The sequence below is a fragment of the Papio anubis genome, chromosome 14, assembly GCF_008728515.1.
Source record: "Papio anubis isolate 15944 chromosome 14, Panubis1.0, whole genome shotgun sequence".
NCBI classification, from domain to species: Eukaryota; Metazoa; Chordata; class Mammalia; order Primates; family Cercopithecidae; genus Papio; species Papio anubis.
Genome location: NC_044989.1, coordinates 34,975,440 through 35,047,528, shown reverse-complemented (window position 1 = coordinate 35,047,528; position 72,089 = coordinate 34,975,440).

The following is a 72,089-nucleotide window of genomic DNA, read 5'->3' as shown; positions in this document are numbered from 1 at the left end:
GATAAAAAGAGAGGTGGCTGCCTTTACAAAAATAACTGTCTGAATTGGGGTTAGAACTCACATCTCAATGTTTTCCCAGTTTCTCCATTTTATAGCAGGGCTTTCCCCTATACTATAAAAAGGACAACCCCAGGTATTTAGTTAGCTTTCTAATTGTGTGCAAAATTATTTAAAATAAAGTATTTCATGTAATATAAAATTTTTTTAAAATGTACCAATGCCAATTCAATAGAAATTTTCTATTATTTTGCTTTCATATGTAAGGATTGCACTACTATTAAGCTAATTCATATGAAATGTTTTATACATTACACTTACAATCTAAATGTATCTATTTAATATTTTATCTATTATATGCTGTTCATAAACTGTTAGAGAACTAATCAAAAGTGCACCAAAATTTCGTATTACCTCATCACAATTCTCTAATCCTTAAATACATGCCACTTAGTCTAATTTAAGAGCATTAAAGCAAAATAAATCACTTGTGGAATCAGAATGTTATCACACAAATGTTAACTGTTGCATACCATTGGTGCCAGGTCATTGACTATGTAACCAACTTCAAAAATAAAGATTACTAATTTTTCTAGTTACTTACAGTAATAAGTAACACGTGTGAAAGATAACTATAGGGAAAACTAATGAAGAAAGAGCCATCAAGGAGCTTTCCCAGAACCTGATCTTGACAAGCTAGAATCAGGCGGCTGACTAGGAAATTCAGGGTGGGTGGGTCACTTGAGGTCAGAAGTTTGAGACTAGCCTGGCGAACATGGTGAAACCCCATTTCTACTAACAATACAAAAAATTAGCCGGGCATGGTGGCACGTGCCTATAACCCCAGCTACTCGGGAGGCTGAGGCTGGAGAATAGCTTAAACCCGGAAGTGGAGCTTGCAGTGAGCTGAGATTGCGCCACTACACTCCAGCCTGGGCGACAGTGTGAGACTCCATCTCAAAATAAATCAATAAACAAGCAAACAAACAAAAATTAAATCAAAAACGAAAAAGTTACACGCAATTTGTTTGGCCTTATTTTTTTGAATTTCAAAATGTTATTTCAGGAAGATAAGCTACGTATATGCCAGAGAAAGCATGAACACAAACACATAAAAGAAATTTTGTTCTACCATTTGAAATAGGTTATTATCATGCAGTGAGACAAGCAGAGTTCTTTCCAGGATGTAACCGTGTTGCTGCAAATGGAATACTCCCTGGAGGAAATGCCACTTCCACCAACTCCCTAATGCATCCATTTTCAGATACATTTCAATATAAATGACACTAAAAAATTCACACTTGAGAATGGAAACTAACCAAACTTTTGGAATCTGGACTTGCTCCAAAATCTAACACACACAGCTCCAATTGAGTGGCCTTGTTCATGGACAATTTGTCCATATTTTTAGATACATCAAATTGATGACAAGAAAAGCCAAAATTATCATGTGAAATGAGAGAAATATTTGGCAAAATGCAACCTGTAATTTCCTTTTCCCTGTATCCTCCAACATATTGAGGATGTTATGCACTAGAAGTGGATAAATAAGTACTTATTGGAGCTTCTCTTTCCAGCTGGCTCTGTACTCAGCAAGCCCTGGAGCTAAGGCAGGGGATTTAAAACAAAACCGACTATGACAAAAATAACAACAATGACACAAAGTATAAATCTTTCTCTTTTCTCATGCTACCCTGGGTAAGATTGTCATTTAAGTTCCTGAACAGCTGTGCCTATACTGGGTTACCAGCTCACCAAAAGTACATCCATAAATGAATATCAGTCCACCAGAAATACCACTGAGGGCTTATTATGGGCGAGGTGGACAATTCATTTCCTGTATTTTTATTTCTTTATAAGGCTATCTACCTTGGTTATCTGTGGGAGATTAAATACTTTTACACTATAATAGTAATATTATTAGTAGGAGCAGTGTGACAACAATAGTAATAGTGTGTTGGAATTTATTAAACACTTACGATGAAATAGGAAGTGTTCTAAGTGCTCCAGAGACATTATCACATTTAATTCTCGTAACAATCCCTTGATACTGGTACTATTTATAACTCTATTTCAGAGGGAGTTTGTTAAATTGCCTGAAGTCACATAGCTAATAAGAGCTGGAGCAGAGATTCAAACCCAGTCACTCTGATTAGAAACTGCACTCTCAGTCACTACACTAAACTATAGTGATATCATTCAGTGCCCTCAGCTCTCACCCATAGGCTGGAAAATTTGCTTTTTATGTAGGTGTTATAATTTAGCAAGTTATTGAATCCAGCTACCTTCCAAGAGGGGAAAAGCAGACCTTCTTAATGCAAGTAGAAATCAGTCTTGGAGTGTTTTCATGGGGTTCTTCATGGCTATGTAGGCCTTGACATAGTAGAGGTGGAGAGGCTTCTGAAGAACCAAGAACCAGAATCCACATGGCCACAAATTGGTATAAAGTAGCTATGTTCACATAATTCCTGTTTGAATGATTTCCATCTTATTCTCAGATAGGGAACAAAAGACTTTTCAATGCTGAGTTCAGGTGGGAGTACTGCATCATTTCCCTGTAGTTCTTTCTAGGTTGTGAATGAAGTAAAGAGGTGAGAGAAAGTACTGAAGACAGAAACAAAAGCATGGACTCAAAAATGAGCATCACTGCAGTAACACAGAACACATTTTCTAGATTTCATAGCCAAAAAAAAAAAAAAAAAAAAAAAATCCTAGCAAGCAAATGAAGCTCTGTATTATTCCAGTAAAGTGGCAGGAAATGGATAGCTAGCCGTTCCTTGCCAAAAATGGCAATCCTGTTCTGGCCCTCAAAGATAATGCACAGTTCTGAACTACACCACCATTTCTGCTGCCTCTCAATAAATGATGTACATTAAGCTATTATCATTGTGAACGAAGTGATTACAATTTTTCCCCTGTGGCAAATCTAAAATCCCATATAAGAAAACCATTGCCTTGACTAGGTGTAAAAGCCATTACCTTTGTTGTCAGCATTTGAAACACAGACCAGCTGGCTTTCAAAACAGTTAGGACATTTAGGATACATGTAGTAAGATTAACCCTCCTTGCTGGCAATGTAATTACTGTGTTTATTCATTTTAATGATCTCATAAAGGACAATGAGATATAATACAAGTACAGGACAAGAGAAGGTCCTGGAAAGGTAATTGTGCCATTCTTTACAAGCAGAGTGTGAGCTGGTGAGCACAAGATAAGGCAGAATGAGCTGACGGCAGATCTCTGTCTTCTATGGAGTAAGGAAACCAACCAATCTGGAAGTGACCATCTTTAGTAGTCCTGGTCCAGTCCATACTGTGATTCATCTTTGGTGGGGAAAGATCTATGATCTTTGCTTTTGGATGGTGCTTAATTCTATTGGCTCTTGTTTTGTGAGCTGAATCACACAACAACAGAGATTTAGGCTATAAAGACTTTTAGATGCTACTTAATCCAAACTTCAATCCCAGGACAGAAATTTCCTTACCAGAATAATCCTGATCTATGTTGATTGAGTCTCTGGTTAAATATTGTTGTTGATGGATTGGTTTTACTTTTGCAAATATCCTGCTCAATATTTAGACTTGTCTTCTGGTTACATATTCCTTTAAACTGAGCTGAAATTAATCTCATTGAACCATCCATTTGATCAGTTCCATTTTTTGAGCATTCCATATTAATTTTCATTCGTTTTGTTTTACCCATTCCTACTTCGAATGCACCAATCTTACACCACTTTTAGATTCTTTTCTTCAGAAGAAAAATTAATACTGTAGAATTAACATACAGTAGGTACTAGGGATTTTACAGTGAATAAGCAACATGGTATATTATAGGGTTGACAGCTCAATGTGGTTGCAGAGAATGAGAAAGTGCCCTAGTGCTATGATAGCATTTTGGTGGGACATTCTATCAGGCCTAGTATTTAACGTGTTCCTTGTATGTATGGCTTATGGACTTCTTACCATCCCAGATACACACTAGATTGTAAATTGCCTCTTTTAAGGGGCTATTATCCTTAGCAAACTAACACAGGAACAGAAAACCAAATATCATATGTTCTCACCTATAAGTGGGAGCCAAATGATGAGGACACATGGACACATAGAGGGGAACAACACACACTAGAACTTTTTGGAGGATGGAGGGTGGGATGAGGTAGAGAATCAGGAAGGATAACTGGTGGGTCCTAGGCTTAACACCTGGATAATGAAATAATCTGCACAACAAACCTCCATGACATAAGTTTACCTATGTAACAAACCTGCATTTGTACTCCTGAACTTAAAAGTTAAAAAAAAGAAAAAACAAAGCCGTAATACTGCAATGTAGAAGTATCAACTTTAACTGAGCACTGTAAACTATTCTATTAAGTAGACCAAGTTATTTTTCTTTTACAATAATGCCTGCAGACCCTTTTTTACATGAACATTTGTCTAACCAGTTCTATATTGCCATGAGTACTTTACACTATGTTTTGAAATTCAAAGCCTAGGTAATAATACACGTTTATGTTTATAAGCAAGTCTTACGAATTTATGCCAAAAGATACAACCAACCTCATGTCTTTCTTCTATGATATTACATTGTAATTATATATTTTATTTTTAAATGACTAATACCACCTCCTATGATATTATCAATTGTAGGATTTAATATCATCTATATTTCTACAATTAACCTTTGCTTTTTTCTCTGTTTTTACCTTTTTTCAACATTTGTTTTGACCCAGTGGATATAAATGGTACAATACAAATTTGAAGACTTAAATATGGCACTCTCACTCTCACCTGAACATATTCACAAATATGCAGATACAGACTGTTTATAGCAGATCAAATTGATAAACCAATGACTATCACAGCAACAAAGATCAATATAATAGTAAAACTATTATATCTTCTGTTTTGAAAATCTTTTGTCTGAAGGATTAATATTTAATGCTTTGCATTGATATAATTTAAATTATCTAAAATATTTCAACATATATTCTTTCTATCCTTCTACTTATCCATAGAGTTAATCGAGGTTAAATATCACTATTCTTATTTTATAAATAATAGTGATGTTATAAAATGCTAAACTAGCCAAAGTCACACAAAGTAATAGAACCAGAACTAAAAACCATACTCCAGATACCTGATGTTCTTTAAATATACCATAGCATAATCAAAAATTAAATGTCTGTATGTGGTTCATACATGCCTATAAACAAAATTTTTTATTATTAACAAGTTTATGGCATTGGCTAGTGATAAAATAATAGCGGAAATAGCAACCACTGATCACTGCGAACTCAAAGGTTATATGATTGAGATAATATTCAGTGCATTTGGTTATGATGGTGATATGGTCTGGTTCTGTGTCCTCACCCAAATCTCATCTTGACTTATAATCTGAATTGCAATTCCCATGTGTTGGGGAAGGGACCTTGTAGGAGGTGATTAGATCACGGGGTCGGTTTACCCCGTGCTGTTTTCATAATAGTGAATGAGTTCTCACAAGATCTGATGGTTTTATAAGCGGCTTTCCCTGCCTTCACTCTGCACTTCTCTTGCCTGTCGCCATATAAGACATGCTTGTTTCACCTTGCACCATGATTGTAAGTATCTTGAGGCCTTCCCAGCCATATGGAACTGAGAGTAAATTAAAACTCTTCTCTTTATGAATTACCCAGTTTCAGGTATGTCATCATAGCAGTGTGAAAATGGACTAATACAGATGGCTTTTTAAGCAAAGCACGAAAATAGTGTATAAAAAATTAGCAAGCATAAATTCAGAAGTTTCAAGTTGGCTTGCGTTATATAAACCATAATGAACTTTACATTTCTTGGCAAAATTTCCATGTTTAATAAAAGTTAATAATTCTTTAAATAAAAGCTGTGTGCACCCTTTAAAATACTATAAAGGAGTCTAAAATCAAGCCGCTTCAACTTTCACAACTTTCTCTTACTCTTTCCATTAGAAGAACTATAATGAACTTTCAATAAAATCAGAGCTTTTGATGTGGCCATTTATTTTTAAAAGGCATTCTATAGCATACCAATTGCTGAATCTAGAATCTCCATTGATATTCCATTTAATAAACTTGGAAGCCAGAACATTTATTTTAAAGTTCAGGTTTAATTAAAAGATAAGACTAGAGTGACAGAATGGCAAGGGAAAGAAGGGTGTTGAATTTTTTGTTTATTATTGCAGAGCAGCTGCTTTTATTTTTAACTAATCTCCATTAATGTCAAATCAAAAGCCGGTACTTCTTATAGGCTTTTGCATTTGCCTTGTTACCTACTTCCCCTAGAAAATTACTATGTATTTTCTCATTCTGAGATGAAATCCAGTATGCGTCCATAATTGTTTAGCTGAAGTACTGAGAAATGTTTGTCATAAAGTTTATTTTTGAAATTGAAATGCATTCACTTATTTCTTCAGCAATATTTTCTAGGTATTAACCTCTCTTTTGGGAATTAGGGGCTAATCAGTGAATAAACATACCAAAAAGGAAAAAAATAAACAAACATACACATTAAAAAAGAAACAAACAAGCCGGGCGCGGTGGCTCAAGCCTGTAATCCCAGCACTTTGGGAGGCCGAGACGGGCGGATCACGAGGTCAGGAGATCGAGACCATCCTGGCTAACACGGTGAAACCCGTCTCTACTAAAAAATACAAAAAACTAGCCGGGCGAGGTGGCGGGCGCCTGTAGTCCCAGCTACTCGGGAGGCTGAGGCAGGAGAATGGCGTGAACCCGGGAGGCGGAGCTTGCAGTGAGCTGAGATCCGGCCACTGCACTCCAGCCTGGGCGACAGAGCGAGACTCCGTCTCAAAAAAAAAAAAACAAACCAAAAAACAAAAAACAAAAAACTCCTGCCTTCTAGAATTTACTATATAATGAATACTCATTTCAGACTCAAGTAAAGTTACATGTAAATACTAGAAGGCTAGCACTAGCAGAGCGTTGCAGAAAACTACCTTTCTGCAACGCTCTGTTAGTTCAGAGCATTGAACTAATCTTTGAAACCACATTTTCAAAGATTTTACTTAGAAAGCCATTGTTCAAATTGTTCAGTGCCTACCTTTAGGACAGAAAAAATAAAGGGTTTTAGCGTATGTGAGAGAAATGAGAAGGAAGAAAGAGTTGCAGGGTAAATTCAGGATGTATCCCAGGACAGAACAGGGAAAGCTAGCTCATGATAATTTAACTTCTTAGAGTTTCTTATTAAATGAGCTGCACACTCTTCGAGGATCCTGAGTTCCACAGTGATCTTTTACTTTTCAAAAGCATTCAGGACATGAACCAGCAGAGAAAGAATTAAAACTAGTGAAAGGAGTCCCATATACATTTCTGAATCCACATGTTCCTTAAGAATTAAAAAAGATGTAGTGTATGTAAGAGAATCTCTTTTCTGAGACAAACTGTACCACATATTTCTACCAAAATTAAGCTCCAGAGATATGAGAAAAGTCTTTTCTGAAAGAATACACCATTACAAATGTTTTTAATCTATAGAATCATGATGGAAACATTCATTAAAGTAGAAACAGTTACTTTTAATTACATGGTGTATTAAAATAGAAAAAAATCACCACAAACAACTTAGTATAGTGTTTTCATAAGTACAATATCATTTGATCTTTGGGACAGTTTATGAGTTAGATACTATTTTATCATTATTATACTATTCATGATTATCCCATGTGTAGAATAACTGACTGACTGACTGACTGATCCAAGTTGTTACAACTGATCAGGGCTCACATCAAAATTGAAAACCCAGGCGTAAGAGCTCAAACCCCATGAAATCCCCACTGAGCCACACAGCTTTACAATTGACTGATCAAATGAGGAAGGTTTTGTTAGATATTTTTAAAAAACTATTTTAGACAGTTCAAATGTTACGAAGATGCCTATCCCCATCTGTTTTCCTCTTGGCTGCTGTTTTAGGTGCTGATGCATTCTGATCTAAATCTTCCCTCTAAGATTATTTTTTAAAGTAAAATAAACAAAGGCAGCATAGCCACTTGGAAAAAATTATGCTGTATTCTTAGCAAACTATCACAAGAACAGAAAACCAAACACCGCATGTTCTCACTCATAGGTGGGAACTGAACAATGAGATCACTTGGACTCAGGAAGGGGAACATCACACACCGGGGCCTATCATGGGGAGGGGGGAGGGGGGAGGGATTGCATTGGGAGTTATACCTGATGTAAATGACGAGTTGATGGGTGCAGCACACCAACATGGCACAAGTATACATATGTAACAAACCTGCACGTTATGCACATGTACCCTACAACTTAAAGTATAATAATAAATAAATTTAAAAAAAAAAAGAATTTCTGTTATTGATGTTTACTGAGCTTTGTGAGACACTCGATAATTGCAAAACTTCCTGGGCCATTTCAGTTGTTCTCTGATCACGAGGTCAGCAATGTAATAAGGGTTTGCTCTGCCTCTGCACCAGGGTCTTTGCAAGAACTTTGGCTGTAAGCTGAGGTAGTAAAAATATGAATGGGGGAAAAAAATGGAGTATCTTTAATGAAGTTAGGAGGTAACAGGTGAAAGGTTAAGAGCATAAACTTTGAAGGCAAACAGACATGAATTCTTATTCCCATTTTGTTATCTACAGGCAATGTGAGAGTAGAAATTTTAATTACTCTCTCTAAGCTGCCATGGTCAATAACGATCATAAAGTGTAAAGTTGTCATGACTAAAGAAGGTATTTAAAATTACACACAAAAATAGACTAATTGAATCTGCTATTAAGAGTATTATTAACATTATTTTATCCCCTTTCCTCCTACTCTAAGATCTATGCATTGTCATAAATGCACATTTATTTTTCAGATTTATCTGGGAACATAATCTATGTCTACATAACATATAAAAAGCAATATGGGGTTTTCTTAATATAGAGTAAAATTGATGGAATAGATATATTTTATATATTCTAAGTATTTGTTCTTAGCCTACTTCTTAAAGAACTTGAGATAGTCTGAATTCTGTCATAAAGTTTTGTAGTATGGCTGAGGTTCAGAAGAGAATACCTGAAGTAAGTCCATGGCATGTACTATATTTCCAGACAGTTGAAATGAGTTTGAGTAGGGTTTTGCATATGATCCTAAGCTTTCTAGGACCCATGCCTCCTAAGATCTAGAAAAAATAGGGAAACGTGAGTCATTAAATAATTTTTTTCCTGTGGCAAAATGCCAGACATCTAGCAAAAATTCCCTTATGGAGTTCAATTATTTTCTTAAAATAAGGCTAAAAATGAATTCATGGCAAAAGTCTCTGCTTAAGAGGCAGCAATTAACACAATGGATAATCTATGGTTTCCTAAAAGACAGAAATTTTCAAATGCGTGCATCTACTATTGAATCTTTATAAAGGAGAAGGCATATTACTCAATCGTAGCTCAATGAGAAGCTGAGATAATTATGTGTTAGGCTCTGTTGCATTCTAGTGATCTAAATTATAAGAATAGTAACTTAAGAGGGACCCTCATGGACTCTTAGACTGCATAGTCTTTCTATCCAGCTATTCTTCCTCTCGAGTATCATATGTCTTAGGCAAGCATTTGGCAGGTGTTAAATTGCAGTAAATCTATGATTAGATTATCTAATAGAAACCTCTAGAGCTTATAATCTATTGTTCTGGTTAAAGTGTAAGCCATATACTTTAATCATTTCTGACATAGGCACTATATTCACAAAAAATATTAAAGAAAAGGAGACACATTTTCCCATCGGGTTTGGTAGCACAATGGGAGGGGGAAGGAACTGTTCCAAGGACAAGTATTTCTGATTAGATTGCATCTCTACCTGTCTCGCTCTTGCTCTCAGTAGGATTTCAAGGGAGACCCATAGAACTCTGACCTTCCTAAAGTCTCTAAACCACCCAACAGTCCCAAGAAATATAACTAACGTAAGAACTGATTGTCTGTATTTCTTTTAGATACTATTAATACTGACTGATTCCTTGATTACCAAGTCACCACTAGAAGCCTGATTTTTGTTTGTTTGTTTTGTTTTGTTTTCAGCTATCCCATATCATAAAGGTTTCCATATCCATTAGAGTGTACTAACCATCGCCGGACTCAAGGTCTTACTCTTTACACCATGCTGTCAGCAAAACCTCTTATACCCACTGCCTCTCTGAAGTTCGCCTTCATTTTATTTTTGCTCTGAATGTAATGGTGGTGTTGGCTGAAGATAATACTACATCCCCACTAGTCCTCTCATGGTGCTGGCTGTGTTTTCTCAGCAACAAAACTATAGTTGGATCTGTAGTGGATAACTTTTTCTCCCATTTCTCATTGCCTCTCCCCTAAAACAAAACAAAACAAAAAATAAAGGACATTAAATTATCTGCCATCAGATACGTCAACTATGTTCCTTTGAAGGTACTTCCTTTTTTCCTGGGTATATACTCTTTCATGGAAGATTTTTTTGCACATGGCTTACTGCTCTCTCTGCACTCTGATGTTGGCCACTATTGCTAGTGTCTTAAAATAATTCATCCATCTCACTGTGTTTCTCATCCTTTTTCTCCCCTCTACTGACGCTTTAATCTTCCATCCCTTCTCAATTGCTCGTTCTCAGGATTACTTACTGAACACTATTTTTCCTAATTACTATTGTACCTCATAATACTCACTTCATGTGTCCGCTTTCACAGTACGACCTGTCTCTCTAACTTAGCAGTGTAGCATCAGAATCCCCAGTCCTATCCGTACTTCAGATTCATTGACCCTACCAACATTTCACTACCCATCATTCTCTTTACCTCCTTGTTTCATCTATATCCCCTCTGTTTCCATGATTCGTCTCTATACTAATGCATTTTCATTCATACTGCACTCTCTTGGTCCTTTGCCACTCCAACATATTCTGCTGTCAAGGCAGAACATGTTTATTCTTTGCCTACTCCATAAATGAACCCAAAAGACTCATATAACTAGAGAAAAGCTGGTTCATTAACTTACAAATCAGTTTTCAATGACAAGTGGGGACTCCGTGCTGCCTGAGACTCCTATTAGATTTCTCTTGTCAATCCATTCTCTTCCTGTCCCAGGCAGCTAGTTCACATTTCAGTTTATGACCTTGATTTTCATTTTACCAGGGGAAGAAAAGCAAAGTGAAGAAAACTGAAACACGTTTCCACGACCATGTCTACTTCCCAGATTACTACATTTGAATCCACCTACTGTATCTTCTCCCCAGTTATGACAAATAACATCTGTTTGATCCTAAGAAATCCCTCCTTTATATACCAGATCCTAGTAAGGATGTGGATAATAAAATTATCTCTTTCTTCAGAATATATAATTTAATTCAGTATCTACTGTATCTTTCTCGTTGTGTCTAATTATTGTGTGTATAAACAATGAGAAAGATTGTTTATAAACACATGTGTGCACACACCCCCATATATTATTATATTTTTCTCCATGCACAATTTCACTTCTCTGTTTCCCTCAAAGAGAGTGTCTATATTCGTTATATTCTCCTCCTATTATTGCTTGAACTCCCTCCAAACAGCACTGTGTTTCTGTTCATCCTTTGGAATTGCTATTGCAAATAATACCAAATACCTCCACATTTCCACGTTCTAGGTTATCATCTTACATTCTCAGTAACATTTGACATCATTTAGCATGTCCTTTACCTTGAATCACTTTTTTTCATTTGACTTCTAAGTTATTTCACTTTAAGATTTTCCACATACTGCCTTGGCCACTCCTTCCCAGTCTTCCTTGTAGAAAACTCTGTCTCATTCTAATCCTTGAAAATTGGATAGTTCTAGGGCTCAATTCTCAAACTTTGTTCTTTCTGTATTTACACTGCTTCCCTTCTTGGTCTCATCTAAGGTCATAACTTTAAAGGTACTATTTCCCTATTTGTGACAAGTTTAGCCACAGATTTTCTCCTGTATTTCATACTTTCATATATCACTACTTAATTGTCATATCCACTAGGATTCCCAGTACATATCTGAAACATAGCATGAGCTCTTCATTACCCTCCGAAACATTTTGTTTTTGCTATCACCATCATCTCTGTCAATGTTATAATTCAAATACCAAACCTGGAGATTTTTCTTGATTTTCCATTAGTAAGTTCCGTTGACACTAAATATGTGTGTGTAAATAATATCCAGAATATGACCTCTTATTACCACCAGCACAGTTCCCATTACATTTTAAGTCACTGCTATGTTTCACCCAGACTACTATGCCAGCCTCTTACTAAAAGTAAAATAAAATTTATTGTGTATATTTGAGGTTTACAACATGATGCTATGGTATACGTACAGATATGACCTCTTCATTGTGTTTCCTGTTGCTGCTTTGACCTCTCAGTCCACACTACTTACTGCAGTCAGAGTAACAGCAGCCAGAGTAATCTTTTAGGGCACAATCAGATTAGATGATTCCAGGTAAATCAAACACCTCTAGTGTCTTCTCATAGCACAGAAAGCAAAATCTAAATGTTTTTCCACAGCTCACAAAGGCTACATATTCTAGCCTCTGGATACTTCTACAACTTTGTGTATTCACGTTCCTACTATGTTTTCCTTTGTTTTAATGTTCCAATCACATCATTTTCTTTGCTGTTCTTCAAGGACCCCAATGAGCTACTGCCTTAGGGCATGTGCACTTGTTGCCTTTTTGACTAGAAACTCTCCTTCCAAATAATCTAGAAGTTTCTTCCTCACTCCATTCAGGTCTTTGTTCAAATATCAGCTCCCTAGAAGTACATTCCCTGCCACCCTAACAAATTATTAGGCCCCATATACCTTTATCTCCATATACTCTTTAATTTATCTTTAAAGTTTGAATCTCTATCTAGATTTATACATTCATACCATTATTTTTATCTGCACATCCTAATGAAGTATAAGCTACATAAAAACAGCAACTTTGTCTTTTTAGAGTACTGTACCCCAGCAACCAAAAAACATCCAAATATATTTCAATTGATTAATACATATTTACAAATAAATAAGTTAATGAGTTAAGAGAAGAGAAACAGTCAGTAGTAACTCCAAATACACAGATCTGGCCCTGAGGTTCAAGCTAGACACATATAAACTGGGAATTTATGAAGGAATGGAAAGTCAACTTGGAAACTGGAGAAATATTTCAGAATCTAAGAATATGGGTCAATGTATCCAATACTAAAACAAATGAATGACTTTTAATCCAGAGAAGGTAGTTATACTCTTGCTTTGGTTTTAAGTCATTTCCTGACATTGAAAACTGTAGCCTGGCATTTAGGGACTGCTCTGTCAGGTAGAGCCAGAGAGATTTAGGACAGTTGTTAAACCCTCACAGACCTGTATGAAACTAATTATTACTGACTATTTTAAGAGCTAGAATTAAACTGTTTTGAAAGTTTATCTCATGTGAAGAGATAGTGTGCATGTGTCTCTGTGTGTGTGTATGTGAGTGTGCATGTGGGTGTGTGCCAGATACCTGAATAATGAATGGTAGAACTTGAGAAGGCGGGCAGATCACTTGAGGTCAGAAGTTCGAGACTAGCCTGGCCAACATGGTGAAACCCCGTTTTTACTAAAAATACAAAAAACTAGCCAGGAGTGGGGGTGCATGCTTATAACCCCAGCTACATGGGAGGCTGAGGCAGGAGAACTGCTTGAACCCAGGAGACAATGGTTGCAGTGAGCCAAGATCACGTCATTGCACTCCAGCCTGGGTGACAAGGAGGAAACTCCATTTAGAAAAAAAGAAAAAAGAAAAAAGAACTTGAGCATAAGGAAAAGTCATTGTCTGATGACTATGCTGAGTTACATTTGAGTTTAAATGTGTTATTTTCTTGATAAAATGTTTAATATGAAATAAAAAATAAGACATGTTGGCATTACCCCCATGGTGGTTACCAGAATCCCCTAACAATAAAACAATACCTGGAAAAAGGAAGAAGACCAGAAGAAATTAATATGCAGTTACACCAGTCCCATGGAACCAGTTGTTCGAGAACCACAGAATACTGAACTGGATGATGGTTTTACTAGCAAAAGCAGTCTTACTGTGTAATGAAAGGAGCATGGATTTTTGAAAAGAGTAGAGTTGTTCCATTTCTGGTCCTTACCCTCTAGTGACTTGGAGCATATTGTTTAGTTACTTCTGTCAGCTCTTTCTCCATCTGTAAATGCTTATGATAACATTTAGCCATAAAGTTATTGTGAAGATTAAGATCCTATATGCAAATACCTAGTTACATTCCTGGTCATAATAGGTACTCAAAAATTCTGCTTACCTTCACTACTTCTATGTGTACCTAATAATTTTGCTTAGGCTGTTACATTGTATTTTGCCACTGGAAAATAACTAGATAAAACTTAATAATTTTTAAATTCTATAGCCACCTTCTCTACAAAAACAACCACAGCTTTTTGACAGTCCTGTATTAACCTAGAAAATATAAAGGGATTAGTAATAACTTAGGGACTTTAATATCCTCCCAAAATTGAGAGACTATATGAGAAAGTAAAGTAATGCCTTAACTTGGTCTCAAGAGAATAAACTGACTCAAGTATATGTGGATCACAGAAACTCATACTTTCAAGTGTATAGTGAAAAGAGGAAAATACTGAGATACATCTTTGCCATAGCTGTGTATACATTATGATGTCTTTGACACCTCCCCATTTTGTACTTCAGAATTTCTAGCATTGACTCATCTGTTGCTTTTGGAGTTAAAACTCTTTGGCTAATATTATACACCAGAGGGGTCCACATGAGGTATGTGAATGTCTATCGACAAAAATAAAATAAAATAAACAACTCAGCTTTGTAAGAGAATTGTAATTGTATGCCCATAGAGTACCCATGAATCCATGGAATATACTGATGTTTTTTCTCTTCTATTACTTACAAAGGTGTAAAGTCATCAGCATCTAGCACTGAACTCATTAACTGTCCAGTAAGAGTTAATGATGTTCAAGTCAGGAAGAATAATTCATCTTCCCATCATTAGCTCATATGCAAAACACCCTCACATCACTCCAACATACTTAACTGTTCAAGAATGAGGCGTGTGAGGGTCAGGGAAACTGGACTCCTATGAAGATGTTAAAAGATAGTTTTCTACCTGAACAAATCCCAAACCCTCTGTTATGGACTGAATTGTGTCCCTTCAATTTGTATGTGGAAGTACTAAACCTTGGCACTTAAGAACATGTCTGCAATTGGAAATAGGTCTTTAAAGTGGTACTTAAGTTTTGATAAAATCATTAGGGTGGTCTCTAATCCAATCTGACTGGTGTCTTATAAGAAGAGGAAATTTGGACACATACAATTATAAAGGAAAGACCATGAGAAGACATAGGAAGAAGATGGCCACCTATAAGTCAAGGAGTGGCCTCAGAAGAAATCAAGCTGCCAATACAATAGTCTTGGACTTCCAGCCTTCAGAAATGTGAGAAAATACATTTGTTTCTTAAGCCATCAAGTCTACGGTACTTTGTTATGGGAGCCCTAGAAAATAATACACCTTCCAAGGTGGGTAAATGCATAATGTACTATGGAAACAGTAATTATGAAATGCTGGGGTGTGATTGGTGGGGGTTGAGGAGAGAATTCTGAAGTATTCTGGCTTGCCTGCATAGACTACTCATTTCTTTTCTTATATTCTTACAAATTTAATGCACACTACTCAGCTTGTGGCTACACATTTTATATAGTAGTTTTTATGGATTTGTTTATATATTTTAAACTTGTATATTACGTTCTGTCAGCTCATTCCGTCTGTACTGGTTTGCAACTAATTTTCCTATTGATATCACAGGAAGAAAATGAAATCTGGTGTAACCCTAGGCAGAGAAACCTAACCGCCACATTTTTTAATTTTTTAAATTTTTTTTAAATTTACTTTTCAATTTTTGTGGGTACATAGTAGGTGTATATATTTTTCGGGTACCTGATATGTTTTGATACAAGCATGCAATGTGAAATAGCACATCATGAAGAATGGGGTATCCATCCCCTCAGGCATTTATCCATTGAACTGCAAACAATCCAATTACCCTCTTCAACTTACTAGGTTGGTGCAAAAGTAATTGTGTTTTTTGCAATTACTTTAAAATGGTAAAACAGCAATAACATTTGCACCAACCTAATATTTTAAAATATACAGTAAGTATTGACTGTAGTCATCCTGTTGTGCTATCAAATACTAGGCCTTATTCATACTTTCTATTTCTTTTAACCCACTAACCATTCACACTTTCCCCTTCAACAACCCATTCTTTGCGGATTCTGGTAGCTGTCCTTTAACTCTCTGTGTCCACATGTTTGATTGTTTTGATTTTTGGTTCCCATAAATAAGTGAGAACACGTGATGCTTTGTCTTTCTGCGCCAGCCTTATTTCACTTAATATCACCACTTCCGTCCATGTTGTTGCAAATGACTGGATCTTATTATCTTTTATGGCTAAATTGTACTCCATTGTGTGTATGTACCACATTTTCCTTATTCATCTGTTGATGGACACTTAGGTTGCCTCCAAATCTTGGCTATTGTGAACAGTGCTGCAACAAACATGGGAGTGTAGATATCTCTTCAATATACCGATTTCCTTTCTTTTGGGTATATGCCCAAGAGTAGGATTGCTGGATTATATAGTAGCTCAACTATTAGTTTTTGGAGGAACCTCCAAATATTCTCCATAGTGGTTATACGAATTTACATTCCCACCAAAAGTGTACAAGTGTCTACTTTTCTCCACATCCTCACCAGCACTTGTTATTGTCTGTCTTTTTGATGTAAGCCATTTTAACTGGGATGAAATGATATCTCCTTGTAATTTTGATTCACATTTATCTGATGATCAATTATGTTAACCACCTTTTCATATGCCTGATTGTCATTTGTACATCTTCTTTTGAGAAATATCTACTCGAACCTTTTGTCCATTTTTAAATTAAATTATTCAATGTTTTCCTATAGAGTTGTTTGAGCTACTTATATATTCTGGTTATTAATCCTTTGTGAGATGGGTCATCTGCAAATGTTTTCTCCCATTCTGTGAGTAGTCTCTTCACTTTGTTGATGGTTTCCTTTGCTGTGCAGAAGCTTTTCAACTTGATGTGATACCATTTGTCCATTTTTTCTTTAGTTGCCTGTGTTTGTGGGGTATTGCTCAAGAAATTTTTGCCAAGATTGATGTCCTGGAGATTTTCCCTAATGCTTTCTTGTAGTAGTTTCATAGTTTTGGGTATTAGATTTAAGTAATTAATTAATTTTGATTTGATGTTTGTATATGGTGAGAGATAGGGGTCTAGATATACACATCTAGTTTTCCAGTACCATTTATTGAAGAAACAATCTTTCCTCCAGTGTTTGTTCTTGGCACCTTTGTCAAAAGTAAGTTCACCGTAGGTGTGTGAATTTGCCTCTGGGTTCTGTATTATGTTCCATTGGTCTTTGTGTCTGTTTTTATACTGGTACCATGCTGTTTGGGTTGGTATTGCTCTGCAGTATAATTTGAAGTCAGGTAATGTAATATCTCTAGTTTTTTGTTTGTTTGTTTTTGTTTTTGTTTTTGTTTTTTTGCTTAGGATAGCTCTGGCTATTCTTGGTCTTTTGTTATTTCATATAAAGTTTAGAATTTTTTTCCTCATGAAGAATGTTATTGATATTTTGATAGGGATTGCATTGAATCTGTAGATTGCATTGGGTAATAGAACATTTTAACAATATTGATTTTTCCAATGCATAAACATGTAGTATTCTTCCAATCTTTGTGCCCTCTTCAAATTATTTCATCAATGTTTTATAGTTTTTATTACAGAGATATTTTGCTTCTTTGGTTAGTTCCTAGGTATTTAATTTCATGTGTGGCTACTGTAAATGGGATTACTCATTTTAATTTCTTTTTCACAATATTCACTGTTGGCATATAGAAATACTATTGATTTCCATATCTATTGATGACTTTTTATCATGCAACTGTACTTAATTTTCAACTCTAATAGCTTTTCTGTAGAGTCTTCAGGTTTTTCCAAATATAAATTCATAACAACAGCAAACAATAATAATTTGACTTCTTCCATTCCATTTTGGATGTCCTTTTTGTATTTCTCTTGTCTGCCCACTCAGATTAAAATTTCCAGTAGTACGTTGAATAATACTGGTGACAGTTGGTATCGATGTTGTGTTCCAGATCCTAGAGGAGAGGCTTTCAGATTTTCCCCATTCAGTATGATACTAGCTGTGGGTCTGTCACATACAGCTTTTATTTTGTTAAGGTGTGTTCCTTCTGTACCCAGTTTTTTGAGAGTTTTTATCGTGAAGAGATGTTGAATTTTATCACATGCTTTTTCAATGTCAATTAAAATGATCATATTGTTTTTATCTTTCATTATATTGATATGATGTTCCCATTGATTTATTTGCATATGTTGAATCATCCTTGCATCCTATAGATAAATGCCACTTGCTCATGATGAATGATCTTTCTAATGTATTGTTGAATTCAGTTTGCTAGTATTTTGTTAAGGATTTTCACATCAATATTCATCAGATATATTGGCCTTTAGTTTCTTTTTTTAATGGATCTTTGGTTTTGGTACCAATGTAATACTGGTTTTGTAAAATGAGTTTGGAAGTATTCCCTCTGCCTCTATTTTTCGGAACAGTTTGAGTAGAATTGGTATTAGTTCTTTAAATGTTTGGTAGAAATTAGTAGTGAAGTTGTCAGGTCCTAGACTTTCCTATAAAAAGATTTTTTTTTATTATTATTATGGCTTCAGTCTTGTTATCTGTGATTGAACCCTTCAGGTTTTGGATTTCTTTCCGGTTCAATCTTGATAGGTTTTATGTGTCTAAAAATTTGTCAATTTATTCTAGATTTTCCAGTTTATGGGCATATAGTTGCTCATAGCACGCACTAATGATGCTTTGAATTTCTACGTTTGGTTTTAATGTCTCCTTTGTCATCTCTAATTTTATTTATTTGGATCTTTTTATCTTTTTTTCTTAGTTAGCCCAGCTAAAGATTTGTCACTTTTGTTTAACTTAAAAAAAAAAAAAAACACCAATTTTTATTTCACTGATATTTTTGTAATTTTTTTCATTTTGATTTCGTTTATTTCTGGACTGATCATTATTATTTATTTTCTTCTACTATTTTTGGGTTTGGTTGGCTGTTGCTTTTCTAGTATTGTAAGATGCATCATTACATTGCTTATTTGAAGATTTTCATCTTTTTGATGTAGGCACTTACAGATGTAAACTTCCCTCGTAGTACTACTTTTGCTGTGTCTCATAGGTTTTGGTATGTAGTGTTTCCATTATCATTTGTTTCAAGAAATTTTTCAGTTTCCTTCTTAATTATTTCACTGGTCTACTGATCATTCAGAGGCATATTGTTTAATTTCCATGTATATGTACAGTTTCCAAAATTCCTCTCATTATTAATTTCTAGTTTTATTCCAATGTGATTAGAGAAGATGGTTGACATAATTTCAGTCTTTTTGTCTGTGACCATACCATCCCAAAAACGCCCAATCTTGTCTGATATTTCAGTTTTTTAAAATGTTTTAAGACTTGTTTTGTGACCTACAATATATCCTATTCTTGAAAATGATCCATGTACTGAAGAAAAAAAATGTATATTCTACATCTCTTGAATGAAATGTTCTCTAAGTATATATTAGATCCATTTGGTCTATAGTACAGATTAAGTCTGATGTTTCTTTATTGATTTTCTGTCAGGAAGGTCTGTCCAAAGCTGCCAGTGGGATGTTGAAACTTCCAGCTATTTTGTATTGGGACTTATCTCTTTCTGTAGCTCTAATAATATTTCCTTTTTATATCTGTGCTCCAGTGTTGGGTGCATATACATTTAAAATTGCTATATCCTCTTGCTGAATTGACCCCTTTGTCATGATATAGTGACCTTCCTTGTGTCTTTTTACAGTTATTGCCTTGAAATATCCTTTGTTTTACATAAGTAGAGTGATTCCTGATACTTTTTCATTTCCATTGGCACGGAATATCTTTTCCCATTTCTTTATTTTCGGTCTATGTGTGTCTTTATAGGTGAAGTGTGTTACTTGTAGGCAAGAGGTCAATGGGTCTTGTTTTTCCGTCCATTCAGCAAGTTTATGTCTTTGGATTTCAGAATGTAGTCCACTAACATTCAATATTATTATTGATAAGTAAGGACATAGTCCCATCATTTTGTTATTTGTTTTCTGGTTATTTTGCGGTATTCTCTTCATCCTTCCTTTTATTCCTGTCTTCCTCTAGTGAAGATGATTTTCTCTGGTGATATGATTTAGTTTCTTGCTTTTTATATTTTGTGTATCTATTGTATATTTTTTGCATTGAGGTTACCATGAGGTTTGCAAATGCTGTCACAACCCATTATTTTAACTTGATAACAAGTTAACACTATTTGCATAAACAAATAAGCAATAAATAAATAAATAAACACTAGTAAAAACTCACCCTAACTTCCCCCTGCCAGCTTTTTTACTTTTTGTTGTTTCTGTTTATATCTTATTGTGCTGACTATGTCTTGAAAGGTTGTTGTGGTTATTAATTTTGATTGGCTCATCATTTAGTCTTTTTAATTAGGATAAGAATAGTTTACCCACCACAGTTACAGTGTTATAATATTTTGTGGTTTTTTCGTACTTACTCTTGCCAGTAAGTTTTGTACCTTCAGGTGATTATTTATTGTGCATTAATGACCATTTATTTCTGATTGAAGTACTCCCTTTACTATTTCTTAAAGGACAGATCTGGTATTGATGAAATACCTCAGGTTTTGTTTGTCTGGAAAATTCTTTATCTACATGTTTGAAAGATATTTTTACTGGATATGCTATTCTAGGGTAAAATATCCTTTTCCTTCATCACTTTAAATATGTCATGTTAGTCTCTCCTGGTCTGTAAAGTTTCCACTGAAAAGTCTGCTGCCAAACATAGTGGAGCTCAATTCTATGCTATAAATTTCTTTTATCTTGCTGCTTATCTTGCTCTTGTTTATCCAGAGATAAAGAAATGATTCTCTATCTTTGACCTTTTGGAGTTTGATTAAATGCCTTGAGGTAGTCTTCTTTATGTTAAATATGCTTGGAGTTCTATAAATTTCTTGTACTTGGATATTGATATCTTTCTCTAGATTTGGGAAAGTCTCTGTTATCATCACTTTGAATAAACTTTCTGCCCCTATTTATTTCTCTACTTCCTTTTTAAGGCCAATAACCCTTAGATTTGCCATTTTGAGGCTATTGACTAGATCCTGTAAGCATGTTTAATTGGATTTTACTCTTCTTTTCATCTCCTCTGTGTATTTCCAAATAGCCTGTACTCAAACTCATTCTTTCTTGTGCTTGATCCAGTCTGCTGTTAAAGATCTCTGATGCACTCTTCATTATGCCAATTGCATTATTTTTTCAGCTCCAGAATTTCTGCTTGATTCTTTCAAATTATTTTAATCTTTTTGTTAAATTTTTCTGACAGAATTATGAATTCCTTCTCTATTTTTGTTATCCTAAATTTCTCTGGGTTTCCTCCACACAGCTATTTTGAATTCTCTGAGTGGTCACATATTTCTGTTTCTCAAGGATTGTTTCCTGATGCCTTATTCAGTTCATTTGGTAAGGCCATGTTTTCCTTGATGTTGATGATGCCAGTAGATGTTCTTTGGTTTCTGGGCATTAAAGACTTACATATTTATGGTAGTCTTCACTGTCTTGGCCTATTTGTAGATGTCCCTCTTGGGAAGGCTTTCCAGATACTTTAAAGGACTTGGGAGCTATGATCTTAGTTGTTTCTTCTCTAGGCAATACCCCAAGCCCAGTAACACTGTGGTTTTTGCAGACACATAGAGGTATCGCCTTGATGATCTTGGACAAGATCCCAGATAATTCTCTGTATTACCAGTTGGAGACTCTTGTTTCCTTTCCTTACATTCTCCCAAACACACAGAGTCTCCCTCTTTGTTCTGAACCACCTAAGTCTGGTGGTAGAGTGATAAAAGCACTTCTGTGACCACCACCACTGTGACTGCATTGGGTCAGTCCTGAAGCCAGGACAACGCTGCCTTGCCCAAGGTCTGAGGTAACCACTTCCTGGCTACTGCCTATGTTCACTCAAGGCCCCATGGCTCTACAATTAGCAGGTGGCAAAGTCAGCCAGACCTATGTCCTTCCCTTCAGGGTGGCAAGTTCCCCTTAGGCCCTGAGTGGATCCAGAAGTGCCATCTGGGAGTCGGGAATTAGAGTCAAAACCTTAGAAATCTACTTGCTGTTTTATTGTATTGTGGCTGACCTGGAACTCAAAGCACAAGACATAGTCCTCCTACTCGTTTCTCTCCTTTCCAAAGGCAGCGGCACCTCAGCTGGTAGCCATGATCACTCCTGGTCATGAGGAATCCTGCTAGACTACCACTGATGTTTCCTTAAGGCTTAAGTTCTCTTAAGTCAGCTTTTGGTGAATGTTGCCTGGCCTAGCGCTCACCCTTCAGCTCAGTGGGCTCTCCTATGCTCCAGGGCAGGTCTAGAAATGCTGTCCAAGAGTGAAGTTCTAGAATCAGTGACTTCAAGAATCCAGGTGGTGCTCGACCCTCCTGCGGTGATGTTGGCACCTAAAGTGCAAGATAAAGTCTCCTTTACTCTTCCCTCTTCTTTTCTCAAGCAGGAAGAGTTTTGCCCTGTAACCACCACAGCTGATAATGTGCTGAGTCTCACTTGAAGCCAGCAAGTCTCAGAGGCTCACCAAGGCCTTTGATGAAGCACCTGGGTATCGCTGTTTGTTTTTCAGGGCCCAAGGGCTCATCAGTTAGCAGGCGATAGAGCTGTTTCCTTTTCTTCAAGCTGGCGGGTTTTGTTCTGGCCCAAGATGTGTCTAGAAATGTCATCTGGGAGCTAGGGCCTCATGACTCTGACCAGTGCCATATCCTGCTGTGGCTGAGCTGGTATCCAAACTGCAAGAAAAATCCTCCTCACTCTTCCCTCTCCTCTCTTAAAGTAGAAGGAAGGGGTCTCTTTTGGAGCCATGAGCTGTGCAGCCTGAGGTTAGGACATGGGTGACGCCAGCACCAGCTGGTGTATCAGTATGTTGTGTGCCCCCAATTCATTGACTCTGGGCCTAATTCAGCCATAGGTCTTGCCTAAGCTTTCCAGTTCTTATGGCCTAGACTGCCTGTCAAGTTTACTTAGAGACTGAGAGCACATTGGTTCTTGCTGGTGAGGTTTGTGGGCACTCAAGTTTGGACCACTGGGATTCCAGACTCCCCTCTAGCTAGGGTTGGTTTAAATGCTCCCTCTGTGGGCAGGCTCAGCTGAGTTGTGTCTGGTTTTCCTTTTTGTTCTAACAGAACAGCGCTGAGTTTAATGCCTCACAGTTGTGGTGTTTTCCCTCCCCCAGTGCCACAAGAAGCTCTCTGCGCCAGTCCTCTGCACCCAGCCAAGGCTGGGGCAGCAGTGTCATGGGCGATTCAGGACTGTTTTTTCTGTCTCTTCAGTGCCTTTCTTAGCAATATGAATTTAAAACCAGGTACTACAAATGCTCACCTGATTTTTGATTCTTATGTAGGTATTTTTTCTGTGTAGACGGTTGGTAACTTGGTGTCCTTGCATAGGGGGTGCACAATTGGTTGAACTTTCTATTCCGCCATCTTGCTGTGCCTCTCCTCCCTGACTACCATTTTGACTAGGAGTAACAGAATCATACAAGTAAGATGGGCAGTGTCTGTTTTTGGTTTTAACCTATTTTGTAAAGCAAAAGAAAAAGTCAACAAAGTGAAGAGACAATGTACAGAATGAGAGAAATTATTTGCAAAGTATTCATCTATCAAGGGATTAATATCTAGAATATACAAAGAATTCAAACAAGTCAACATCAAAAATCTGATTAAAAATGAGCAAATTAGCTGAATGTATATTTCTCAAAAACAAGAAATACAAATGGCTTACAAGTATATGAAAAAACGTTAAATATCGTTAATCATTGGGGAAACGCAAATGCAAAGCAAAACGATAATATGATGTCACCTCACCTCTGAATGGCTATTTTTAAAAATACAAAAAACAACAAACATTAGCAAGTGTGCTGAGAAAAAGAAGCTTTTATACATTGCTGGTGAGAATATAAATCAGTACAATCTTAATGGAAACAGTATGATAATTCCTCAAAAACCTAAAAATAGAACTACCCTATGATTCAGCAATCTCACTACTGGATATTTATTCAAAGGAAATAAAATCAGTATACCAACAAGAAATATGCAACCCATGTGTATTGCAGCACTATTCAGGATAGCCAAGATATAGTGTCAATGAATGGACATGTGGATAAATATAATGGGATATATATATATTTATGTAAGTATAGTGAATATATATATATTCTTTATATATAAATATATATTTATATATTTATAATATATATTATATATATTTATAATATATTTATATATTTTATATTTTATTATTTTAATAATATATATTATATATATAATTATATAATATATATTATTTAATTATAATTATATAAATATAATATATATTATTTAATTATAATATATATTATTTAATTAAATGTATATTTATAATATACATATTATACATAATATATAATATATATTTATATTTATATAATATATAATTACATATTTTATATTTATATAATATATAATTATATAATATATGATATATTATAACATATAATTTATATGTGATATATTATAACATATAATTTATATATTATATATAATTTATATATAAAGAAATATATGATATATAAATATATAAATATATAAAGATGTATATGTTTATATATAAATATATAAAGAATATTATATAAATATATAAATATATAAAGAATATATATAAAGAAAATGGGATATATATTATATTATATGTATTATATATTACATATAATATACATTTATATATAATATATAAATATATTTATATATTTTTATATAATATAATATATAAATGTATATTATATATAAAATATAAATGTATGTTTATAATATAAATGTATATTATATGTATCAAATATTAATGTATATTATATGTACAATATATTAATATATATTATATATTGGATTATATATAATGGAATACTATTCAGTCACAACAAATAATAACATCCAGTCACTCATGGCAACATGAATAAGCCTGGAGAACATAGTTAAATAAAATAAGGCAGGCACAGAAAGACAAATGCTACATTTTCTCACTCATACATGAGAGCTGAAAGAGTTTTGCTTGGGGAAGTAGAGAATAGAATACTGATTACCAGAGACTGTGAAGAAGAGAAGGGAGAGAAGGCAAGGAGAGGATAGCTAATAAATACAGAATTACAGCTAGCTAGGAGGAATAAGTTCTAGTTTTCTACAGCACTATAGGATGACTATAGTTAATAATTTATTGCCGGCCGGGCGCGGTGGCTCAAGCCTGTAATCCCAGCACTTTGGGAGGCCGAGACGGGTGGATCACGAGGTCAGGAGATCGAGACCATCCTGGCTAACACGGTGAAACCCCGTCTCTACTAAAAAATACAAAAAAACTAGCCGGGCGAGGTGGCGGGCGCCTGTAGTCCCAGCTACTCGGGAGGCTGAGGCAGGAGAATGGCGTGAACCCGGGAGGCGGAGCTTGCAGTGAGCTGAGATCCGGCCACTGTACTCCAGCCTGGGCGGCAGAGCGAGACTCCGTCTCAAAAAAAAAAAAAAAAAAAAAAAAAAATTTATTGCCTATTTTCAAACAGCTAGAGGAGATAATTTTGAATGTTCCTAGCACAAAAAATAGTAAATGTTTGAGGTGATAGATATGCTAATAACCCTAAATTAGTCATTACACTTGTCTATACGTATGGCTATATCATTCTATACTTCATAAACATGTAATTATAATGCATCTATTTAAATGTGTGTGTATAAATAAATATATTTAATATATTGTGTATATATGTAATATGTAATATATACATTATTATATGATGCCAGTAAGTTTCTTTCTCCCTCTAATGCTTGCCAGCTATGACCAATCAATAGATCAGCATAAGGCAAAACTGGTGAAAGCAGCCTTCCACAGGGCACAGGATTAACTTCAGGGACTCTGTCAGGCATTCAGTATTCTACTTCCAAAAACATCAAGGTCCGCAGTGTGATTGATTTCATTTCACATTATTTTATTTATTTACTTTTTAGATGACACAATCACCAAGCAAAGGCTGAAACCGTTTGTGTTGCTTTCTTTGTTTCCAGCTGAATTATTAATCTTTCTGTCAAGTTTAATTCCTGACTCTCAATTTAATTCTATTTCAGTATCTGATGCCCCTATTAGCCTCACTGCAGTTGAATTCTGTTGCCCCTTTGGCTATAGCCTGCTGACAAATTGTGTGTATATGTGTGTGCATGCACGTGTGTGTGTGTACTTAGCAGAAAATGCTGTTTTATGGACTCGGATTTTAATTCTAAATACCATTTTTACTGATCATTTGAAAACAAATGTTCCAAGAGGCTTCTCTCATGCATTGAAAAGTTATTTTCAATTTATATTTATATCCAAGGACATAAATTATAAGAGGATATTTTATTCTTTATACCATTAACAGACTCCTGGGGCAGTCAGTGATTTTTGAGGATGAAAAGATAATAATTTTAAGAAAGCTGATAGCAGAGAAACATGCCTGTTCGAAAAAAAAAAGAGACTAATGGTAGATTTTATTATTTCTGAATATTATTATCTATTATAACAGGATAAACAAGTATATCAATACACAAATTCAGTATTTAAGTAAGAATATGAGGTAATCCAATAGTTAACAAAACAATTCAATAATGAAAGATGACTATAATTAAGTTGATTTCATACTTTTGGGATTGTCTCACTTTAGCATACCTATACTTCATGATAGTACAATATAGTGAGCCATTCAACTAAATTGCCCTAACTCTTATTACTGTGTTATCACCAGTGGTAAAAGAATTTCAAAGTGTATAGAGCAGTAATGCTTCCGGAAAAACTGTTCTTTGGTATTGCTGAGTATAGGAATCAATAATGTATTTGCTTGTGTCCCTTGATGAAAATTAGAGTAAAATTCCTGGTTTTTCTTCTAATCCAATTTCTTACTGAACAACACTTATATAAATATCCTTAAAGTTATTTATCCCAACCTTTCTTCCCCTGCGGGAGAATGTACATTACTTCACAAGTAAGTTCATTAGATTTTGGAATGATTTTTATAATGACAGAATATATTCTTACAATAGCTTTTTAATAATTCCAATGGCTATCCCTTGATACCATGGTGACACTGAAAACCACTGAGTGAATATGGTTCCTGCATATGCTATTTGATACCTGTTGAAATTACCTGAAATTTGCATCTTCAACTTTCCCACCCATTTCCTCTATTGCTCCTCACATAAAATAGTGGGGTTTGTTTGTTTGTTTGTTTGTTTGTTTTCTCTTATATGTATGATCACATTCATCTGGACATGCTATGATGTGTTTATCCATTTAAAGCTTGCCTTCACTTGAAGGTATCGATGCACTGCTACCTTTCAACATAAGTTTCTTCCCTGGGGAGGGGTGTGTGTGTGTATGTGTGTGTGTGCATGTGCGTGTGTGTGTGCGCGCGCGTGTGTGTGTGCATCATCTTTCTGTGTCATCAATTAAGTCATTTAACAAATATTTAAACAGTCATCTCTAGATGACTTTCATTGTAATAGTCACAGAAATTAGAATGATGTTAAAGGCACAGTCTTTGTTCTACAGAGTCAATCAGTCTAGAGGCCAGTAAGAGTAAACAGGCAGTTATAATATTGTGTTGTGATGAGACAGACACAAGATATTCTAAAAATCCATTGTAATCCTATATATTTTTAAAGGGTCCAGAAGGACTTTCCAGAGAAGGTAACATTAAAGTACTACTGAAGGAGGAAATGGCCACACAAAGAAAGGCAGGTGACATCTTCCAGAGAGAGTAGGCAAAGGGAACAAACAACTAGAAGTAAAACATGCATGATATATTCAGGGATCCATAAGTAGTTTAGAGGTTGCGGAAAATAGGATGTGGATCCTAAAATGAGTCTGTGGTAATAAACAGTGGTTAGGCCATGAAGACATTTGCATGCCGTGGTAAGAGTTTGTGTTTTCTGGGGCTGCCGTGGCAAATTATCACAAACTGACAAACTGGGCAGCCTAAAACAATAGAAGTGTATTCTCTCACAGTTCTGGGGGTCACAAATACAAAATCAAGGTGCATCAGGACTACAGTTCCTCCAAAGACTCTAGGGAAGAACCTACCCTGTTTTTTTCTAGCTTCTGGTGGCGCCAGGTCTTCCTTGGCTTATAGCAGCATAACTCCGGTTTCTGCTTCCATTTTCAGAAGCCTTTCCCCATCATGTGTCTCTGTGTCCTCTTACTCTCTAATACAGTCACCAGTCAAGGAATTTGGGGCTCACCCTAAATCCAAGATGATTTCATCTCAAAATCCTTAACAAAGCACATCTGCAAAGGCCCTATTTTCAAATAAGGTCCTATTTTGAGTTTCTAAATGGATATGAATTTTGAGAGTGGAGACACTATTCAACCCACTACAGTAAACTGGGCATTTATCATTATGCAGTGAAAAGCTATTTATGGTATTATGTAAGGTTTTATAAATTAGAACTGTCAGTAAGATGAGGAGAAACATTATAAATTTAGTTTGGAGGCTGAGGCAGGAGAATGGCGAGAACCCAAGAGGCGGACCTTGCAGTGAGCCGAGATCATGCTACTGCACTACAGCCTGGGCGGGAGTGCGAGACTCCGTCTCAAAATAAATAAATAAATAAATAAATAAAATTTAGTTTGGGATAAATTGAGTTTAAAATATTTGAATACATTAATAGCAAGATTTTAAAGAGCAATTGATATACAAGATCTAAACTATATGCTGATAATCACAGGCAATTCCATAGTGCCTTTTTTCCCTATTCTTACCTGATACTGGGTTGTAGCCAGAACTGACTACCTCACAAGAGCCAATTATTAAATATTCAGAAATTTTGTGAAGCATTTATAAACATTTGGTAGCTTGAAATCAGTCAACACAGGACTATTTATACCACCAACATCAACAAAAGCAGCCAATCAGGTGTTTTGTTGTTTTCTAGAGAGCCACTGGTTATCAAGACGCCACTGAATCTCACCCATTTGAAAAGTTGATAAAAGCTCTAGACTCCAACAGAGAACTAAGAACCAAAGTTGTATGTTTAACACAATTTAAGAAACTTGGATAAGATGCAGGACTGGTTTGCAGCTCCTATTCGAACGGACAGAGCAGCATGTGGAAACTCACATCGTGAACTTCTGCTCCAAGAATTACCACAGGAACATACCAGGAAAGCTGAGAAAATCCACTGACGCTTTGAAGGAAATGGATCACTGCTGCAGGCTCCCTGAGATGCCAAAAAACTGTGAGTCTGCTTGCTTTCTCAGTGGGGAAGCTGGTGATCTGGAGCAGGTTCTCAGCCCTGGCCACCAGCTGCCTGGAAATAGAGTTGGTGCTGTTGGGGAGACATGGTGGGAATGAGTCTGGCCTTTAGGACTGCAGGCTGCGTGGGAGTGGGATGAGGCCTGTGACTGCCAGTTTTCCCCCACTTTCCTGGTTACGTGTATGACTCAACAGAGACAGCCATAATCCCCCTGGGAATACAACTCCACTGGACTGGGAACCACATCCCCATTCCCCAAACAGCCACAGCAAGCCCTGCTCAAGAAGAGGCTAAGCTCAGGCAAGCCTGTCCCTTCCCCCAACTAGTGGTCTTTCCCTACCCACCCTGGTGACCAAAGACAAAGGTCATTATCTCTTGGGAGCTCTATGGCCCTGCCCAACACCTGAGAAACCCGAATACTTAACAAGGTATCTCTAGGGCAAGTTTGCTTCCTCCCTATAGGACTGCAGCTGATGCACTCTTGAAAGTGCCACGTCCTGGCTGGAGGCCAACCAACACAAAACAAGTGCACTAAACAAAAATACAACCAAGGACCCTCACAGAGTCCACTTCACTCCCCTGCTACCTCCACCAGAGCTGGGTAGCTCTGCTGGGTGCCTAGACCCAGAAGACTAAAAACAATAACTACAGTTTGGCTCTCAGAAAGTACCATTCCTAGGAAAAGGGGGAGAGCACCACATCAAGGGAGCACCCTGTGGGACAAAAGAATCTGAACAGCAACCCTTGAATCCCAGATCTTCCCTCTGACATCGTCTACTCAAATGAGAATGAACCAGGGAAACAATTCTGATAATATGACAAAACTAGGTTTTTTAACACCCCCAAAAGATCATATCAGTTCACCAGCAATGGGTCCAACAAAGATGAAATATCTTAATTGCCAGAAAAAGAATTCATACAGTTGATTATTAAGCTAATCAAGGAGGCACCAGAGATAGGTGAAGTCCAACATTAAGAAACAAAAACCATGATACAGGATATGACAGAAAAATTCTTCAGTGAAATAGATAGTATAAATAAACAACAATCACAACTTCTGGAAATCAAGGACCGACATAGAGAAATGAAAATTGCACTGAAAAGTCTCAGCAGTAGAATTGAACAAGCAAAAGAAAGAACTTCAGAGTTCAAAGACAAGACTTTTGAATTAACCCAATCTGTTAAAGACAAAGAAAAAAAAGCTTTTTAAATTGAACAAAGCCTGCAAGAAGTTTGGACATATGTTAACTGTCCAAACCTAAGAATAATTGGTATTCCTGAGGAAGAAGAGAAATCTGAAAATTTGGAAAACATGTTTGAGGGAATAAATGAAAAAAAAAAAAAAAAACTTCCCCAGCCTTGCTACAGATCTAGACATCCAAATATAAGAAGCTCAAAGAACACCTTGGAAATTTACTGCAAAAAGATCATCACCTACGCACATAGTCATCAGGTTATCTACAGTCAAGACGAAAAGGAAAGAATCTTAAGGGCTGTGAAGCAAAAGCATCAGGTAACCTATAAAGGAAAATTTATCAGATTAACAGCAGATTTCTCAGCAGAAACTTTACAAGGTAGGAGATTGGGGTTCTATTTTTACCCTTCTTAAACAAAACAATTATCAGCTAAGAATTTTGTATCCAGTGAAACTAAGATTCATAAACAAAGGAAAGATACAGTATTTTCCAGACAAACAAATGCTGAGAGAATTTGCCACTACCAAGCCATCACTACAAGAACTGCTAAAAGGAGTTCTACATCTTGAAACAAATCCTCAAAATACACCAAATTAGAAACTCTTTAAAGCATAAATCTCACAGGACATATAGAACAAAACGAAAAAAAAAAAAAAAAACAAGTTATCAGGCAACAAATAGCACAATGAATAGAATAGTACCTCACATCTCATTACTAACATGAAATATATATGGCCTAAATGCTCCACTTAAAAGGTGCAGAAAGACAGAATGAATAAGAAATCACCAATCAAGTTTCTGCTATCTTCAGGAGACTCACCTAACACATAAGTACTCACATAAACTTAAGGTAAAGGGGTGGAAAAAGATATTCCATGCAAATGGACACTCAAAGCAAGCAGGAGTAGCTATTCTTATATCAGACAAAACAAACATTAAAGCAACAGCAATTTAAAAAGACAAAGAGGGACATGATATAATGATAAAAGAACTAATCCAACAGGAAAATATCACAATTCTACATATACATGCACCTAACACTGGAGCTCCCAAATTTATAAAAAAAATTACTACTATACCTAAGAAATGAGATCGACAGCAACACAATGATATTGAAGAACTCTGATACTTCACTGACAACACTAGACAGGTCACCAAGAGAGAAAGTCAACAAAGAAACAGTGGACTTAAACTATACCCTACAGCAAATGCACTTAACAGATACTGACAGAACATTCTACCCAACAACTGCGGAATATACATTCTATTCATCAGCGCATGAAAAATTCTACAAGATAGACTGTATCGTAGGCCACAATTAAGAAAACTGAAATTTTATCGAGTACTCTCTCAGACCATAGTGTAGTAAAATTGGAAAACAACTCCAAAAGGAACCCTCAAAGCCATACAAATACATGGAAATTAAATAACCTGCTCCTGAATGATCACTGGGTCAACAAGGAAATCAAGATGGGAGTTAAAAAATTCTTTGACCAGCCAGGGAGCAGTGGCTCACACTTGTAATCCTAGCACTTTGGGAGGCCAAGGCAGGCGGATCATGAGGTCAGGAGATCGAGACCATCCTGGCTAACATGGTGAAACCCCATCTCTACTAAAAATACAAAAAATTAGCTGGGCGTGGTGGCAGGCACCTGTAGTCCCAGCTACTCAGGAAACTGAGGCAGGAGAATGGCCTGAACCCAGGAGGGAGAGCTTGCAGTGAGCCAAGATCATGCCACTGCACTCCAGCCTGGGCAACAGAGTGAGACTCCATCTCAAAAAAAAAAAAAAAATTCTTAAACTAAATGATAATAGTGACACAACCTATCAAAATCTCTGACATACAGCAAAAGCAGTGCTAAGAGGAAAGTTCATAGCAGTAAATGCTTACATCAAAAATTTGGAAGAGCACAAATAGACAATTTAATGTCACGCTTCATGGAACTCAAGCAACAAGAATAAATCCAAACCAAAACCCAACAGAAGAAAAGAAATAACGAACATCAGAGCAAAACTAAATTAAATTGAAACAAAAAAAAAATACAAAAGATAAATGAAATCAAAAGCTGATTCTTTTAATAGATAAATAAAAACTGATGGACCGTTAGTGAGATTAGCCAAGAATGGAAGAGAGAAGATGCAAATAAAAGTCAATTAGAAATGAAACAGGAAATATTCTCTGGAATATAGAGAATCACTAAGGGGTCATCTCTTCCATGCTCTCCTATTGAGTATACACTTTTTTGCTAAGACTGTTTCTCAATTACCTATTCTTGCTGTAACAAATTACCACAAACACTGTGGTTCAACCTAATACAAATTTATTATCCTGTAGTTCTTGGTGTTGGAAGTTGTGATGGTTATTTTCACATGACAACTAGTTTGGGCCACTTGGTGCCTACGTATGTGATCAAATGTGATTCGGATGTGCCTGTTAGGGTTTTTCTGGATGAGAATGACACTGGAATAAGTCGACAGTAAAGCAGACAGTACTCTCTAATGAGTAGGTCCCATCCAATCAGCTGAAGATCAGGCTGATCTTCCTAAGCATAAAAGGAAACTTCTCCCTGACTGCTTTGGGCCAGGACACAGGTTTTTCTCCTGCCTTCAGATTCAAATGGAAACATCAGTTCTTTCTGGGTCTTGAGCCTGCTAGCTTTTGAACTCGAATTTACATAATTAGAGCCTTTAGACTCAGAGTTGCACTACAACATTGGTTCTTCTGGGACTGTCTGCCAAAGACAGGTCTTGGGACTTCTCAGCATCTGTATTACCATGAGCCAATTCCTTGTAAAAAAATCTCTCCCTTTCTTCTCTCTCTATATCCAAATATAGGTAACAAATGAAGGGGAGTAAATGATGAGAGAAATCACTTAATGGATACAATGTACATTGTTTAGGTGATGGATACTCTAAAAGCCCTGACTTCACCACTAGGCAATCTATGCACTTGTACCTCATAAATTTATGCCAAAAAATGACATAGAATATATTTACTTATTTGACTAGCCTGGAAAATGGATGTGTCTTTCTGAATTTAATACTATACAATATTGATTGAACAGGGTGTTCATTTTAGTGTGTGGTTTATATGGAAAAAACTACCCAGGTTCACCAAAGCACTATAATTCAATTTTATGCATTTACAATGACACAATATCAACTGACCAAATAGAGTTCATTTACATAGCAGATTAGTAGCAGCTACCCCGCAAAAAGTAAGGCAGAAAACTCTCAGAGGTCAAAAAGAGAAATAATGTAATCTCAAATCTAACCCTGAAGCTGTTTTATTTCCAACACCTGCTGTTTTACGCTCAACACTAGTTCTCCAACTCTAAGTTCTGATTATATTTGCAATCTTTCCACTCAGCCACTCCAGGCTGCCTTCCATTTTTCCTCTTTCTTCTCTCCTCTCCCCTCCCTCCTCTTTTTGACTTCCTAATTCTCTCCAGCACTTGAGCACTAGCGCTCTCTCTCTCTCTCATACTTGCTTTCATGTAGAGGTGAAAATCAAAAATTCACTAAAAAGATCTTCAAGATGTCTTCAAAACCAGGAAGAATTTTTTCCCAACAATTAGACATTATCATGTAGAGTGTTAGGTCTAATGTATTTGCTAATTTAAGCTAATTACTTTATTAGTACCTGGGCTTCCACCAAAACAACTATTCCATTTATATCCCACCTTTGAGTGACTAATAGGGCCATTCTGTTGACTTTCTCTAAACAAATGAAATCTGCTCCAACATAACTTGCTTTCTCTGCTCTTATGAATGATTTAATAGCAGGAAGAAAAAAAAAAAACATCTCATAAATTTCGGGAAAAAAAGCAGGAAAGAGTTAAGTAATCTTTTTAGTTTGTTTTAAATTCCGTGTATTTTTTTTTTACCCAGAAAGTTTGAATTTATTTCTTGAGGCAATAGCTAGGGACAGAAATATTTAAAACAGTAGCAGGCAGAGACCTGACCTCAGAAGTTAACATCCTTCATTAAAACTGGCAAAGATGCACACAAAAGATGAGACAAGAAACTAGGATATCCTAAGATTAAGAATCAAAAGACATCTTCATCAAAGTGATAGAAATTATTTTGCACTTTAAAAAAATTTAGTCCAAACAAACTATTATTTATTATAACAGGACAAGATTTTTTTTAAAATCTTAGGGTACAGGTTAGACTCTTTTCCCCAAATGAACTACTATAGGCTCAAGAAGTTGCAGCTCAGGGTTTTTTTGGTCCTTGTTAAGGTAAACAAAAGCTGTGCTCTCTTTGAAAGAAAGCCACTTGTTGAATGTACCTGTCTTTACAGTGCCTGAGGGTATTGAATGATTGAAAGATAAATTGTTCATCCAACACAATGCTAGGGTTAGGTTGAGGAGAGTTAGACACTTGTCTTGGGCACCAAACTTGAGAAATCCAAGAAAATAGTTCAGATACATCATATTTGAGTGAAACACTTTAAAAATCAAAGTTAAGGAGAAAAAAATATGATGAATAAAATATAAAAAATAAAGATAGGATCTGACATCACCACGCAGTGGTGAATCCTGAGGAAATTAGAAAAACGTTCAGTAGCATAAGACAGGGCAAAAAGAAAAAAGAAAAAAATGTGCCCCTGTATACATGTCTTTATACTTTTTTAATTTTTAATTTTGTGGGTACAAAGAAGACATATTTATTCATCAGGTACCCGTTATATGTTTTTTTTTTTTCTTTTTTCTTTTATTTTGTTTTTAAGATGTGGCCTTGCTTTGTCACCCAGGCTGGAGTGCAGTGATGTGATGAGAACTCACTGCAGCCTCAAACTTTTGGGCTCAAGCAATCCTACCACCTCAGCCTCCTAAATAAGTGGGACTAGAGCCACCACACGCAGCTAATTAAAAAGAAAATAGTTTGTAGAGAAAGGGTCTCACTCTATTGCTCAGGCTGGTCTCAAAGTCCTGGCTTCAAGCAATCTCCTGCCTCAGCCTCTCAAAGTGTTAAGATTGCAGGAATGAACCACTGAACCCAGCTTATATTTTTTAATTTTTATATTTTTCCATAACATTAATGTAGCCTAAAAGTGTTGAAAAATTAAAAATTAGGTATATTAGAACTCACATTATTTTAAGGTTAAATATTTTATTTACTCTAATTCTTTTTTTTTGTTGTTTTTAATTTTTTTCTAAGTGTAGATTTTGAAAATTTTATTGATGAGCATGCTTTCATTAAAACCAGGAAACTAGTATAACATATACATGAGAACATCTTTTCTTTGGCTTCAAGATTCAGTACATCTTGGCCTAGGACTGTCTTTATTTAAAATGTTTGTATCTTAACATTTTAAAATATTACAGTAAAATTGTATTTATATGGATTATTGAAGTTTTTTTTCATACCCCTGTAAATCTGTACCCAAGGCCTCACTTACCTCAATGTAGTATTGAATTTGAAGACAGAAAATCTCAATAATACTGAAAAAATATGCCAGTAGGCACTAATTATTGAATGCTTAATGTTTAAACCAAGATCAACCACCTTTATAAATGATAGTAATAGTATCGGCCTTTAAAAGGAAATATTTCTTTCAACATAAAGTCAGAAAACACATAACTAATTAACCCATGATGGCTATTGAATCTCCTATAACTCACAGATATGCTAATGTTGTCTACCGACAAGCCCAGAGAAGATTTTTTGGTAAAATCACTAAGGACTCATTCCAAATCATTTACAAACACATGTGCACATACGAAGGAGTCTAACAATATTTTGTCATTCCTTTCTCTTGTATTGAGCATTTCTGATGTACTTGCAGTTGGTTCCTACGAAAGATAAAAAATAATAAAATATACTTTTATGTTTTTAAAAATTCCGTGATTATGAGTTCAATCAAGCTTCTATTATTAATTGTAGTCCTCATTTCCAATTGTGATACAAGTAATCTATGATCGAGGAATTGTCTTTATCCCTCTCCTCATCTGTCAGCAAAAGGTGCATTTGTCTTTAATATGTGTGGCTTTCATTACAGATTTCCCTTCTGATTATTTCTGATTACATATTAATAACCCAAAGGTTCATTATCATTTAAGTGCATAGTTTTACTAAAACTCATCTGAATATTTATTATTATCATTATTGCATCTGAAATTATTTTTATTCTGGGACTATATACATATGTCAACATAAGTTGCCTATGAGTATTAATATATACTGTAGGTCTGGAAAATTAAAATATATTTACCTTAATGCACCTTTTCCAAGCATGCCTGCATTGCATTTCTAACCACTTGAATAAAGCTAACCCACATCCCTTAATTTGCTGCTCTATTCACACCTGTATTTTCATTGTCTTTCAAAGCCTCAGATTGAAAAACAATCTTTCTTAATGCATGGCCAACCCCATGGAATTAAACTAACCCATGCTGAGTTAGTCCCATGCTGTTGGAAGGGTATATCTAGCTCACATAAAAAAAAATCATCTTGCTTGTACATTGCTTTTCATAAATATGAGAGATAATAAATAGACTAAATAGAAACAGAAATAGACAAAACCTGGAACACATCCTGTATTAAAATTGCCACAATTTACAGCTTATTGCTGGCACTGAAACTTTAGAGAGTCAAATTACATTGTTTCATGCCCAACACATTTCCCCGGATCTTTCATTAGAATCTGCCAAAAATGCTTATGGCCAAACCAGACACATCTGCTGAGTGCCCAATTTGCGTTCTTGGCTTTGAGTCTGAACACCTGGTTGTCAGTGAAACCAGCACCCTTTGCTTATTTTCCTGGCACCTCTGGGAGGCTGATAACCCACAGTGACACTGAAACAGAATTGGATGGTCAGGAAATAAAATTTGAACTCCAAGCTTTCGGGTTGGAAACCAGGGTTCTGTGACAATTTTAATAGACGTTATTGTTCACATTAGTTTTAGACTTAAAAAGAATTTAACTGATAATGCAGAGTTCCCATGTATCCCAATCTTGTTTCTTGTATTATGTCTCTTACATTAGTTTGATACATTTGTTACAATTAATGAATCAGTATTCATACACTATTATTAACTCAAGTCCATAGGTTATTCAGATTTCCTTAGCTTTTACTTAATGCCTTTTTTCTTTTTTACATGATTTCTTTCTTTTAAATAAATTTTGAAAGTTACTTAGAGTCCCAGAACAATAATGCAATTTTTGTTATTTTTACATATTTCCTCCATTTTCTACATGGGTATACATAAACTAGGTAAAGTTTTATGAGCATGATGAGCATGTAACAACCTCATACACATTTATTGTAATTTTACATAGTTTAGGCCTCCACACAGAAATCTGGGACCTCTACATTGGAGTCGAATGCTTTCCTACTTTTAAACTTCCATGTTCAATGTACAAAGGCCCTTTAATAGTGACAATTGCAAAGTACCATTTGGGACCTCACAAACAGGAGACCACTTATTTTTGTTGTTGTTTAAATTTTATTGATACAAAATAGATGTCTATATTTTGTGGTACATGTGATAATTTAATACATTCATATAATTTGTGAACATCAAATCAGTACAACTATAATATCAATCACTTTATATTTTCTCTTTTCTTCATGCTAGAAATATTCCAATTACTCATTTCAATATTTTTTAAAATATACAATTGGTTATTATAACTATAGTCAGCCTACTGATCTACAAAACACTAGGTTTTATTTCTGTTTTGAAACAGTGTATTTGCACTCATTAATTAACCTCTCTTCATCTTCCACCAATTCTTCCTGGCCTCTGGTAACCACCAATCTACTCCATATTCATGAGATGCACTATGTTAGCTCTTATATATGAGTGAACACATGTCATATTTGCCTTTTTGTGCTTGGTTTATTTTAGGTAACATAGTGACCTACAGTTTCATCCATATTGCTGCAAATGACAAGATTTTATTCTTTTTATGACTGAATAATATTCTATTGTGTATATATGCCATATTTTATTAATCCATTCCTTTATACTGATGGGCACTGGGGTAGATTCTATATTTTGGCTATTGCAAAAAGCACAGCAATAAACATAGGAGTGCAGATATCTTTCTGATGTATTACTTTTCTTTATTTTGGATAGATACCCAGTCATGGAATTGCTGAGTTTTATGGTGGTTCTATTTTTAGTTTTTTGAGGAACCTTCATACAGCTTTTAATAGTGGCTGAACAAATGTACATTTCCATCAACAGTGGAAGACAGGTTCCCTTTCTCACCATCCTCACCAGCATTTGTTATTCCCTTTCTTTTAAATAAAAGTAATTTTAAGTGAGATGAGATGACATCTCACTGTGGTTTTGATTTTTATTTATCTGATGATTAGTGATGTTGAACATTTTTCATATATTTGTATGTCTAACATAAAGACACTTGATGCAAATGTTCACTGTAGCCCTATTCACAATTACAAGGACATGCAATCAACCTAAATGCCCATTAATGACAAACTGGATCAAGAAAATGTAAGTAGTATATGCCATTGAATACTATGCAGCCATAAAAAGGAATGAGATCATTCTTTTTAACTCCAAGCTTTTATGGGAACATAAAACACAGAAGAACATAGAGGTTCTTATCCTTAGCAAACTAATGCAGGAACAGAAAAACCAAATACTGCACGTTCTCACTTTTAAGTGGGAACAAAACGATAAAAACTTATGAGCACAAAGAAGGAAACAACAGACACTGTTGTCTACTTGAAGAGGGAAGGTAGGAGGAGGGAGAAGAGCAGAAAAGATAACTATTGGGTACTGGGCTTAATACCTGAATATTGAAGGGCCGGGCGCAGTGGCTCAAGCCTGTAATCCCAGCACTTTGGGAGGCCGAGACGGGTGGATCACGAGGTCAGGAGATCGAGACCATTCTGGCTAACACGGTGAAACCCCGTCTCCACTAAAAAATACAAAAAACTAGCCGGGCGAAGTGGCGGGCGCCTGTAGTCCCAGCTACTCGGGAGGCTGAGGCGGGAGAATGGCATGAACCTGGGAGGCGGAGCTTGCAGTGAGCTGAGATCCGGCCACGGCACTCCAGCCTGGGCGACAGAGCAAGACTCCATCTCAAAAAAAAAAAAAAAAAAAAAATACCTGAATATTGAAATAGTATGTATGACAAAACAACATGTCTACCTATTCAATACACCTTCACTTGTACTCCCAAACCTAAAACAGAAGTTTTTCTAAAGAAGTGTATTCAGATTGTTTGCCAATATTTTAGCCGGATGATGATGATGATGACGATGATGATGATTTGCTACGGGATTATTTGAACTCATATATTCTAGTTACCAATCCCTTGTCAGATGGGTAATTTGCAAATATTTTCTCCCATTCTGTGGATTGTCTCTTCACTTTGTTAACTGTTTCCTTTGCTGGGCTTTTTAGCACAAAGTAATCCCATTTGTCTATTTTTGCTTTGGTTGCCTGTGCTTTCAAGGTTGCATTGAGTCTGTAAATTGCTTTTGGTAGAATTGTCAATGCAAAAATTTTAACTCTTCCAATACATGATCATGTCTTTTCATTTTTTGTGTCCTCCTTAATTTTTTACATAGGTATTTTATAGTATTATTTGCATAGATCTTTCACTTCTTTGGTTAAATTAATTCCTAGGTATTATATTTAATAGCTATTGTAAATGGGATTGCTTTTTACATTAATTTTTCAGATTTCTCCCTGTTGATGTATGCAAATTCTACCAATTTAGTTATGTTGATTTTGTATCCTGCAATTTTACTAAATTTCTTTATCAGTCCTAACATTTTTTTTTTTTGGTGAAGTCTTCAGGTTTTTCTAAATATAACATAATGTCACATGAAAACAAGGCTAATTTGAAATCTTTCTTTCCAATTTGTATGCTCTTCAATTTTTTCACTTGCCTAATTGCCCTGACCAAGATTTCCAGTATTATCTTGAATAAAATAACACTGGACTCCCTTGTCTCGTTTTATATTTTAGAGGAAAGGCTTTAAACTTTTTTCCATTGAATATGATGTTAGCCATAGGTTTGTCATGTACAGCCTTTATCATTTTGAGAAATATTTATTCTACCCAGTGTGTTAAGGGTTTTCCTCATAAAGGGATGTTGAATTATATTAAATGCTTTTTCAGCATCTGTTAAATTTATCATATGGTTTTGTTATTGGTTCTGTTAATGTGATGTATCAAGTTTATTGATTTGCATATGTTGAACCATCCTTGCATTCCTGGGATGATTCTCCCTTGATCATAGAGAGTGATCTTTTTAAATGAATTTGGTTTGCTAGTATTTTTTGATGATTTTTGAATCTATCTTCATCAGTGATATTGGCCTAGAGTTTTTTGTGGTTGTTGTTGTGTAAGTTAATACATACTAGTCAGCTATTAGGTAGAATAACTCTCTGGTGATATTAGTCTAATATTTTTCTCATGATTTCTCATGGGTTTTGCGGAGGAAGAGTAGAGAAGTAAAGTACCATTTTCATCAAATCATGTCATAAGTACATACTATTAACATCATTTATAACTGTTAATATTGATCTCCATCATTTGTAAAGTTGTGTTCATCAGATCTCTCTACTGTAAAATTTCTCAGTTACCTTTTTTTTCCTCTCTTCTCAAACTGTACTCACAAAAAGCACTAAATGCAGCCCACACTTAAAGATAGGGGAGTTGTGCTTGCCTTCATTTAGGATTGAATACCTACATAATTTTTTCAACTTTTACTTTGGATTCAGAGGGTACATATGCAGATTTGCTACAAGGGTATATTGTGTGATGCTGAGGTTTGGGATGTGATTAAATCCATCATGCAGGTAGGGAGCATAGTACTCCATAGGTATCTTTTTTTAACACTTGATCCCTTCATCTCTGCTCTTGTGGCCCTCAGCTTCTTTTGTTCCCATCTTTACATCAACATGTACCCAATGTTTAGCTACCACTTATAAGTAAGAACATGTGGTATTTGGGTTTCAGTTTCTGTAATAGCTAGTTTAGGATAATAAGCTCCAGGTGCATTCATGTTGCTACGAAGGAAACATTTAATTCTTTTTTATGGCTGCACAGTGTATGTATGTACTATGTGTATGTGTACCACACTTTATTTATCCAATCCATTGTTGATAGTTACCTAAGTTGATCCATATCTTTGTTATTGTGAATACTGTGGTGAACATACAGGTGCATGTGTCTTTTTGGTAGAATGATCTCCTTTGATTTGGTTATACAACAAGCAATGGGATTTCTGGGTCAAAAGGTAGTACTATTTTTAGTTCTTTCCTGAATCTACAAACTACATTCCACAGTGGCAGCACTAATTTACATTTCCACCAATAGTATATAAGTATTTGCTTTTCTCCATAACCCTGCCAATATCTGGTATTTTTTTACTTTTTAATAATAACCATCCTGACTAGTGTGCAATGGTATGTAATTGTGATCTTTATTTGCATTTGTCTGGTGAATAATAATAAGAAGCATTTAAAAAATACTTTTGTTGTGTGCTGGTATGTCTTTTTTTGAGAAGTGTCTATACTTGTCCTTTGCCCACTTTTTAATGGGGTAATTTATTGCTTGTTGATTGAAATTGTTTATAAATTCCAGATATTAGACTGTTATCAAATCACGGTTTGCAAATATTTCCTCTCATTCTGTAGGTTTTGTGTTTCCTCTATTGACAATTTATATTACTGTGAAGAAGCTCTTTCATTTAATTATGCCCCATTTGTCTTTTTTTTTAATTGCAGTTGCTTGTGAAGGCTTGCTTCTAAATTCTTTGCCAAGACTAATGTTGAGAAGGGTATTTTCTGGGTTTTCTTTTAGGATTTTTATAGATTGAGCTCTCAATGGATAAGAAGAATTCCACCCCTTCTAAGTTAATTTTTGTATATGGTGATAGATAGAGGTCCAGTTTCTTTCTTCTACTTACAGATAGTAAGTTATCCCAGAACTATTTACTGAATAGAAATTTCTCTCCACATTGCTTTTCTTGTTGACTTTCTTGAAGATCAGGTAATGTAGATATGCTGCTTTCTTTCTGGGTTCTCTATTCTGTTCCATTGTTCTATGTGTCTATTTCTGTACCAGTACTGTGCAGTTTTGGTTACTGCAGTCTTGTAGTAAGTTTGAAGTTAGGTAATATGATGTTTCCAGCTTTGTTCTTTTTGTTTAGGATTGCTTTGTCTATTCAGGCTCTTTTTTTTTTTTTTTTTTTTTGGTTCCACATGAATTTTAAAATAGTTTTTTCCTAGTTCTATGAAAAAATGGCATTGGTAGTTTGGTAGGAATAGCACTGAATCTGTGGATTGCTTAGAGCCATGTGAACATTTTAATGACATTTGTTCTTCCAATTCATGAGTGTGAAATGTTTTTCCATTTGTTTGTGTCATTCACGGTATTTTTCAGCAGTGTTTTGTAGTTCTTGTGGAGATTTTTCATGTACTTGGTTAGATGTTGTATTAGTCTGTTCTCACACTGATGTAAATAACTGCCCCAAACTGGGTAATTTATAAAGGAAAGAGCTTTAATTGACTCACAGTTTTGCATGGCTGGGAAGGCCTCAGGAAACTTACAATAACAGTGAAGGCAACTCTTCACAGGGCAGCAGGAGAGTGAATTAGTGCCAGCAGGTGAAATGCCAGATGATTATAAAACCATCAGATCTCATAAGAACTCCTTCACTATCATGATAACAACATGGGGCTAACTATCCTCATAATTCAATTAGCTCCCATCGGGTTCCTCCCATGACACATGAGGATTATGGGATTACAATTCAAAATGAGGTTTGGGTGGGGACACAAAGCCTAACAATATCAAATATATTCCTAGGTCATTTTTTGTCACTATTGTAAATGGGATTGTTTCTTGATTTGGCTCTCAACTTGAACATTATTGGCATATGAAAATGCCACTGATATTTGCATATTTATTTGCATCCTGAAACTTTACTGAAGTAGTTGAACTGTTCTAGGAGAGTTTTGACAGAGTTCTTTAGGTTTTCTAATTATAGAACTATATTGTCAGTGAAGAAAGTTTGACCTTTTCTTTTCCTATTTAGATGCCTTTCTTTCTTTCTGTTGCCTGATTGCTCTGGTTAGGACTTACAGTACTATGTTGAATCAGGGTGGTGACAGTGGGAATTCTTGTCTTGTTCCAGTTCTCAATGGGAATGCTCCCAGCTTTTGCCCATTCAGTATGATGTTGACTGTGGGTTTGTCACAGATGGCTCTTATTATTTTGAGGTATGTTTCTTTGATGTCTACACTCATGAGGGTTTTTATCATGAAGGGATATTGGATTGTATCAAAAGCTTTTTCTGCATTTATTGAGATGAGTATGTGGTTGTTGTTTTTTACCTCTGTTTATGTGGTGAATAAAATTTATTGATTTGTGTATGTGGATCAGTCTTGCATACACAGAATAAAGACTACTTGATTGTGGTGTATTAACTTTTTGATGTGCTATTGAATTTGGTTTGCTAATATTTTTGTTGAGGATTTTTGTGTGTAGATTCATCAAAGTTATTGGCTTGCAGTTTTCTTTTTTTGTTGTTGTGTCTTTGTCAAATTTCGATATCAGGATAATGATGGCTTCATAGAAGAGTTAGGAAAGAGCTCCTTCTCCTCAAATTTTTGGAATAGTTTCAGTAGGATTGGCATCAGCTCTTCTTTGTAAGTATGGTAGAATTTGGCTTTGAATTCATCTGGTCCAGGTCTTTTTATGGATGGTAGATTTTTATTAAATTACTGATTTAATTTTAGAACTCGTTATTGGCCTGTTCAGGTATTGAATTTCTTTGTGGTTCAGTGTTGGGAGATTGTGTATATCCAGAAATTTATACAATTCCTCTAGACTCTCTAGTTTGTGTGCATACAGGTATTCATGGTAGCCTGTGAGGACCTTTTGTATTTCTGTGGGATCTGTTATAATGTTACTTTTGTCATTTCTGATTGTGCTTATTTGTATATTCTCTCTCTCTCTCTCTCTCTCTCTCTCTCATAGTGTAGTTGCTTTATAGCACCTGTAGACTATGTATTTAAGTGTGTTTTCGTGGTAGCAGATACTGTTTTTTCATTTCCATGATTAGAACTCCCTCAAGGATATCTTGTAAGGCTGATCGAGTGGAAAAATTCCCTTAACATTTGCTTATCTGGAAAAGATTTCATTTCTCCTTAGCTTATAAAGCTTAGTTTGGTGAGATACGAAATTCTTGGTTGGAATTCATTTTCTTTGAGGCTGCTGAAAATAGGCTTCCAATCTCTCCTGGCTTGTAAGGTTTCTGCTGAGAATTCTGCTGTTACACTGATGGTGTTCTCTTTGTAAGTGATCTGACTCTTTTCACTACCTGCACTTAAAATTTTTTCTTTTTTTGACCTTAAAAAGTCTGATGACTATGTGTCTTGGAGATAGCCAGATTGTGTAGCGTATTGCAGGAGTTCTCTGAATTTCTTGAATTTATATGTTGACCTCTCTAATGAGACTGGGGAAATTTTCATGGACAATGTCCTCAAATATGTCTTCCAACTTACTCTCTCTCCTTCTCTCTAGAGAATGTAAATAAGTTGTAGGTTTGATATTTTTACATAATCCCATATTTCTTGGAAGGTTTGTTCATTTTTTAAAAAAATATTTTTATTTATTTTTGTCTGACTGGGATAATTGAAAGGACTGGTCTTTGAGCGCCCAAATTCTCAAATTCTTTCCTCAGCTTGGTCTAGTCTGTTGTTAAGGCTTCTAACGTATTTCAACATTCCAGTAGTAAATGTTTTAATTCCAGAAATTCAGTTTGGTCTTTCTTTCAGTGGCTATGTCACCTTTCAACTCTTGGATCTTTTTACTGGCTTTCTTTGATTGGGTTCTAACTTTCTCGTAAATGTCATTGAGCTTCTTGCCTTCCAGATTCTGAATTCTAGTCTGTAATTATATACATTTCAATCTGGTTGGAATCCATTCCTGGGGAGCTAATGCAATCCTTTGGAGGCAAGGAAACACTCTGATTTTTAATTGCTAAAGTTCTTGCACTACTTCTTTCCCACCTGATAGGGCTAGTGTTTCTTTATCTTTTTGAATTTACTGTCACTTGGATGGGGCTTTTTGCAGACGTGGCTTAAAAGTAAAAGCTAGCCAGTGGGCTCTTAGCTGCAATTCTCTTGTATTTCAGTGCATTCCCAGTACTGTGGGGAGGGGAATATGAGGTGGTGAGAGATTACCTCCTCACCATGTCCATTCACAGGCTTAGAGGGAGGCCCGTCCTATCACTTGCACCACACTTGCATTTCCTTAGCTCAAGGGGGGCCCCTGCTGGGCTGCAACAACCCTTCTTTTATGGGCAGCCTAAGTCAAAGGTTATGTCACCACGAAACCTGCAACTTCCCGGGGTATCCAATGGTACTCTGTGCTTGGCAGAGTCAGAGTGGGCTATTGGGCATGTCTGTGGCTGGTCTGGTGATGTAGTGGGTAAAGGGTTGAAGATCCCTGGGCAGTGTGGTGGTGCTACGTATGTGCAACTTGTGTGATGCTCACAGTCCAGAATATTTTGCCCAGAAGATATCTGTTGGAATCACCAGCTCATGCATCCTCAACTGTGTCTCTGTCCAGTGTCTGGCCCAGGAAGAGACCTGACCAGCTAGTTTTGCTCTCAGATTGCTGGACTGTTCTAAATGTGCAGGCCGTGGAGCTCCCTTGGGCAGAAGCTCTAGCTGGCTAACAGACTACACCCTTCCCATACCAGACTTACAAAGGGAAGGATGCCCAGCTCCTGTGCCACCACATGACTCTGTGCCTCACTTCTCTCACTATTCTGAGAGTGAGGGCTCCTCTCCTGCCCTGGGTCAGGCCACAGATATCAGCTCAATACCCCTGGACTGTGTGCTCAAACCCTGGGAGGTTGGGACTGGGCCTGTGGCTTTGTCATCTGGCCCATTGGGGTCAAGCACCAGCCATGGTAGGGGGGACCAATTCTTCCCCCACCCATGAGAAAACACTCAGACAGGGCAGTGGAGGCTTTGCTATGTGCACCTTCTTGTGGAAGCAGTCAGACAAGGTCACTGGATGGAGCCAGTAGACAGGGGGACACACAGATTAGATGTGCCCTGGTCCCATGGGAAACAGAGTCCTGATCTCTTCTAATTGGGCAGTCAGCAGGGGCTAGAGTCACTCAACACAAGATAGAAAGCCTTGTGGGATGGGGACCATCTTGCATAGCGGCTGCTCTCACATAACGTTTTGGGCTCTGCACAGGTTCAAGTTCTGCCTTTGCCTACCCTCTGGGCAATTCCCTTTGCCAATTCAAATGTCTATGGGGATCATGGGATCTCTTGCAGCTAGAATCCCAGAGGTTCACGGTGGGAGTCTGATGTCCTGGAGTACCTTCACTCACCCCTTTCTTAGGATCTGTTCAAGATAGGGATCCAGTCCTGGCACATGCTGATTCCATGCAAATCTCCCAGTTTCTTCCTTCTTCAACCCCAGTATCTACATCGCTCCCTCTCGACTTCAGTGTTTTCTCTCAAAAGATATGTTCAAAGTGTGAGGATTTGCTCAATACTTTGGATATTTTGGTTTGTTTCAGTGGAAGGGGCATTTCTTGGTTGCACCTAGTAAGCCATCTACCCCCTGCCCTTCATAATTTATTTTTAACTCTTGTGCTTAGGAGTTTTGTTTCTTATCTATCATTTATTAATTTATTCAATCATTTACTTATATCTCTATGGATTCAGGGATATTTATTTTACATTTGTGAGTTATAATCAAATACTGCTTAGTTTATTGATCAAATTGTTCCAGCTATGGCCATTGGGAGCCCTTAAGATTGGCTCCTGAGCACTTTTCACATAACCTCATATTTTTTTTAGCATTTTCTCTCTGGTACTATAAGATATTCCAGGATCATCTCAGAATCATATTTTCTTCCTTAATCCTACAGCAGCCATTTCTCCAAGGATTCTTGAAAAATAACACTAAGGTACCACTGTTTACGTGCTAGGTATGCTCATTGCTACATGGATGTCATTTCTTTCAGGCACTCTCATGGTTATAGACTGAAGAAATATATATGTACATATAATAAACCAAATATATACACATTTTAAATAACTATATTATAATTGCAAGTATCTGTATCTATATTAAGTTAAACACAAGTTCTTACTGATATCTCTGACTCTTATCCATAACAACATGGATCATTCTAGCCTCCTGCCCCTGCTTGAAATGTAAATTTCTTTCAACAGTTAGAAATTTGTCTCCCACCATCCACCATTCATTAACTTAATTCTTCATTTCTGGTGTACATGTACAGCATTTTCAGAATTGTTAATCAATAGTCCTATGGGAAATGACCTTCACACTAAAATATTTGTGTGCAGTTTTTTTTCTGGTTTATTCCTTTAGTTTTATGCGCTTTGTTTTTGCGAAATAACTTAGGCCAGCACCTTTTCTTCCACCAACTTTAGTGATGCTTAATTATTAATACAGTTAGATGCTCTTGTCATGGTCTGCAATCTTTCCTGGAATTTCTGAAATTCTTACATGATTTTTAGTTAATCTGCATATATTCAGGTGCATTCATTGTAAATTTCTATAGGTGTTTATCAGTATATAATCTCATGCATCAGCCACTAGAGTACTTACACGAAATAGTTTCATCACCCAACAGAGATATTATACTTCCTAACCTCCTCCGACTCTCTTACCTCTGGCAACTATTGACCTTTTTTTTTAATTGACTCTATAGTTTTGTCTTTTCCAGAAAATTATATAATTAGGATCATATGGTATGTAGCCCTTTCAGAATCACTTCTTTCCCTTTGCATCATGCATCTAAGGCTCCTCCATGTCTTTTCGTGGCTTAATGGCTCATTCATTTTTTTCACTGAATACTATTCTATTGTGTGCCTGCACTACAGTTTTATCTGTCCACTTACTGAACGGCATCTTGGTTGCTTCCAGTGTTTGGCAATTATAAATAAACTGCTCTAAACATTAGTATGAAGGTTTTTGTGTGGATATAAGTTTTTAACTCAGTCGGGTGAGTACCTAGGAGTATGATTACTGGGTTGTATGGTCTGACTGAATTTAGCTTTGTAAGAAACTGCCAACAGTCTTCCTAAGTGGATGTAATATTGGGTATTATTACAAGCAATGGATATATTTCCTATTAGCCCACATCCTTGTTAGCCTTTGGTATTGTCGACTTTTTGAATTTTAGCCAGTCAAATAGGTATGCAATGGTAAACTTTTTGGTTTTAATTTACAATTACCTAATACAAATAACATTGACAATCTTACATAAGTCTGTTTGCCATCTGCTTGTCTTTATTGGTGAGGTGCCTGTTCAGATATTTTGTTTATATTTTAATTGGGTTGTCTTCTTATTGTTGAGTTTTCAGAGTCCATTGTATATTTAGGATACAAGCCCTTTATCAGATATGTACTCTGCAAACAGACTCTCTCAGTCTGTGGCTTTTCCTTCTGTTATCTTAAAGGTCTTTTGTAAAGCAGTTTTTAATTTTGATGAGGTTCAACTTACCAATTTTTTCTTTATAGACCATGCTTTTGGTGTTGTACCTAAAAATTTATTGCCAAACTCAAAGTCACCCAGATTTTCTCCAGTGTTATCTCAACAAGTTTTATAGTTTGTGGTTTACATTTAGGTATATGATCAATTTTAAGTTAATTTTTTTGTGGAAGATGTGAGGTCAGTGTGTCTAGACTTATTTCATATGTGGTTGTTCAATTGTTCAGGCACAATTTTTTGAAAAGACAAACTTTTCTCTTATTGGATTGCCTTAGCTCCTTTTTAAAGATCAGTTGACTACATGTGTTGTGGGCAATTTCTGGATTCTTCATTCTGTTCCATTGATCTATGCATCTATTCTTTTGACAGTAACAAGCTATCTTGATCATGGTAGCTGTATAGTAAGTTTTGAAGTTTAATAAAGTCAGACTTTCAAGTTCTCAACTTTGTTTTTCTTCATTACTGTGTTGGCTATGGTGTGTTTTTCACTTTCTATGTAAACTTTAGTATATGTATTTGGTTAGTCTGGCTAGAGTTTTATCAATTTTATTGAACTTTTAAGGACCATTTTTATTGGTTTTATTTATTTTTCTGTTACTTTCCTGTTTTCAGTTTTGTTTGTTACTGCTCTAATTTTTTTTTCTGCTTGCTTTAAGCTTAATTGCTCTTTTTTGGTAGTTTTTCCAATGTGAAAACGTATTGATTTTAGATATTCTTTTTAAATTTCTGTCTTCGTTGTTATGAATTTTCTTCTCACTACTTGCTTTTACTTTAGCCAAAACATTCTGATATGCTATATTTGTATTTAATTCAAAACAATTTGTAGTTAGTCTTGAGACTCTTCTTTTTTTTTAGCTTATTAATATTTCTTTTTTATTATTATACTTTAAGTTCTAGGGTACATGTGCACAATGTGCAGGTTTGTTACATATGTATACTTGTTAATCCACACTTTCCTTAGATGTGTGTTGTTTAATCTATAAGCTTTTGAGGGAAGGTTTCTAGCAACCTTTCCGTTTTTTATTTCTAGTTGATATGATTTGACTGTACCCCACCCAAAGTCTCATCTTGAATTATAATCCCCATAATCAAGGGTGGAACCAGGTGAAGGTAATTGGATCATGGAGGCAGTTCCCCCATGCTGTTCTCATGATAGTGAGTGAATCACAGGAGAGCTGATGGTTTTATAAGCATCTGGAATTTCCTGCTTGCACTCACACCGTCCTGCAGCCCTGTGCAGAAGATGCCTGCTTCTCCTTTGCCTTCTACCATGATTGTAAGTTTCCTGAGGCCTCCCAGGCCATGCAGAACTGTGAGTCAATTAAACTTCTTTCCTTTATAAATTACCCAGTCTTGGGTATTTCTTCATATCAGAGTCAGAATGAACTAATACAGTAAATTAGTACCAACGTAATGGGGCACTGTTATAAGGATACCCAAAACTGTGGAAGAGATTTTGGAACTGGGTAACAGACAGAGGTTGGAACAGTTTGAAGGACTCAAAAGAAGATAGGAAAATGTGGAAAAGTTTGGAACTTTCTAGAGACTTGGAGGGCTCAGAAGACAGACAGATGTGGGAATGTTTGAAACTTCCTCGAGACTTGTTGAATGGTTTTGACCAAAATGCTGATAGTGATATGACAGTGAAGTACAGGCTGAGGTAGTCTCAGATGGAGATGAGGAACTTGTTGGGGACTGGGGTAAAAGTCACTCTTGCTATGCTTTAGCAAAGAGACTTGTAGCATTTTGCCCTTGCCCTAGAGATCTGTGGAACTTTGAACTTGAGATAGATGATTTAGTGTATCTGGAGGAAGAAATTTCTAAGTATTCAAGGGGAAGCAGAGCATAAAAGTTAGAAAAATCTGCAGCCTGACAATGTGATATAATAGAAAACCCCATTTTCTGGGGAGATATTCAAGCCAGTCACAGAAATTTGTGTAAGTAATGAGGAATGGAATGTTTATCACTAAGATCATGGGGAAAATGTCTCCAGGGCATGTTAGAGACCTTCACCGCAGTCCCTCTCATCACAGGCCTAGAGGCCTAGGAGGGAAAAATGGTTTTGTGGGCCTAGAGCCCCTGTGCTGTGTGCAGACTTGGGACATGGTGCCCTGTGTCTCAGTTGTTTCTGCTCCAGCCATAGCTAAAAGGAGCCAAGATACAGCTCAGGCCATTGCTTCAGAGGGTGCAAGCCCCAAGCCCCAGAGGCTTCCACTTGGTGTTGAGCCTGTGGGTGCACAAAAATCAAGAATTAAGGTTTGAGAACCTCCACCTAGATTTCAGAGGATATATGGAAATGCCTGGATGCCCAGGCAGAAATTTGCTGCAGAGGCAGAGCTGTCATGGAGAACCTCTGCTAGGGCAGTGTGGAAGGGAAATGTGGGGTTGGAGTCCCCACACAGAGTCATCCCTGGGGCACTGCCTAGTAGAGTTGTATGAAGAGGGCCACCATCCTGCAGACCCCAGAATGGTATATCTACCAACAGCTTGCACCATCGGCCTGGAAAAGACTGGGCAGAGCTGCTGAAGGCCATGGGAGCCCACCTCTTGCATCAGTGTGACGTGGATGTGAGACATAGAGTCAAAGGTGATCATTTTGGAACTTTAAGGTTTAACAACTGGTCCATTGAATTTTGGACTTGCATGGGGACCGTAGCTCCATGGTTTTGACCAATTTCTCCCATTTGAAATGGGTGTATTTACCCAACACCTGTTATCCCCATTGTATCTAGAGAGTAACTAACTTGCTTTCGATTTCACAGCCTCATAGCTGGAAGGGAATTACTTGTCTCAGCTGAGACTTTGGAGTTAAACTTTGGGGTTAATGCTGGAATGAGTTAAGAGTTTGGGGAACTATCGTGAAGGCATGATTATGATTTAAAATATGAGGACATGAGATTTGTGAGGGGCCAGGGGTTGAATTATATAGTTTGGCTGTGTCCCCACCCAAAATCTCATCTTGAATCGTAATCCCTATATTCCCCACTTGTCAAGGATGGGACCAGATGGAGGTAATTGGATCATGGGCGCAGTTTCCCCCACACTTTTCTCATGATAGTTAATGAGCCTCAGGAGATCTGATGGTTTTAAAAGCATCCAGCATTTCCCCTGCTTGCACTCAGTCTCTCCTGCAGCTCTGTGAAGAAAGCTCCTGCTGCTTTTTTGCCTTCTACTATGATTGTAAGTTTCCTGAGGTATCCCCAACAATGCAGGACTGTGAGTCAATTAAACCTCTTTCCTTTATAAATCACCCAGTATTTCCTTTATAAATTTCTTCATAGCAGTGGGAGACCAGATTAATACACTAGTTTAATTCCATTTTGGTCTTACATACTTTGTATGATTTCTATAAAGTTTGTCAAGGTGTTTTGTGGCCCAGAATGTGGTTTACCTTGGTTAATGTTCCATGTGAACCTGAGAAGACTATGTATTCTGCTGTTGTTGAATAAAATATCCTATAGATGTTAATTGGATCCAGTTGATTGATGATGTCATTGAGTTTTACTATATCCTTACATATTTTGAGGCTTTGTTGTTAGGCACATGCACATTAAGGATTCTTATGTCTTCTTGGAGAGAAAAACCCTTTATCATTTAGTAATATCCTTCTTTATCCCTGATAATTTTCCTTGCTCTAATATCTGTTTTCTCTAAAATTAATATAGCTACTTCAACTTTAACGCTTTCATGTGTTAGCATAGCCTATCTTTCTATATACCATTATTTCTTAATTTGTATCTTTGTATATAAAGTTAGTTTCTTTTATGTTTTTACTTTTGTTGTATTTCAGTATCTAAAATTTAGAGAAAATAATATCAAAATTAGTTTCTCCTCAAGATTTTTGTTAATGTACTCTGATAGTTTCTGTTTTTTAATTGGTATATTTAGACCATTGATATTTAAAGTGATTATTGATATTGGATTAATATCTACCTTGTTTAGTGTTTTGTGTTGCCTCTGTTCTTTGTTTCTTTTCTTGTCTTTTACACTTTTTCTGCTATTTTTGGTTTTAATTGAGTATTTCCTGTAATTTCATTTTTCTCCTTGCTTAGAATATCAATTGTACCTTTTTACTTTACTTTTTCAGTGGTTATTCTTGTGTTTGCAACATATGGCTCCAACTAACCCAAGTTCTCTTTCAAATAACACTACCCTGCTTCATACGTGGTACAAGTGCCTTATAACAAACATTCCCAGTTCTTTCCTTCTATCTCTTATAATATTATTGTCATTCATTTCACTTATCCATAACTGTAACCATTAGATTGTTGTTATTATTATTAACAAACTTTTATCTCACCGACCAATTATGAATATGAAAAATAAAGGATTTTATTTTACTTTTTTTCCTCTAACATTCTTTCTTCATATAAATCAGAATTTCTGACTTATGTCATTTCCTTTTCCTCTGAAGAAACATTTTTTTAACATTTATTGCAAGGCAAGTCTAATACTGATGGGTTCCCTTAGTTTTTGTTTGTTAGAGAGTTTTTATTTCACCACCACTTTTCACGGATAACTTTGCTATATAGAAAGAATTCTACATTGCTGGGGTTTTTTCTTTAAACACTTTAAATAATTCAATCTACTCTTGTCTTGTTTAGTGGTATCTATACTTTGGTATCTTTCAATAATTTTGGAAAATACTTAGCTATTGTAACTTCAAATATTCCCTGTTCTTTCATTTTTCTTCTTTTAATATTCAAATTCCATGTTGTATTAGTCTCTTCTCTTGCTGCTGTGAAGAAATACCCAAGACTGGGTAATTTACAAAAGAAAGAGGCTTAAATGACTCAGTTTTGCAGGGCTGGGGAGGCCTCAGGAAACTTACAATCATGGCAGAAGGGGAAGCAAACATATTCTTCTTTATGTGGTGGCAGAAAAGTACTGAGCAAAGCAGGGAAGCCTCTTATAAAACCATCAGATCTCATGAGAACTCACTCACTATCATGACAACAGCAGCATGGGGATAACCACCCCCATGATTCAATTACCTCACACTGAGTCCCTCTCACAACAGGTGGGATTTATGGGAACTAAAAATCAAGATGAGATGTGGGTGGAGACACAACCAAACTAGATCACATGTGTATTACACATTTTAATTGTCTCACAATTCTTGGATATTCTGTTCGATTTTTTGAATTCTTTTTTCTCCTTCCAATTCAACTGGGGAAGTTTACATTGCCATATTGTCAAACTCACTGATTCCTCAGCTGTGTTCAATCTACTGATGAAAACATCAAAGGAACTCTTCATTTCTGTTATAGTGATACAGATTTTTGGCATTTTATTTTTATTTGTCTTAGATTTTTTATTTCTCTGTTTACATTACTGTTCTTTCATGTTTTCTACTTTTACCATTAGAGCCATTAACATGTTAATCATAATTATTTTGAATTATCTATTTGATAAGTTCAACTCTGTGTAGTATCTGGGTCTGGTTATGATGTCTGCTTTGTTTCTTCAGTCTGTGCTTTTTCATGTTTTATAGTATTACTTCTGATTTTTTATTGAAAGTGAACCTATGTATTGGGTAATAGGAATTGAGGTAACTACCCTAAGTGTGAGGTAACTATATCCTACTGGCTAGTAGCTGGTCTCTGTTTGATATTTCTTCCAGCCCTGGGTGGTAGAGGCTCCAGTTTCTTCTAGAGCCTTGGTTTTGTCGCTGTTTTATTGTTTGTTTTTTTCTACCCCGTTGCCTTTGCGTTTTTCTGTTAACACCTTCTTGAATTACATTTGTATCTTTCAGCTCTTTTAGTTGTAATTCACCATTATTATACGGATCCTTCTTGATGTAGCAGTAAAGAGTTGACTTTGGTTAGTATTCTATAACATTGTAATTAAATTTCAGACATTTAGTGAGCCTGCTTCCCTGGGCTATGACTTTCAGAAGTGTTTCTTAGCTTGATTCTTCTCCTTTGAAACAAGAAAGCTAGAGGGGTCTAAACTTAATTAATTATCCTTCCTTAAGGTAGATAAGTTTCTGGTAAATTTGTTCCCATAGAGAGCAGGCCTTTCTTTTCAATAATACTATGGGCATATTTCAAAATGGTTACTTTTTCCTTTCTCTGGCAAAACAGGATGGGATTTTTTAAGATATTTATTTACTTTGAGAACTTGGGGAAAGGGGAAATTACAGAAGTAAAAATAACAAAAGTATAAATCCACCCATCCCCCTTGCAATCTAAGGACACCAGGAGTTTCTTACTTTCAATCTAATTCCACATTCAGCCTCCAGTAAGTCATCAAAATTACTGTGTATGGATTTCTACTAGTTAATGGCTCTAGGAGTTTCTAGACTGATCTTTGATGTGATTTTCAGTATTCACCTCTTTCTCCGTTACAAGATGACCATGTCTTATGACTCAATTCTTCAATAGTCTAAAAAAAGTTGCAAATTTTTATATTACTCAGCTTCTTATAATGACAGAAGTGATGACTTCCACACTGTTTGTATATTGGAGCTAAAGTGGCAAATCGTGTTCTTAAGAGCAGTACTTATTAAAATGACTCACTGCTCTTTTTCATATAGCATTGATCCTACTTATCCTAAACCTTTAGAGTCCTGGTAACAGTAGATTTAAAACTTATTCTAGATCAGCTGCCTAGTTTAGGTTAACATAATTCTTCCTCAGGAATTCTCAAAGTGTCCAGAAAAAGATATTATAAATAAAATAATTCTGGAATGATTTCTGGATATAGACAATTTGTAAGGCAACAGTAAATGACAGATAGATAGTTGATAACTAGTTACTTAGATCAAATAATTGATTTCCTACTTAAATGAATTTTAGAAATGAACCAATCTAAGCCTTTCATTTTATAGATGGGAAACTGAGATCAATTGAGATAAAACAATTTCTCTTAGCCCCTACCATGTGCTGCAGTCTGGTTAGAATTTAAACTTCTTCCATTCTGATTTAATGCTTATTCTGTTGCCTGTACTGTCACCCATGATTGTCTGTGCGCCAGTCTTCTGGGTTTTTTTTCTTAATGTATACACACAAGCTGGGCACAGTGACTGGGGTCTATAATCCCAGCACTTTCAGCCAGGAGTTTGAGATTAGCCTGGACCACATGGCGAAACCCCATCTCTACTAAAAACACAAAAGTTAGTCAGGTGTTGTGGTGCATGCCTGTGGTCCCAGCTACTCACTGCTCTGGAGGCTGAGACATGAGAATTGCTTGAAACCTGAAGGTGGGGCTGCAGTGAGCCAAGATGGTGCCACTGCACTCCAGTCTAGAAGACAGAGCAAGACTGCCTCAAAAGAAAAAAGAAATGTACACACACAAAAAAAAGATATTTAGTTTTACCTTATCATTATGAATACTCCAACAATTTCTGAAATTTAGAGAATATAATATCTAAATTAGTTTCTCCTCAAGTAAAAATGAATACATATAATTCTCCTTTTGTTTTAGAATATCATAAAAGTTACAACATTAGGCAATAAATGAGAACCTATTATATATTCTTTTGAAAGGAAGAACATGAAGAATTAAACCTAAAAGACTATTGCAACCATTGCTGCAGCTTCATTTATATAATGCACACAATCTTATTTCCCATTAAAATATTTTTATTATTTCAGACCTTATTTGCATTAATGAGGACTAGGAATATTGTGACATAAAGAAATTTGTTTTTTCCTTTACTATTTTTTATGTCTTTTATATATTTGTGTGTGTGTTTGTTTGCATGTGCACTCACACAATGAACACATAGAATTTCTAACATAGAATGACTTCTGGGAACTTTAAATATTGGAATGTTTCTCCCTTTCATTATTAGCCTTTCTTCCTAACACCTTAAAAACCTTAAAGCCACAGTAACCAATTGAATTTTATTTCCTTAGCTATTTAAATTGACTAACTATTAAGCCAGTGTCTTGGGGCTTTCTCTGAATTGGGGCTCCTAAAACTGAAAGTGTGTCTAGATGTATAACAGGCCCTCATGGCCTGTAGAATGTGAAACAAAAAGAGAATAAAGAGGAGACCTCAGAGCATGTATAGTCAGGAGACTATAAGAATCACGAAAGTGAAATAAAGAAAAAAATAATCAAACTAATTCAGAAAAGAAAAACGGAGATCTCCAAACAGAAGAGACTTGTTTGGAAGGAGGATCTGTAGAGATTTCCTGAGGTTTCATTACACGGCATTAGTCTTTCTTTATGGATTATTCCACATCCTAGGGGTCATATTTTCTAAAAAAATGAGGAGACAACTGATTCTTAGGCTGATGGAATTCTACGGTTCAGAAATTTTCCAAGTTTTTGAGCCATAACCCTTTCAAAATAACACAAGTATAGTGTAATTTTACATAATTCATTCCACACCTTTTCCCCAATTAGACTTTGAGCTCCTTTGGACAAATTAGATTATTTTATATTTCTTTCTCCACCATACTATACAGAGCCAAAGATATAATAGGAATATGGTCAATGTTAAATAAATTAATTTCTACAGCCATGTTTCTCAATATTTAAAATTTATGTTCCACTATTACAAACATGAAGATGACCCCATGTATATACATACCTTCCACCAGTGCAGACTTTGGAAACGTCCCGTATCTCTCACCCATATTGTCTGGATTTTAACCTTTTATATCTATTTTGCATCTGCTACACTGGCACAGAAGTTATGTATCCAAAGTATGAATTTATTATGTCACCTCCTGCTTTAAACTATACAATGGCTTTCCATCACTCTTAAGAACTTTCTCTTTATTCCTGTATTGTCCCTGCCTCACTGACGAGCATCTTCTGCCCCCCGTTCCCCATGCTCAGTGTTATATTTCTAACACTTAAAAAAAGTACCTGAAATACTCAATAAATACTTGTTGCATGAATATTACAAATATTATTTAAGCAAATAATAATTCTCATAGATGCGTCTTCTTTGGAAATTCTCCTTTTTCCAAGTAATTGAGTTCAAGTTACTAACATAGAGACGAAAACAAAACAGAAATAAACCCAGGAGGCGGAGCTTGCAGTGAGCTGAGATCTGGCCACTGCACTGCAGCCTGGGCAACAGAGCGAGACTCCGTCAACAAAAAAAAAAAAAAAAAAAAAAAAGAAAATGAAAATAAAACAAAGCAAACAAGCTACATTTCTAAACAAATTTACTTCATGTGGACTGAAGATTTCTTACATGAGATATAAATCTAAACAAAGGGAAAACCCCATAAGCATTCCTATTCCTGGGACTTCCTTCTTTTATTTTATTTATTTATTTATTTATTTTTATTTATTTATTTTTGAGACGGAGTCTCGCTCTGTCGCCCAGGCTGGAGTGCAGTGGCCAGATCTCGGCTCACTGCAAGCTCCGCCTCCCGGGTTTACGCCATTCTCCTGCCTCAGGCTCCCGAGTAGCTGGGACTGCAGGCGCCCGCCACCTCGCCCGGCTAGGTTTTTGTATTTTTTAGTAGAGACGGGGTTTCACCGTGTTAGCCAGGATGGTCTCGATCTCCTGACCTCGTGATCCGCCCGTCTCGGCCTCCCAAAGTGCTGGGATTACAGGCTTAAGACACCGTGCCCGGCCTATTTTATTTTATGTTTTATGAGATGGAGTCTCGGTGTGCCACCCAAGCTGGAGTGCAGTGGTGTGATCTCAGCTCACTGGCAACTTTTGCCTCCTGAGTTCCAGTGATTCTCCAGCCTCCTGAGTAGCTGGGATTACAGGTGCGTGCCACCATCCCCACCTAATTTTTGTATTTTTAGTAGAGATGGGGTTTCACCATATTGGTCAGGCTGGTCTCAAACTTTTGACCTCGTGATCTGCCTGCCTCAGTTTCTCAAACTGTTGGGATTACAGACGTGAGCCACCGTGCCTGGCTGGGACTTCCTTATTAACTTTAATTTCATTGCAGGTCAGAATACCTGGGACAGAATCCTTCCTCCCCTATACATGGTGAGGGGATGGTCACCATGGTGAACATTTTTTAAAGTCTTTTCCTTTTTATTACTCAAAGTTTCATTTTTTAATTTAACTTTCTGACTCTGTAACTTGTGTCTTTAACACGTTCACAATGATTTTCAGCCCCTCAATAAGGAAAGCAGGCTTGATCCTGTCATGAACATTTAGCACACATGGAACTGCCATAGACACTGCTGACATGTTACTTTGTCTGGACAATGTGTGGTCATGTATCTTTGTTTTGGAAAACCTCATAAGAACTTTAGGTCTTACAGCACGAACCCCTCGAAGTCTGCCTAGGCACATGCCACATGCAGATTTTGGTGCTTTCCCAACCTTCTTGGTATAAAGGGAAACGATTCTGCTATCAGGGGTTTGGGACAGCATAGTTTTGTTAGACGCTGTATTGTAAGAAAGCCTAGATGGTATGTCAAACGCTGGACCGTTGGTATACATGGTGGTGACCTTGGACTGTACTAAACCCTCTGTGACTCTTTTCTTTATCTTTTTTTTTTTTTTTTTTTTTTTTACTTTAAAATAATTACAACAAATAAGATTACAAAAATACTGGTATCACATGGCTACACTGAAACGTAAGTTATTTGTTACATGTGGCATACTTACAACAGTTCCTAGAGCATTCTATTTACTCTTATATGTTAAATATAATTATTGTCTCTCTCTTTTTCAGTCATGTCTTCAGTCCACAGTTAATGAATGCCTATTTACTTAGGTATACATAAATTAACCAAAATGTCTTCATTTGATTATCAAATTGTCAGAGGCATTTGAACCAGAACAACTCCATCTTGAGTAGGGGCTTGATACAATGAGGCTGAGACCTGCTGGGCTGCATTCCCAGTAAGTCAGGCATTTTAAGTCACAGGATGAGATAAGAGGTCAGCACAAGATACAGGTCATAAAGACCTTGTTGATAAAACAGTTTGCAGTAAAGACGCTGGCTAAAACCCATCAAGACCAAGGTGGTGATAAGAGTGACCTCTGGTCATCCTCACTGCTCATTATATGCTAATTACAATGCATCAGCATGCTAAGAGACACTCCCACCAGTGCCATGACAATTTACAAATGCCATGGCAACGTCAGGAAGTTACCCTATAGGGTCTAAAAAGGGGAGGAACCCTCAGTTCAGGGAATTGCCTACCCCTTTCCTGGAAAACTCATGAATAATCCACCATTTATTTAGCATATAATCAAGAAATAACCATAAAAATGGGCAACCAGTGGCCCATGCCGCTGCTCTGCCTATGGAGTAGCCGTTCTTTATTCCTTTAACTTCTTAATAAACTTGCTTTCACTTTACTCTGTGGACTCACCCTGAATTATTTCTTGTGTGAGATCCCAGAACCCTCTCTTTGTGTCTGGATTGAGACCCTTTCCAGTAACAAAATGAATCTTGACATAAAATGGGTAAAAATTGCTAAGAGATACTACGTACCTTGAAGACAGGGAAAGAGGGAAATCTTAAAGGACTTTTATAACAAAATTAGAAGTTTGGACTTGGTCTTATGAGCAATGGAAATTGTTGCAGGATTTTAAACTAGGACTCCAATGATCTAGGATTCTGAAAAAAATCACACCTGTGGTGGAAAATAAATTGAAAGGTGTAGAACTAAAAGCAAGAAGATTATTCAGAAAGCAACTGCAATAGTACAATGAGAGAGTGTGATTTCTGAATGAGGGCAATACAGGTCTTGGGAATTGGAAGGGGAGATTTTTTAAAAAATTAAAAAGATGGGATCTGAGGATTTAAAACTGTCACTTCCATCCTCCCTGTATTGTTCAGCTATGGTCACCTCTGCAATGTGTTCTCACATAGCCTTTTTTCTGTGTGCATGGACTCCTGGTGTGTTCTATTCTTATCAGGGCACCAAAACTATTAGATTACGGACCCAAATTTATGATGTCATTTAACCTTCATTACTTCCTTAAAAATCAAACAGAGTCACATTGCGATTCAGGGCTTCAGCATAAAAGTTTGGGGGAAACACAGTTCTCTCCATGTCATCCTCTTTTCCTCAGCAGCCTTCTTTGTGAAATAGTGTCTCTCATGTTCCCTCTCTTTTTATTTTTATTTTTGTTTTAACCATTTTTAGTTGGATCCTTTTTTCCATGTCTTTTGCCATATTTGATATTCTGTTCTACTTTTGGATGCTCCATGTAACCTTTTTAATCTTCTTAGTCATATACTCTTTTTCCTTATTTTGTCCTGAATTCATGTCTATCCTAATTTTCTCTGTTTATTTACTCCTATTGTTTTTTTTTTCCTTTTTCCACTAACAATCCCATAAGTAATTTTGTTGGGACAATAATTGAATTTGGGTCAAGAAAGAAAATTTGAGGAAATTGAACATGTTAATTTTTCTTAATATAAATTTCCTAGGACTGTAGACCAATTTAAATCATCTTAATACTTCTTTTGTGATTTGGTCTGAGTATAATTGCCTGGAATCTCCAGGAATAAAAAGAAATGATTTCACCTGAAGAATGAAGCATTCTAATACAGATATGAAGCTAAAACTTCTGAATTTGTGTATGGGTCATTGGGAACAATCATCCCCTTACTTCAGCAGTGAGCCTGTTCATGACTATGGTTTATTCAGGAGTTTTTCAGGCTTTGTTAACAAGCCATTTGGCACCATTACCAGTTCATTAGCCTTGACTTTGAAAACTATTTCCTTGAACTTCACTATTGTTCTAAAGAGTTACTAATTACAATAGGATACTTGAGAATATCCAGATTTAGAAATAAACACCCAAATCAAGTATTGTAGTGAATATATTTATAGAGATGTTCCTGTGTAAGAGTAACATTAACACGTTTTCAAAATCTAAAATAAGGTTACGTATACAAATAGGGAAAGCATAATGGTTTAGGATTCATTATTCTCTTTCCTGAGCTGTTCCAGCTCAATTTTTATATTCTGGGTTTGTTGTTGTTGTTGTTGATGTTTTCATTGTTGTTACAAACACTTTGATATATTTAAATTTCCTTGAATGTGATAACTAACCTTCCTCAAATGAACATTTATGATCTTTATTATCTGCCATTAGCCTTTTATATTTCTGTCATCTTAAATGAAAACTTCTCTTTTTCTCTTCCTCCTCCTTCTGTTCTTCTTCTTGCCTCCTCTTCTTCTTTTTCCTCTTTTCCTTTTCCTTCTTCCTCTCCTCCTCTTCCTCCTTCTTCTTCCCCTTCTCCACCTCCTCCTCCTCCTTTTCTTCTTCTTATTCCTCCTCCTCCTTCTTTCCCTTCTCCTCCTCCCCCTCTCCTTCCTCCTATTCCTCCTCCTCCTGCTCCTTTCTTCTTGTTGTTATTCTTCTACTTCTTCTTCTTCTTTTCTTCACTTCTTCACTTCTTTTCATCCTAATCCTCATTTTTCTTCTGCATGTTCATCCCCTTGTTATGCATAATATTCATGTTAGTTGTTTTATGTAAATTCCTCTTCTTTGAGTAGAATTGGTGCTATTCAACCCAGACAGCAAACAAGAATACAGAGCCAAGAATACAGAGTTAAGTAAAAGAAGTGATAAACTTGGACTTCACACTATTTCTATTGGGATATCACCTCTTCACTATATCATTCCTGTATCCTTGGCATTTTCATGCTTTACATGAGATCAGTGTGGTTTAGTGTAATGCTGTAGCCTCATAGGGTTCTTGGTGATGTGGAATTTATTAGTCTGTGTTTAATTAAGAATTAACAATTGCTTTCCCTCTTTTTTCTAGATTTTCTCATGTTGATATCATTTCTCCTGGTCAGAACTCTGGTTTAGAAGAAATAATGTACGTATTCCTAAACCATATCCTTTGGTCCAATTTCCTATTTTGTTTGGTCGTGTGTAATAAATTAGTGTAGAGATGCTTCCTACCTTTGCTTAACTTCTGTTAAGACTTTATTGATCTCTTCAGACTTTATTGATCACAGCAAAAGATAATTGATAAAGCCTTTCAAGAGACATCTGTTTGCTACTTGATTTCTAGGAAAATATTGATCAGTTATAATTGTCATCCTTCTTCAATTGAAACCAATTTATACTCTATTGAGCACACACTCTACATTTTTTCGTGGTTTGAAGTTATTACAATTTCATGGTTCTATTACAGATGTTATTTATGTTCAATGTAGTTTGTCTTATATCTTTAACTAAGTTTGTGTGTAGTGCCTTTAATCCACATTTTTTATTTTTAACTGCCAGGCTAATTGTTGAAGATTAAGGCATAGCAGGTGGCTGGACCTGACAGATTTTCAATGAGTAGAATTTAATTAATTAATCAAAAGTCAACAATTTGGCACACTTTTGAACTATATTGGCACTGTCTCTTTTTATTCTTTTTTTCTAAACCACCTATACATTTTATATACTATCAGTGATAATAAGAACCTGGGAATTCACATGTCATCAAGCACATTCATCCAACAAAAAGCAAGGTCTATTAAATATCATTCATAAATAATTAAAATATTTTACTAATATTACTGTTAATAACTTGATTATGTGTTTCTTATTTATATGTTCACAGTTCTTTTATATATTTGATATTAAATTCAGTATTCCTCTGAGGAGGCCAAGAATAGTATAATTGTGGCCATTTTATAAGCAGAAAACAGGGCAAATAAAATTTAAGTGATTTACATAAGGTCAAAAAACTAGTGGCCAATATACTTGTTTAATATATTCTTTGGGGGGAAAATAACCAGCCATAAATAAAAACGACTTTTCTGCATACTTTCTTCCAAGAATTGAATCATTACTTGAAGCAATAAAAAATGGAGAAAGAATTACCAATAAAAATGGAAATAGTATTTGAAATTGTGTCAATATGCTATGTAAAAACATTATTTGTAGAATCTCCTTGATAAATCTATACCTAGAAAACTTCAATATTAAAATGTAAGCAATAACGTGTATTATCATACATAGCAAGAAGATTGGTATTATTGAAATTCAATAATGATTTATATAAAATACAATACATGGTTAAATGGTTCAAACAGATAATTGAACATTATGATATTTCATATAAAATACTTTATTCTATGTTTTATATAACACTAATGAAATGACTTATATTGTTTCTCTGAGGAACATTTTCATATTTTTCTGTTTTACTGATTTGTTATTATGCCCTGTCCTTCATAGACAGCACGACAGGTATGCTGATTAACTTCAACGATTTCTTTCAGCTTATTTCCTGTCTGTGACTCTAATTGCAAAACAAACTTTCCATCTTATTTTTGATACTACCTAGTTTCTCGTCAGTAGAAAGATGTTTGAATGAAAATACATTAAATGTAAATACTTCCAGATTATTACAAGAAAGAAATAGAGCACAGAATCATTATTGAGCTCATTAGAAGAAAGATGTTATGTAAGTGTAAAATATTGTCATTTTGTCTGGCAAATACCATTATTTTATATAAAGTATAGCATCCAGTTATCTACATGCATCAGAAATGAGAGGCTGTCTGGGGAACAGGGCAACTGATTATCCCCACCACAGGAACAGCAAATTTGACAACTATCTACACATTTAAAAAACCAGAACTACTTTCATAAGAACCAAAAATCAGGTGGGTACTCACAGTACTGGTTTTAGCTTCATATCACTGAAAGAGGCACTGAAAAAGGTAGGAAAGGCAGTCTTAAATTGCCAATGCCTCTATCCCCTCATAGCAGCTGCATCACAGAGAAATCTGTGCAACTGGGAGAGGAAGAGCACAGTAATTGTGAGACTCCATTGAACTCAGTCCTGCCCTGTCCCAGCAGAAAGTAAAACTGGGCTGAACTCAGCAGACATCCAACCACAAAGGGAACATTCAGACTACCCCTAGCCAAAGGGGAATCGCTCATCCCAGCATTCAGAACTTGAATTCTGAATGCCTCACCATGATGGGCTGAAGTGCTCTGGACCTTTAAATAAACTTTAAAGGCAGTCTAGGTCAGGACTGCATGTCCTAGTGCTGACCTGGGCTCAGAGACAGAGGACTATGGGGGCATGTGGCTTACTGATACACCAGCTGAGAAATCTAAGGGGGTGCTTGCACCACCCCTCCCTGACCTCAAATAGCATGGCTAACAGCTCATGGATCACATGGATTGTTCTCAATGATAGACCACATGTTAGGTCACAAAACAAGTCTTAAAACATCCAAAAAAAATTGTAATAATATCAACCATCTTCTCCAATCACAATGGAATAAAACTAGAAAGCAATAACAAGAGGAATTTGGGAAACTATACAGACACATGGAAATTAAACAATATCCTCCTGAATGACCAGTGGGTCAATGAAGAAATTAAGAAGAAAATTAAAGAGGTTCCAAGATGGCCGAATAGGAACAGCTCCAGTCTACAGCTCCCAGTGTGAGTGATACAGAAGACGGATGATTTCTGCATTTCCAACTGAGGTACCGGGTTCATCTCACTGGAGCTTGTCAGACAGTGGGTGCAGGACAGTGGATGCAGCCCACGGAGTGTGAGCTGAAGCAGGGGAAGGCATCACCTCACCCAGGAAGCACGAGGAGCCAGAGAATTCCCTTTCTTAGCTAAGGAAAGCCTCGACAGACAGCACCTGAAAAATCAGGTCACTCCCACTCTAATACTCGCTTTTCCAATGATCTTAGCAAATGGCACACCAGGAGATTATATCCCGCACCTTGCTTGGAGGGTCCCACGCCCACAGAGCCTCACTCACTGATAGCAGAGCAGTCTGAGATCGAACTGCAAGGCGGCAGTGGGGCTGGGGGAGGGGCGCCTGCCATTGCTGAGGCTTGAGTAGGTAAACAAAGCAACTGACCAGGAAGCTCGAACTGGGTGGAGCCCACCACAGCTCAAGGAGGCCTGCCTGCCTCTGTGGACTCCACCTCTGGGGGCAGGGCATAGCCAAACAAAAGGCAGCAGAAACTTCTGCAGACTTAAATGTCCCTGTCTGACAGCTTTGAAGAGAGTAGTGGTTCTCCCAGCATGGAGTTTGAGATCTGAGAATGGGCAGACTGCCTCCTCAAGTGGGTCCCTGACCCCCGAGGAGCCTAACTGGGAGGCACCACTTAGTAGGGGCTGACTGACACCTCATACGGCCGGGTGCCCCTCTGAGACGAAGCTTCCAGAGGAATGACCAAACAGCAACATTTGCCATTCTGCAATATGTGCTGTTCTGCAACCTCCGCTGGTGATACCCAGGCAAACAGGGTCTGGAGTGGGCCTCCAGCAAACTCCAATAGTCCTGCAGCTGAGGATCCTGACTGTTAGAAGGAAAACTAACAAATAGAAAGGAAATCCACACCAAAACCTCATCTGTATGTCACCATCATGAAAGACCAAAGGTAGATAAAACCACAAAGATGGGGAGAAACTAGAGCAGAAAAGCTGAAATTTCTAAAAATCAGAACACCTCTTCTCCTCCAAAGTAATGCAGCTCCTTACCAGCAATGGAACAAAGCTGGATGGAAAATGACTTTGATGAGTTGACAGAAGTAGGCTTCAGAAACTCAGTAATAACAAACTTCTCCGAGCTAAAGGAGGATGTTCGAACCCATCACAAAGAAGCTAAAAACCTTGAAAAAAGATTAGAAAATGGCTAACTAGAATAAACAGCATAGAGAAGACATTAAATGACCGCATGTAGCTGAAATCCATGGCACAAGAACTACATGACACATGCACAAGCTTCAGTAGCCGATTTGATCAAGTGGAAGAAAGGTTATCAGTGATTGAAGATCAAATGAATGAAATGAAGCTAGAAGTTTAGAGAGAAAAGAGTAAAAAGAAATGAACAAAGTCACCAAGAAATATGGAACTATGTGAAAAGACCAAATCAACATCTGATTGGTGTACCTGAAAGTGACAGAGAGAATGGAACCAAATTGGAAAACACTCTTCAGTATATTATCCAGGAGAACTTCCCCAACACAGCAAGGCAGACAAACATTCAAATTCAGGAAATACAGAGAACACCACAAAGATACTCCAACTCCAAGACACATAATTGTCAGATTCATCAAAGTTGAAATGAAGGAAAAAATGTTAAGGGCAGCCAGAGAGAAAGGTCGGGTTACCCAAAAAGGGAAGCAGCCCATCAGACTAACAGCAGATCTCTCGGCAGAAACTCTCCAAGCCAGAAGAGAGTGGGGGCCAATATTCAACATTCTTAAAGAAAAGAATTTTCAACCCAGAATTTCATATCCAGCCAAACTAAGCTTCACAAGTGAAGGAGAAATAAAATCCTTTTCAGACAAGCAAATGCTGAGAGATTTTGTCACCACCAGGCCTGCCTTACAAGAACTCCTGAAGGAAACTCTAAACGTGGAAAGCAACAACTGGTACCAGTCACTGCAAAAACATGCCAAAATGTGAAGACCATCGATGCTAGGAAGAAACTGCATCAACTAATGAGCAAAATAACCAGTTAACATCATAATGACAGGGTCAAATTCACACATAACAATGTGAACCTTAGATGTAAATGGGCTAAATGTTCCAATTAAAAGACACAGACTGGTAAATTGGATAAAGACTCAAGACCCATCAGTGTGCTGTACTCAGGAGACCCTTCTCACATGCAGAGACAGACATAGGCTCAAAATAAAGGGATGGAGGAAGATCTACCAAGCAAATGGAAAAAAAAAAAAAAAAAAAAAAAAAGCAGGGATTGCAATCCTAGTCTCTGATAAAACAGACTTTAAACCAACAAAGATCAGAAAAGACAAAGAAGGCCATTACATAATGGTAAATGGATCAATTCAACAAGAAGAGCTAACTATCCTAAATATGTATGCATCCAATACAGGAGCACCTAGATTCATAAAGGAAGTCCTTAGAGACCTACAAAGAGACTTAGACTCCCACACAATAATAAAGGGAGAGTTTAACATCTCGCTGTCAATATTAGACAGATCAATGAGACACAGGTTAACAAGGATATCCAGGAATTGAACTCAGCTCTGCACCAAGCGGACATAATAGACATCTACAGAACTCTCTAACCCAAATCAGCAGAATATACGTTCCTCTCAGAACCACATCACACTTATTCGAAAATTGACCACAAAGTTGGAAGTAAAGCACTCCTCAGCAAATGTAAAAGAACAGAAATTATAACAGTCTCTCAGACCACAGTGCAATCAAACTAGAACTCAGGATTAAGAAACTCAATCAAAACTGCTCAACTACATGGAAACTGAACAACCTGCTCCTGAATGACTACTGGGTACATAATGAAATGAAGGCAGAAATAAAGATGTTCTTTGAAACCAATGAGAACAAAGGCACAACGTATCAGACTCTCTGGGACACATTTAAAGCAGTGTGTAGACGGAAGTTTATAGCACTAAATGCCCACAAGAGAAAGCAGGAAAGATCTAAAATTGACACCCTAACATCACGATTAAAAGAACTAGAGAAGCAAGAGCAAACACATTCAAAAGCTAGCAGAAGGCAAGAAATAATTAAGATCAGAGCAGAACTGAAGGAGATAGAGATACAAAAAACCCTTCACAAAATCAGTCAATCCAGAATCTTTTTTTTTTTTGAAGAGATCAACAAAATTGATAGACCACTAGCAAGACTAATAAAGAAGAAAAGAGAGAAGAATCAAATAGACACAATAAAAATGATAAAGGGGATATCACCTCCGATCACACAGAAACACAAACTACCATCAGAGAATAATATAAACACCTCTATGCAAATAAACTAGAAAATCTAGAAGAAATGGATAAATTCCTGGACATACACACCCTCCCAAGACTAAACCAGGAAGAAATTGAATCCCTGAATAGACCAATAATAGGCTCTGAAATTGAGGCAATAATTAATAGCCTACCAACCAAAAAACGTCCAGAACCAGACGGATTCACGGCCAAATTCCACCAGAGGTACAAAGGGGAGCTGGTACCATTCCTTTTGAAACTATTCCAATCAATAGAAAAAGAGGGAATCCTCCCTAACTCATTTTATGAGGCCAGCATCATACTAATACCAAAGCCTGGCAGAGAAACACACAAAAAAAGAGAATTTTAGACCAATATCCCTGATGAACATTGATGCAAAAATCCTCAATAAAATACTGGCAAACTGAAGTCAGCAGCACATCAAAAAGCTTATCCACCATGATCAAATGGGCTTCATCCCTGGGATGCAAGGCTGGTTCAACACACACAAATCAATAAATGTAATCCATCATATAAACAGAACCAAAGACAAAAACCACATGATTATCTCAATAGATGCAGAAAAAACCTTTGACAAAATTCAACAGCACTACATGCTAAAAACTCTCAATAAATTAGGTATTGATGGGACGAATCTCAAAATAATAAGAGCTATTTATGACAAACCCACAGCCAATATCATACTGAATGGGCAAAAACTGGAAGCATTCCCTTTGAAAACTGGCACAAGATAGGGATGCCCTCTCCCACCACTCCTATTCAACATAGTGTTGGAAGTTCTGGCCAGGGCAATCAGGCAGGAGAAATAAATAAAGGGTATTCAATTAGTAAAAGAGGAAGTCAAATTGTCCTTGTTTGCAGATGACATTATTGTATATTTAGAAAACCCCATCGTCTCAGCCCAAAATCTCCTTAAGCCGATTAGCAATTTCAGCAAAGTCTCAGGATACAAAATCAATGTGCAAAAATCACAAGCATTCCTATACACCAATGACAAACAGAGAGCCAAATCATGAGTGAACTCCCATTCACAATTGCTTCAAAGAGAATAAAATACCTAGGAATCCAACTTACAAGGGATATGAAGGACCTCTTCAAGGAGAACTACAAACCACTGCTCAATGAGATAAAAAAGAACACAAACAAATGGAAGAACATTCCATGCTCATGGATAGGAATAATCAATATCATGAAAATGGCCATACTGCCCTAGGTAATTTATAGATTCAATGCCATCCCCATCAAGGTACCAATGACTTTCTTCACAGACTTGGAAAAAACTACTTTAAAGTTCATATGGAACCAAAAAAGAGCCCACATTGCCAAGACAATCCTAAGTCAAAAGAACAAAGCTGGAGGCATCACGCTACCTGACCTCAAACTATACTACAAGGCTACAGTAACCAAAACAGCATGGCACTGGTACCAAAACCGAGCCCCCAGAAATAATACCACACATCTACAACCATCTGATCTTTGACAAACCTGACAAAAACAAGAAATGGGGAAAGGATTCCCTATTTAATAAATGGTGCTGGGAAAACTGACTAGCCATAAGTAGAAAGCTGAAATTGGATCGCTTCCTTACACCTTATACAAAAATTAATTCAAGATGGATTAGAGACTTAAATGTTTGACCTAAAACCAAAAAAACCCTAGAAAAAATCCTAGGCAATACCATTTAGGACATAAGCATGGGCAAGGACTTCATGTCTAAAACACCAAAAGCAATGGGGAAAAAAAAAGCCAAAATTGACAAATGGGATCTAGTTAAACTAAAGAGCTTCTGCACAGCAAAAGAAACTACCATCAAAGTGAACAGACAACCAACAGCATGGGAGAAAATTTTTGCAATCTACCCATCTGACAAAGGGCTAATATCCAGAATCTACAAAGAACTCAAACAAATTTACAAGAAAAAATCAAACAACCCCATCAAAAAGTGGGTAAAGGATATGAACAGACACTTTCCAAAAGAAGATCTTTATGCAGCCAAGAGACACATGAAAAAATATTCATCATCACTGGCCATCAGAGAAATGCAAATCAAAAGCACAATGAGACACCATCTCACAGCAGTTATAATGGAAATCATTAAAAAGTCAGGAAACAACAGGTGCTGGAGGGGATGTGGAGAAACAGGAACATTTTTACACTGCTGGTGGGACTATAAACTAGTTCAACCATTGTGGAAGACAGTGTGGCGATTCCTCAAGGATCCAGAACTAGAAATACCATTTGACCCAGCCATCTTATTACTGGGTTCATACTCAAAGGATTATAAATCATGCTTCTATAAAGACATATGCACACGTATGTTTACTGTGGCACTCTTCACAATAGCAAAGACTTGGAACCAACCCAAATGTCCATCAATGATAGATTGGATAAAGAAAATGTGGCACATATACACCATGGAATGCTATGCAGCCATAAAAAAGGATGAGTTTAGTCTTTTTTAGGGACATGGATGAAGCTGGAAACCATCATTCTGAGCAAGCTATCTCAAGGACAGAAAACCAAACACCGCATGTTTTCATTCATTGGTGGGAATTGAACAGTGAAAACACTTGGACACAGGAAGGTGAATATCACACACCAGGGCCTGTTGTGTGGTGGGGGAAGGCGGGAGGAATAGCATTAGGAGATATACCTAATGTAAATGACGAGTTAATGGATGCGGCACACCAACATGGCACATGTATACATATGTAACAAACCTGCACATTGTGTACATGTACCCTAGAATTTAAATTATAATTTAAAAAAGACAATGAAAATAATATATGACAATGAAAAAAAAAAGGTGACAACTGTTCCTGTTATGGTTTGAATGTAGGTATCCCTCCAAAATTCATATGTTGGACTTTAACACGGTACCCTCCTCTCAACCTTATTTATGGGGGATATGTTTCAAGACTCCCAGTGGATGCCTGAAACTGCAGATAGTACCAAACCATATATGATGACAATGCTCTGGAGTGCCCAGGATTAGATCTCCTCACTGCTGATTACTAGGAATATTGCATCAGAGTACAAAGCTTGGAAGTCAGAAAATAAGTAGTATGGAAGGAAGGGTTGGAAAAAGCAGAGGCTTCTTTGTGGCATATCAGAATTTCCAGGATCACTACTCTTGCATTTTGGGGTAATTTTCTTTCTTTCTTTTTCTTTTCTTTTCTTTTTTTTTTTTTTTTTTTTTGAGATAGAGTTTTGCTCTTGCTGTACAGGCTGGAGTGCAACGGTGAAATCTTAGCTCACTGCAACCTCTGCTTCCTGGGTTCAGGCAATTCTCCTGTCTCTGCCTCCC